General features: G+C 30.2%; 8 protein-coding genes and 1 pseudogene across 20 annotated transcripts; 6 read left to right on the plus strand and 3 right to left on the minus strand.

Annotated features, from left to right (window-relative positions):
* Window positions 1–7,459: 7,459 nt before the first annotated feature.
* LOC111274322 (cysteine-rich receptor-like protein kinase 2) lies at window positions 7,460–12,929 on the plus strand. Its single transcript, XM_022858897.2, has 8 exons — window positions 7,460–7,852; window positions 8,066–8,469; window positions 8,962–9,084; window positions 9,556–9,683; window positions 10,538–10,751; window positions 11,269–11,500; window positions 11,988–12,138; window positions 12,537–12,929. Exons 1-8 carry the CDS (start codon window positions 7,491–7,493, stop codon window positions 12,855–12,857), a joined length of 1,935 nt encoding a protein of 644 aa, XP_022714632.2. The 5' UTR covers window positions 7,460–7,490; the 3' UTR covers window positions 12,858–12,929.
* An 879-nt stretch (window positions 12,930–13,808) lies between these two features.
* LOC149511399 (uncharacterized) lies at window positions 13,809–17,052 on the plus strand. Its single transcript, XM_089755412.1, has 2 exons — window positions 13,809–14,222; window positions 16,772–17,052. Exons 1-2 carry the CDS (start codon window positions 13,918–13,920, stop codon window positions 16,812–16,814), a joined length of 348 nt encoding a protein of 115 aa, XP_089611538.1. The 5' UTR covers window positions 13,809–13,917; the 3' UTR covers window positions 16,815–17,052.
* An 825-nt stretch (window positions 17,053–17,877) lies between these two features.
* Window positions 17,878–26,103, minus strand: LOC111275361 (mediator of RNA polymerase II transcription subunit 8-like; annotated as a pseudogene). The gene is made up of 14 exons (XR_016334027.1): window positions 25,755–26,103; window positions 25,523–25,647; window positions 25,244–25,376; window positions 24,972–25,147; window positions 24,328–24,410; window positions 24,145–24,201; window positions 22,513–22,785; window positions 22,137–22,190; window positions 20,971–21,174; window positions 19,236–19,312; window positions 19,088–19,119; window positions 18,627–18,832; window positions 18,312–18,501; window positions 17,878–18,222 (listed from the first exon to the last, which is right to left on the minus strand). The product of XR_016334027.1 is annotated as a mediator of RNA polymerase II transcription subunit 8-like (transcript).
* A 542-nt stretch (window positions 26,104–26,645) lies between these two features.
* On the plus strand, window positions 26,646–28,260 carry LOC111274094 (uncharacterized). 2 transcript variants are annotated; one of them, XM_022858743.2, is made up of 3 exons: window positions 26,646–27,124; window positions 27,686–27,791; window positions 27,932–28,260. In XM_022858743.2, exons 1-2 carry the CDS (start codon window positions 26,740–26,742, stop codon window positions 27,757–27,759), a joined length of 459 nt encoding a protein of 152 aa, XP_022714478.2. In that variant the 5' UTR covers window positions 26,646–26,739; the 3' UTR covers window positions 27,760–27,791; window positions 27,932–28,260. The 2 variants fall into 2 exon arrangements, with proteins under 2 accessions (XP_022714478.2, XP_022714479.2); XM_022858744.2 differs by having other exon boundaries at window positions 26,658–27,124; window positions 27,958–28,260.
* A 1,554-nt stretch (window positions 28,261–29,814) lies between these two features.
* On the minus strand, window positions 29,815–35,955 carry LOC111275362 (uncharacterized). 8 transcript variants are annotated; one of them, XR_016334220.1, is made up of 8 exons: window positions 35,771–35,955; window positions 34,781–35,103; window positions 34,540–34,625; window positions 33,891–34,037; window positions 32,375–32,477; window positions 30,993–31,105; window positions 30,506–30,811; window positions 29,815–30,131 (listed from the first exon to the last, which is right to left on the minus strand). XR_016334220.1 is itself a non-coding variant. In XM_022860698.2 (8 exons), the coding sequence occupies exons 2-7, from the start codon at window positions 35,013–35,015 to the stop codon at window positions 30,538–30,540; spliced, it is 777 nt and encodes a 258-aa protein (XP_022716433.1). In that variant the 5' UTR covers window positions 35,016–35,103; window positions 35,771–35,945; the 3' UTR covers window positions 29,815–30,131; window positions 30,506–30,537. The 8 variants fall into 8 exon arrangements, 6 of the variants coding, with proteins under 6 accessions (XP_022716433.1, XP_022716432.1, XP_022716435.1 ...); XR_016334219.1 differs by having other exon boundaries at window positions 35,778–35,940; XM_022860698.2 differs by having other exon boundaries at window positions 30,506–30,630; window positions 35,771–35,945.
* Window positions 35,956–37,871: 1,916 nt separating this feature from the next.
* LOC111275363 (dynamin-2A-like) lies at window positions 37,872–54,365 on the minus strand. Of its 3 annotated transcripts, XM_022860707.2 has the most exons (22): window positions 54,070–54,365; window positions 52,974–53,024; window positions 52,764–52,884; window positions 52,509–52,601; window positions 49,180–49,241; window positions 48,907–49,024; window positions 48,437–48,779; window positions 47,490–47,637; window positions 47,184–47,285; window positions 46,966–47,085; window positions 45,501–45,584; window positions 45,275–45,402; window positions 45,066–45,150; window positions 44,821–44,959; window positions 43,915–43,991; window positions 43,732–43,788; window positions 41,643–41,790; window positions 41,412–41,560; window positions 40,765–40,878; window positions 40,619–40,686; window positions 38,756–38,928; window positions 37,872–38,468 (listed from the first exon to the last, which is right to left on the minus strand). In XM_022860707.2, exons 1-22 carry the CDS (start codon window positions 54,214–54,216, stop codon window positions 38,233–38,235), a joined length of 2,763 nt encoding a protein of 920 aa, XP_022716442.2. In that variant the 5' UTR covers window positions 54,217–54,365; the 3' UTR covers window positions 37,872–38,232. The 3 variants fall into 3 exon arrangements, 2 of the variants coding, with proteins under 2 accessions (XP_022716442.2, XP_089611935.1); XR_016334335.1 differs by lacking the exon at window positions 40,619–40,686; XM_089755809.1 differs by lacking the exons at window positions 41,412–41,560; window positions 41,643–41,790.
* Window positions 54,366–59,190: 4,825 nt separating this feature from the next.
* LOC111275365 (U3 snoRNP-associated protein-like EMB2271) lies at window positions 59,191–61,269 on the plus strand. Of its 2 annotated transcripts, XM_089755443.1 has the most exons (3): window positions 59,191–59,752; window positions 60,314–60,538; window positions 60,838–61,269. In XM_089755443.1, the coding sequence occupies exon 1, from the start codon at window positions 59,340–59,342 to the stop codon at window positions 59,679–59,681; it is 342 nt and encodes a 113-aa protein (XP_089611569.1). In that variant the 5' UTR covers window positions 59,191–59,339; the 3' UTR covers window positions 59,682–59,752; window positions 60,314–60,538; window positions 60,838–61,269. The 2 variants fall into 2 exon arrangements, with proteins under 2 accessions (XP_089611569.1, XP_089611570.1); XM_089755444.1 differs by lacking the exon at window positions 60,314–60,538 and having other exon boundaries at window positions 60,838–60,976.
* LOC111274323 (U3 snoRNP-associated protein-like YAO) lies at window positions 59,783–60,496 on the plus strand. Its single transcript, XM_089755172.1, has 2 exons — window positions 59,783–60,193; window positions 60,314–60,496. Exons 1-2 carry the CDS (start codon window positions 59,783–59,785, stop codon window positions 60,494–60,496), a joined length of 594 nt encoding a protein of 197 aa, XP_089611298.1.
* A 3,519-nt stretch (window positions 61,270–64,788) lies between the features above and the next one.
* Window positions 64,789–68,350, plus strand: LOC111275364 (uncharacterized). The gene is made up of 3 exons (XM_022860708.2): window positions 64,789–64,967; window positions 65,915–66,018; window positions 68,039–68,350. Exons 1-3 carry the CDS (start codon window positions 64,929–64,931, stop codon window positions 68,169–68,171), a joined length of 276 nt encoding a protein of 91 aa, XP_022716443.2. The 5' UTR covers window positions 64,789–64,928; the 3' UTR covers window positions 68,172–68,350.
* Window positions 68,351–70,713: the final 2,363 nt, after the last annotated feature.

The following is a 70,713-nucleotide window of genomic DNA, read 5'->3' on the forward strand; positions in this document are numbered from 1 at the left end:
ACTCAAAAACAAATAATAATAGATAAATATAAAATAATATACATTAATAGATAAATAATAAAATATATATATTAATAGATTAAAAAATATAAAAAAATTAATAATAAATAATAAAAATAAAAATAAAATGGACCATCTTACCTCATTTAGATCAGACACAATTGATCTGGCCTGAACTAAATTGAATATCTACAGTATTCAAAGTCCTTCAAAAGTTGCGGTCAATTTTTTATGCCTTTTTAATGTTACGTGTGACTCAAACATAACGTTAAACAATAAAAATAAAAAATATTTAAAATTTTTTATCATATTTTTTTCACTATACTTTTTAAACATATTTTTTTTATTTACAATTTTTAACGGCGATAACACTACTAAAGTATCACTTAGCTTATTGTAACTTCTTCCACGCTTGCGTGATCTCTTTGTTTGTTTAGTAAATTTGTTTGACGGCAAAAATTCAACTATGCTAATTCATTTGCTACTAGAAGTTCCAAAACGATGACAATCTACCTAACTAATCAGCATAAAAAGGCTTCAATATCAGAAGAACCGTCTGCAATTAATATTTACTTACAACTTGTTTTACCATGCTTTGACTTGCACAAATTTCATTTTCATTTTAATATAGTCAAGGGTCATATTACCAAGTATTCTTTAGATGTAATTTTTTTTTCCGGCTAATTTTAAAAGTATATTTTTTACATTCATAAAGATGAATTCGTATATGTATATCTACTTATTTTATGTTAAATATATATAATATAAAAATTATTATATTATAATTCATATTATTTTTATTAAAACTTTAAATCATATTATTTTCATATTTTTTATATTATATTATTATATGTTATATTTAAATTTATCAAATTTAAACAAATGTATTCAGGATTTTACCCTGAATTAGTTCCAAATTTCAGAGTTTGTTGTGCATCGGATAGAAAAAAATTTTGTTCAGTTTACCTTTTGAAATTTATCATTCTATCTACAATCAGCATCACGTGTTAGATTAAATTACTTAGATGTTATTATTTTAATATTATGAAACTCAAGATGGACTACTTCAATCATATCATGTACTATTTCCACCCTTTTATTTATATATATTTTATACATATTAGAATATTATTTTCTGAAAAAATCTACTCTATATATGTGTGTCCAATATGATATCTCCTTAACATCTTTTTTTAGCAACCACAGCATCAAAAGTTGAAAGCTCAAAAGGGGGATGCAGCTGCAAATTTGCATTTGCTTGGCAGTAATATGGTGCCTGTTGGAAGTGGTAGCCTCAAATCCACAAACATTTCTGCTAAACCCGCGGTGTCGACATAACATCTTATGTTTCTTTTCTTTTTTTACCTTTTTTTTCTTTTTTTTTTTCAACCTTTTTGGCTTTTAATTCTTTTGTTTTAATTTAAATAAATTTGTTAAAAAATTATATGAAAGTGTCCACAAAACACCACAATTTTGGGCTTTTTTTTTCTTCTAAGACTCATGAATTATTTTGTCATTTTTATCTATTAGTTTTACCGGTGTTAAGTCGAGTCTATTTTTCATAAAATGCAAAAATGGGTTAAAAATGAATTTAGGATTCTCAATCTCAAGTCACCCCGTGGTGTATATAAAAATATATTTTATTATTTATTTAATTTTATATTTATATAATTATTATATTAATAAAATTATTTTATGTCTTCATTTAACATATTAATATTTTAAATTCAATTTGAATATGACACCTTAATTATATCTTTTTTTTTGTTATTTATTGTTATTTTTTTAATTAAGTTATTATTTGATACCTAAATTTAAAAAATTAACATTTGAAGCGTCCACATATTATCCTAATGAACTCAATTTTTTTATTTTATATTTTCAATTAAATTAATTTTGTGAGAAAAATGAGATCAATGAAGTTGTTCACCTTGTACTCTCTTTGACTTTTTTTTTTTATTTTTTTAGTTAGATAAATTTTGTAACAAAAAGTATTGAGTGATAGAAATGTAAAAACAATCTATATCCACCAGATTTTGATCTTTCTTAATTCAATAAGAAGTAATTTTTAAATCGAGATCGAATTGAGATAGATAAAATTTTTCATAAAAAATAAGAACAAGATAAAAGCATATTTCTCAATTTATTTTCAAAGTATATATAAAAAAATATATTTTATTATTAATTTAATTTTATATTTATATTTATATATTTATTATATTAATAAAGTTATTATTTATAACTTCATTTAAAATAATATTTTAAACTTAATAAAAATATCCATGTGGCATCATTTATAAGAATTTTTTATTTTTCTATTTCTTATTTTTGTGAATTTTTTTATTTTTTATTCTAATTTAAATATTCTCGTATCACTTGCATTTTGTTTTTTACCTTTTTTTTTTTAATTTGATAAATTTTATAATAAAAAATTTAATAAATAAAAATAACAATAAAATAATTTCGACCTGTGATAACGGCCGGACATGACACAAATCCGCTTATACTAACTTCGTTACTTTCCTATTTTTGTCTACTTTAATCTTTAAATTCTTCTCATATAACTATATATATCTTCAGCACAGTAACTACAGCTGGTATTCCGTGAAATACAGGTTGGAATGGTTAGTGCAAAAATGCTGCAATTGCGTTTCCTGATGGTTCATGTGCTATCTATGATCTATCCACGGACACGTAAAGAAATTCCAAAATCAACCCCACCAAGTTCGCCATGCAGATTCTACAGAACTAACCCTATTTTATTTTTTTAATTACATAAATTTTATAACAAAAAGAACTAATGCATAAAGATAAAAAATAATTCATATCTAATTAGTTTCAATCTAACTTAATATGATAAGAGGCAAATTTTTTTTTCTTTTTTTATTTTTTAATTTCTTTCCTTTTTTGTTTTTATGATTTTTTTGTATTCATTTTGTTAAAAAAATGAAGTCAATGAAAATGTCTTCGTTGTATTCCATTTGGCTTTTTTCTCGTTCAAAATTTTTTGTATATTTTAAATAGATATATTTTGTAACAAAAGATACTAATGATAAAGATAACAAAACAATCCGTATTTGACGAGTTTCGATCTATTTCGATCTAGTAAGAATAATATTTTAAAATTAAGATCAAGTTAAGATGGTTCAAATATTTTTATAAGATACGAGATTGAGGTGGAAATCTATTTAGGTTACTTTGTTCTATCTCATATTGGGGTATATAAAAATGTATATATTTTATAATTAATTTAATTTTATATTTATATATGTATTATATTGATAAAATTATTATTTGATACTTTAATTTAAGAAATTAATATTTTAAATTTAATGAAAGTGTCTATGTGAAACCCTCTATGGCCTCTTTTTTATTTTAATTTTTTGCTTTTTTTTTCAATTTTTTTTACTTTTTACACTTTTGTTTTGGATTTTTTTTTATTAGATATATATTGTAAGAATAAAAGGTTAATTTAAGTATTCACATGTCACTTATATTTTTTTTATTTTTTTAATTAAATAAATTTTACAAAAAATATGAATAAAGATAACAACAACAAACTAAGGCCCCATTTGAAAGCCACCGAAAGGCACAATGAAGGCCACTTTTTCGCTTCAATCGCATTGATAATCTCTCTGGCTTTCTTTCAATATGGCACGGTTGGATAAGCACCTTCAATTGGCAACTGGAGAGGGAACCCTCCAATGGCCAACTGGGGGTATTTTTTTCTCTTTTTTATCCCTTACGTTAAGTTGCAGCCGAAAATTATGAAGAGAATTATGAATACGATTATTAAATTTAATATTATTATTCTTCTTTGTTGCAGCCGAAAGTGATGGTGATGAAGATGTGTCAAATTGCAGTAGAAAAGTTCTTTGTTTTTTTTTTCTTTTTAATCCTGTGTGGCATATCTTTGTATCAATTTAATATTATTGTTTTATAATTTAAAATTTTTATTACATACAAATTTTAATCTAATATCTTTAATTGTCATTTCTCTTCTCATTATAACTAAACTTATCACCACTGTTGTATTTATATTTAAATACATATTTTTATTATTGATTTTAATCTCATTATTACAATAATCAATCTCACCTCTATCACTATTTTTAATCTCATCGGAGTCAATTTCATCGTCCATCCAAATGGACCTTAAGCCTTATATCTTATAGTTCTTGAGTTGACTATATGAATAGCCAAAAAAGGGATTATGTTAAGTCATAGTTTTGAATTTTCTTGCAGCATTCACTTTTATAAAAAAAAAGAAAAAACATTTTTCAACATTTCACTTAATCTTCATATTATTTCTTATTACTTGCATCCACACCTTTCGTCGGCTACCTTTAGAAGTTTTGGTTTTTTCCAAATTTAAAAACCTATTTTTCTTAATTAGTACATAAATAGGTCTATATTTCACATGTCCAAACCATTTTAAATGGCCCTCTCTCATCTTTTTCAAAATTCAGACTACCTTTAATTTTTTTTTGAATTTCTTCATTTACAATTTTATCTCTTTTAGTCTTACCACACATCCATATAAGAATTCTCATCTCAGCTATGCTCATTTTCCTCTCTTGTTGTTTCTTAACAACCTAATACTCAATCCCGTATAACAATACAGGCTTTACAGTTATTTTATACAATTTCGTTTTTAACTTTAAAGGCATGTTGTAATCACACTACACCTCCGACGCACTTTGTCACCTCACTATCTTGTTTGAACCCTATAATTTAATCCCTTTATCTCAATATCGCTATAAATAATTGATCCCAAATTTCGAAAATGACTACTATTTAGTACTACCTTACCATACTTAATCACACCAACACCCACTTTCTTATGACATTATGCATACATTATATATACTCAGTTTTATATCTACTCAATTTAAAGTTTTGAGACTCCAACGTATGCCTTTATTATTCTAATTTTGCATTAAAATCATCATTAGTTTCAATAATTAAAACTATATCATTGGCAAATAACATACACAATGGCACATTATCTTGGTTATGTCCAATGGAGCTCGTCCATAACTAATGCAAAAAGAAATTGATTTAATGCTAAGCCTTGATGCAATTCTAAGGCAATGGGAAAGCTATTAGTCAAACCCCAAAATATTTTCATATTCGTTACAACTCTTTCGTACATATCTTTAATTATATTAATATACTTTAAAAGAACTCATTTCTTCATTAAGCCCCACCAAAACACCTCCCTGAAAACTCTATCATATGCTTTTTTCAAATCAATAAATACCATATATAAATTTTTTTGTTCGAAAACTCTCCAACAAAAGCCTCAATAGGTGAATTGCCTCTATTATGGAGCGTGCTAGCATAAGTCCAAATTGATTTTTGAAAATAATGATCTTATGTCACAACCTACATTCAATTACTTTCTCACAAAGTTTCATAATATGACTTATAAGCTTTATTCATCAATAATTTGAATAATTTTGCATATCCCTTTATTCTTGTATAAAGGTACTAGAGTACTCTTCTTTCATCTTTTAAGTATATTAAATTTTGTTAAAAAGATCCATCAATCATCCTATCCCTATTTCATCCAAACATTTCTAAATTTCAATCAAAATTCCATCTTATCCTATAACTTTCTTTACTTTTCTCTTTTTTTAAAGTCTCTTTAACATCATATCTTTTAATATTACGTTTAAACATATGATTTATGTTCTTAAAAGGTATGTTAAGCTCACTTATATCATGCTTAAAATTGACATTAAAGAGATTATCAAAATAATTTCTCCATCACTTCTTAATCTTTTCATCATTCACTAAAACTCTTTCTGATGTGTATTACGCCATTAAGATCTTTATTTTTCTTATTACTCTTTTTAGTAATTTTGAACAAATCTTTTTTTGTATACCTTACCTCTAATTTTTTATATAATTTTTCATGGATCTTAATCCTTGATTTTTGAATCTCGAATAATTTTTTTGACTTTTTTTTTGTTATTTTATATTTCATATAACTTATTTTATCCCTATTATTCTTTAAATTTTTATATCATACTTAAAAAATATGAACAAAAAAAAAATAAAAACAATTTTAACCACGATACTCTGCGAATATGCTGGTAGTAGTAGCTATGTATGAATATTCTATCTATGAATATTCAAAGTCCTTCAAAAGTTGCGGTCAATTTCTTTCTATCTATTAATATTCAAAGTCCTTCAAAAGTTGCCTTTTTAGTATTACTTAAACGAAACGTTAAGCAATTAATGGGGATAAAAACGCTTGTGACTCAAACGAAACGTTAAACAATAAAAAAATGTTTTTTTTTTTTTTACTTTTCAGTTGAAGTTTGGTTTTTTAATTCAAATCAAAAAATTAATGGGGAAATATTTTTGCCGCAAAAACTTGTATTTATAATAAAAAATTATTTTATTATTTTTATATTTTTAATATTTTATGATTATATACATTTAAATATTTTATTTACTCATAATATTTTTTTTAAAAAAATCAAATATTTAAATTTTTTTATCATTTTTTTGTCACCATATATTTTTTTAAACATATCTTTTTAAATTTAAAATTTTTCAACGGCAATAACACTACTAAAGTATCACTTAGCTTATTGTAACTTCTTCACGCTTGCGTGATCTCTTTGTTTGTTTAGTAAATTTGTTTGAAGTCAAAAATTCAACTACGCTAAGTCATTTGCTACTAGAAGTTCCAAAACGATGACAAATAATTAGCGTAAAAGAGCTGCTCGGCTTTCAATATCAGAAGAATTGTCTGCGGTTAATATTTGCTTACAACTGGCTTTCATTATCAGAAGAACTGTCTGCGATTAATGCAGTCAGCGGTCATATTTCCAAGTTTTCTTCGGCTAATTTTAAAAGTATATTTTCTACATTTATAAAAATAAATTTGATAATTTATGTATTTATATTTATTTATTTTATATTAAATATATATAAAATATTAAAATTATTATATTATAATTCGTATTAATATGTGAAATATAAAACATATTTTTTTATTTTTATCAAATACATATATAATTTTTATTAAAATTTTAAATCATCTTATTGTCATTTTTTTATATTATATTAAATATATTGTATTTAAAATTATCAAATTTGAACAAATATATTCAGAATTTTACTCCCGAATTAGTTCAAAATTTCAGAGTGTATTATTTATCGGATAGAAGAAAATTTTGTTCAGTTTACCCTTCGGAATTCGTCATTCGTCATTCCATCTACAATCAGTATCATGTGTTAGGTCAAGTTGCTTGAATGTTATTATTTTAATATTATGTCAGTCAAGATAGACTACTCCAGTCATGTCATGAAATATTTCCACCCTTTTATTTATTAATGTATTTATTTTTTTATACATATTAGAATATTATTCTCTACAAAAATCTACTATATATATGTGAATCCAATATGATATCTCCTTAACATCCTTTTTTAGCAACCACAGCATCAAAAGTTGAAAGGTGAAAACGGAGATGCAGCTGCAAATTTGCATTTGCTTGGCAGTAATATGGTGCCTGTTGGAAGTGGTATCCTCAAATCCACAAACACTTCTGCTAAACCAGGGGTGCAGTCCGTTCAATGTGACCAGTTTTTCAGATTTCAGCAGAAATGTAAATGCAACGTTGACAGAACTTCGGGGGCAGTTAGAGAACAACATTTACTTTGCAGTGGCTCAAGAAGCAACCGGTTCGGACCCTGTCTATGCCATGGTGCAGTGTCGGAATTACGTGTCTAAACAAGACTGCATCTCCTGCTTCACCACTGCTTCATCACAAATCCGGAACTGCTCTGCTGCCAATGGTGCTCGTGTCATCTATGATGGCTGTTTTCTCAGGTACAACTTCACTTGCCCTTAATTACATGTGTAAACCATATTCAAGGGCCGATCCTTTTTTTCTCCGGAGGTATCACTTATAATATATATATATATAAAGTTATCGATGAATTTATTCATTTTTTGATCGAATTAAATCAATTTGATCAATTAATTTGGTTAAAATCGAATTTTGATCATCTCCAACTGATGAAGTAGTTTTGTGTTGATGAGGTACGAGAGCAACGTATTTTACCAACAAAACACACAAATAGGACACCAGGGGGTTTGTGGGAATCGAACAGCAACACAACAAAGTGTTTTTGAAACGACAGTTGGAGGGCTATTGGGGGATCTGATAGTGGCGACGCCTAGGATCAAGTCATTTTTTGCAGCAAGCAGCAGGCAAGTGGTTGGTGTAAATGGCAACGTAACAGTTTATGGAGTGGCACAATGTGTGGAAACCATCGACGAGAGAGGATGCAAAGCATGTTTGGATGTGGCCTATGCCAATATTCAAAGATGTCCCCCTAAATCAGATGGTAGGGCAGTAGACACTGGATGTTTCCTCAGGTACTCAGACTTGCCCTTTTTTGGGGCTAACCACACCATTGATATTAGGCCCTTCCTGAAAAGTGGTAAGACAACGTACCCCCATAATTTCAATTTTGGCAAAAAGTCAAAAATGCCTTTGAATTAAAGTTTAATAATCATCTAAGTTTTTATTGTTCTTTTTATAATTAATTAAACCTTTAAATATTTATTTTCACTCTTATTAAAAGAAAAATAATTAATTGTTTTCCATCAAATCAATGATTTAATTGAGTGAAAATTAATGTATAATAAATATTTAAATATTTGTTTTATAATTAATTAAACCTCTAAATATTTATTTTCGCTCTTATTAAAAGAAAAATAATTAATTGTTTCCGTCGAATCAATGATTTAATTGAGTAAGAATTAATGTATAAAAGTTTAATTTGATGAAAATAAATATTTAAAGTTTCAATTGATTCAAAATAAAAAATTCAAGATTTAATTTATTATAATAAAATATCAAAGACTTAAGTGATTATTATGCCTTCATTTTTCTTCGTCTAATTAAATTAAATTATAAAATTAAATTGCAGGAAATACAAGCAAAAGGAATGCTCTTATTGGAGGGCTGGTTGGAGGGGGAGTCCTCTTGGTGCTTCTAATTTTATTGCTCCTTTGGGTCAAAACATCAAGAAACAAAAAGGCTGTTCCTCAAGGTATTTTATACATAAAAATTATATATATCATCATTCAAACCTCTATTCTTTTATCTCAAACATTCATTTATAATCAATTAAACCCTTATTTTGAGTAATTAATTAATTGTAATAAAAAGATAATAACTTAAATGATTTTTTAATTATAGTTTAGAGGACTTTTATTTTACATTTAAGCTTCTTTTTTTTTTTTATAAACTTAGCTTTTACTTCGGTAATTCAAGTGAATATTTTTGCATAAAACTTCAAGATTTAACATTATTTGTACATATTCTCATTTTAAGATGTGATTTTAATATGTATAACGTAAAATTTCAGCATCTACAACTCCTTATTTTTAAAAAAATATTTAGCAAAATGATTAAGTATAAATTGAGACTTTAAAATTTTTCACTATAACAATAACCGATGAATAAATAAAATTTTAATATTATGTGATTTGGCTATTCATAAGTTATGAAATGCATGCAGGTGATGCAGAGGGGGCACCTGAATTGCAAGGTCCATTGAGTTACACTTATAAAGAGTTGAGTTTTGCGACTTCCAACTTTAGTGAACAAAATAAATTAGGTGAAGGAGGTTTTGGGGAAGTATACAAGGTAAATTATCATAACAAAACCATCAAAGCTTTTTATGTAGCATCCATATCCCTCTAAATTTTGGGGAAAATGTAATTTTCCACTTTCTAATTTTAAATATTGCATTTTCGTCACAAACTTCAAATTTGTGCAAAATATCTCCTTCCATCAATTTAAACCATCCCATTTTTCATTGATTTAAGGCTTAAATATAACTAAAATTAAATAATCTTTTAAATTCCTATTGTTTTATTACAATTAATTGAATCATCAAATATTTATTTTTATCGAATTGAATTTTAAAATATTTATTTTTATTCAATTAAGTGAAAATATATGTTTGAAAGCTCAATTAATTGTAATAAAATGATAAATATTTGAATAATTATTTAATTTAAATTGAGAGGTTTTTTATACATCAACCTTGATTCAGTTTGCCACCAAATATATGTACATGTCAATTACTGAATTGAATTTAACATCAGTTAAATTTTTATTAAGAAAAAAAAAATCATATTTGCTCCATTGAAATTATTGTAAATAATGTGATATATATTTCAAATTAGAAAGATAAATATCATTTTTGTTTCGTGTCAAATACACGTAAAAAATAAAAATTATTGTATGAAATTTTATATTTGGCACATCAAATATAAAATATTTTTTTATGTTTTTGTTAAACCTATGTGATTTTTTATAAAATTTTAAACCGTATCATTTTCATATATTTTATTATATTATTTTTTGTATTGTATTATGTTTAATTATCAATTTTATATGGAAATTAGTAAAGATAAACAGTGCAATTTAGTGAAAAATCTGTTTTTGGCTATTCAAATTTGGATTAAAGAAGTTTTTGGTGATATGAGTTAAAGGGTATATTGAAGAATGGAAGGGTGGTAGCAGTAAAGAAACTAGCGATAAGCAAATCAGAAAGGGTAAAAGCAGAATTCGATAAAGAAGTGAGGCTTATAAGTAATGTTCATCATCGCAATCTGGTTCGCCTTGTTGGATGCTGTAGTAAAGGCCCCGAGCTGCTCCTTGTCTACGAATTCATGGCTAATGGCAGCCTTGACAAGCAGTTATTTGGTAATTATTTTTTTCTTCATTTCTCCAACAATATTCCTATGAATTATATAATTCTTCTTTTTTTATAATTGAAAGTGTCAGTAATTGAACCTGGTCACCAAGGTAAGGAATTGATTAATTCAGTTAATTTGACCTTAAAAAGTCAAAAATTGAATTAATTAATTTTTTAAAAAAATAATTAAAATTAATTGACTTACTTTTAAGAGTCGAAGATAAACACATAAATCAATCGATTTGGTTGAAAAGTCGATTCTTTTCATAATTCTTTTGTTATCAATTTTGAACGATATAATTTTTATCCAATAAAACGTATTTTATAATTTTATCATTAACCAATTTAATCAATCAAATTATTTTATTTAATCAACCATTTTCAAAATCATACAAACTGAATTAATGTAATCAATTAATTTAATCAATCAAATCAATTGGAACCGATTTATACTCACATCCCTTGAACAATATCATTTATGTTTTTATGCAACTAAAGAACAAATAAAATTGTTTTTGTTAACAGGTGAAGGACAAGGTTGTTTGAATTGGAAACAGAGATTTGATATAATACTAGGCACAGCAAAGGGACTTGCTTATTTACACGAGGAGTTTCATGCATGCATCATTCATCGGGACATCAAACCTGGAAACATACTTTTGGACAGAGATTTTCAGCCTAAAATAGCAGATTTTGGATTGGTCAGGCTTTTACCTGCGGATCAAACTCATCTTAGCACCAAATTTGCTGGAACTTTGTAAGTCTCCTCATCATTTTATCTTTTCCACTTTGTTAAAAAAAATATATGTCTAACATGTTTCTGTGTTCCAATGCTTATCATTAAATTTATTCAACAATTAGATATTCAAATCATATTACTTGCAATTTCTTTAGCAAAAAAAAAAAAAATCAAATGTTACATGTATGACTGGTCGATTTTATCTATTATGATCTTTTGTAGGCTTTTTTTTTAATCTTTTTGGGTGAATAAATTTTGATAGATGTGATAATTTATGTATTTATATTTGTTTATTTCTTATTAATTTTATGTAAAACACGAAAATAACCGTCACAATTTATATTATCAAATACAAAACACGTGTAACTTTCATATATTTTTTATATTATTTTTATATGATATTATCATATAGTGTTTAAAATTATCATATCTAAATTTTGGTAATTAATTTAGGAATTCGTAATTTATTTTGGTTATTAATGATGAAAATTACTGGATGGATCAGTGGATATACAGCACCAGAATATGCAATCCATGGGCAATTATCAGTAAAGGTTGATACCTATAGTTTTGGTGTGGTTGTCCTTGAGATCATCAGCGGCCAAAAGAACACTGAAACCTCTCTCGATCCTACTGCTGAGTACCTTCTCAAAAGGGTGATTTCCCTAAAACTCTTTGTTTTTTTTTTTTTCCAAATCTTCTCTATCTAATTAAGAATTTGATCCTTTATTTATTAGTGACAACTGGCATTGAATCCTAACACATTTTTCAACTCATCTACTCTGTTTTCTTTCGCTATATGTGATCTGGAACGGATCAAATAATTTTTATATTCGTATTTGATTATTTTTATGTTTAATATGTGAAAAATATAAAAATTATTATATCATAATTAATATCAATATATTAAATATAAAATATATTTTTTATTTTTTTAAATTTTATATAATTTTTATTGAATTTTTAAATCTTGTCGCTTTTATGTCTTTTCTCGTATAATATTTCTCGAACTCTCCTAAACTTTTTATTATTATTATTATTGTGATATGTACAGGCATGGCGACTATACGAAGATAACATGGCAATGGAGATAGTAGACAGAAGGTTAGACCCAGACGAATATAATGTAGAAGACATGAAAAGAATCATAGAAATTGGTTTCCTATGCACGCAATCATCGGCTGCTTTGAGGCCTACAATGTCAGAAGTGGTTGCTTTGCTTAGAACAGTGAGCTCCTTAGAGCCTACAAGACAGCCCACTAGACCTGCCTTCATTGATTCTGAGACAAGGATTGGTCCTCATGAACAAGATACTTCTACTTCTACTGCCTCTTCTAATGCAACGAATTCTATCTCCGAGCTTTCCGCTCGTTGATTTCCCAAATTTCCAAGATTAAATCACTCAATTTTTCATTTTAAATCTTCAACTCACTTCTCATTGTGATCATCAGCTGTGTGTTTTATTAGTAAAGTACTGAAATTTCAGTTTAATATTTGATATTTATTTTAGATTTGATAATTTAAAACATGATATGAACACAATACAAAAATACAAAAATATAAAAATGATACGAGTTAAAATTTTAATAATAATTTTATATAAATTTAATAAAATTATAAAAAATATTTTATATTTTTTTATAGATATAACTTGTAATATATAATTTTTGAATAAAATATAGTATGAATATATTAATTTTAATATTTTTTATATAATACGAGTTAACGAATTATTAGATCTAATTTATTCTTTGATAATCTTAAATATAAATAATTTTTTTTTGAAAATTTGTATAATTATTTCTTGAATTGTGTACTTGTAATTTGAATGCACCATCCAAATATATTGAAACCAAAAGAAAACTTTTTGATTTAAAGATTATTTTCCTTCAATTTCTCTTAATTATGCTAGTTTCTTCCAGCAGGATCGATTCAATTTGATAGCTAATTAAATAAACTGGATATAAATGGGTATATGAACTTTTTTTTCTATTTTCTTTTTGGCAAATGAAAATTTTAAACTACCTAAAATAAATTGAATTGATAACAGTCCAATACTTTGTCTATAATGCTTAGATTTAATTTTTGCTGTCAATAATTTTTTGATAAATAATATGTAAATCTAATATAAGTCGTCTTTAAAGCATCTGAGCTTAAAATAAGAAAACTTTACCTCACCCGTTTTTTTTCTACCAAAAAAATAGAAATTTTAAGGGTAGATTTGATAATTAGGGAGGATGGGGAAGAGAAGTGTGCAGCTGACTGTTGAGCCGTGACCGTTAGGTTTGCATTTCTCCAAGCACCTACAATTCAAATGAGAAATCCCTGTAATTGGCAAAGGTACTTTGACAAAGAGCTTCCCATCCCCATGACCAGACACAACCACCAAACCACCATTATCTCAAGCAGAGAAAGGGAAGGAGGGGAGAGAGCAGATGTTGTCATTTGTGATGGAAGAATTGAAGAATGGTGATGCATCTCCGACGACATCATCTCCCCCAACACCACCATCACCTCTCCCCATTAGTGTAGGACCTGGCAACCAAAAGTACTTGTTTTCACCTTCCCCAACTCCTTCACCGCCCTTCTCTCCGCCTCCTTCCACCCATGCTTCGGCTGAAAACCTCCCTCTTTTGCATGACAACCCAACGTCCACTCCACCTCAAGTAACATCAGCTTTTTCATTAGACCGGAAAGACCCGGATAAATTGGAAGATAAAAGTTCATGTCTCAAGGACTTGTAAGTTCTCATTTTCTCCTTACAAATAATAATCTACCAAAGGTTACATTCTACAATGATAGGCAATTTAGTAGATATGATAATTAGCATATTTGTTTCATATTTGTTTCATATCAATACGTGTATAATATAAAAATTATTATGTCACAATTCATTCAACAAGTCAAATACAAGACATTTATATTATTTTCATGTCTTTTTCATATCTCATATCTAATATCTGAATTATTTTTGAAATTACCTGATGAAGATGAATGCTCCAGCTTAATAGTATTATCTTCACAAGACCTTATGATCCTGATGCCACTATTGCAACTTTAGGGTTTTGCTCCAACAACCAGTCAATGCACTGCAAATGCAAAGCTGAAGTCTTAACGGCATCTTCAGTTTTAGCCTGTGACTGACTGGTAGTTGTAGGTGTAAAAATGGGTATTCAAATCCTTGCGATAAAATTTGCTCTTACAATAAAATTTGCTGATGTAACCATTGAAGCGCCTCGTGGCATTGCATCAATTTTTATTTTTTTGACTTTTTTTTTAATGTTTAATAATCTTTTAGATTGTATTCTTTTTACCTTGCTTTACCGTTTCTTATTTTATTGAAAATATTTAATAAATATTTTTCTTAGATTTTAAATTTTTTATGTGGCAGTAACTTGATACTAAAGGAAAGCAACGTATTTGTTTCTTTTTTTATTATTATTTTTTATTATTTAATAAATAATTTTTTAGATTTTATTTTTTATTGGATTCACTTGATACTAAAGATATATCATGTATTAAAGCATTTTAAATTTTTTCTCTTTTTCTCTTTTTTATTTTTTTATTTTTTAATATTTAACAAATATTGTAAAATATTTTAAACATTTTTAAGTGGAGCCCAATTAATATTATTAATTAAAAATATATTTTTTCTTTTTTAATTTGATAATTTTAAAAAATTAACATGTACCAACGTTACATAGTGATTTGATTTTTTTTTAGTCTTTTCTTTTTTTGTTTTATAAAATTCATGATATAAATTTTACAAAATAACTCATCATTGTTAATATCACGTAATAACTCAACTTTCTCTTTTTTAATTTTTTTTATTTTTGTCTTTGATTTTTCCTTATTTTCTTCTTTTTCTTTTTTTTTTTCGCTTTTTCAAATTAGATTTTATAAAAAGAGTAAAGAATGTACACGTCACATCTTTTTTTTTTCCTATCCCTTTTGTTAATTTTTAATTAGATAAATTTTGTATCAAAGGGTATTGATAAATAAATTTTTGAAAAAAATATCAATAAAAATATGAATGACAAAACAATTCTTATTATGATAAACTTTGATTTATCCAAACCTAATGGATATGCCTTTTTTTTTAATTTGAAATAGGAACGATTTTTTTAAAAAAATTAAGATTAGATCGATTCAAGTTTATGATGTTTCATTTTGTCTTGATTTATATACATATATATATATATATATGTTTTATTATTCATTTAATTTTATATTTATTTATATATTATATCAATAAAATTATTATTTAATATATTAATTTAATAAATTCATGTATCATCACCATTCACCATTTGGCTTCCTTTTCTTTTTTTTTCTGGCTATTTCCTTTATTTTTTAAAATTTTTTATTATTTTCATTAGATGAATTTTGTAAAAAAAATTAATGGATGTAGAGATTATAAATCAACTCATATCCCATAGGTTTTAATTCAACTGAATTCAATATGTATTTTTAAAAACTAAGAACTAATTGAGATTTTTCTCTTTTAAAATTGAGGCTTTATTTAAGGTATGAACATTTCTTTTTCTTTTTTTTATTTTTTTTCTTTCATTTCTTTTTCATTTGACTTTTTTTCTCTTTTATTTTTTTTGTATATTTTTAATTAGATAAATTTTGTAACAAAAAATATTAATTGATAAAACTATCAAAATAATTTATATCCAATAGAATTTGATCTATTTTGATCCGATAAAAAATAATTTTTTAAATTGAGATCGAATTCGGATAGATAAAGTTTTTTATAAAGTACAAGATCAAGTCAGAAGCATATTTCTTGATTTATTTTCAAAGTATATATAAAACAATATATTTTATTATTAATTTAATTTTATATTTATATATTTATTATATTAATAAAATTATTATTTATAACTTCATTTAAAAATTAATATTTTAAACTAAATAAAAGTATCCATGTGACATCATTTATGAGAATTTTTTTTATTTTTCTATTTCTTATTTTTATGATTTTTTTATTTTTTGTTCTAATTTAAATATTCACGTATCACTTGCATTTCGTTTTTTCCCTTTTTTTCAATTCGATAAATTTTATAATAAAAAAATTGATAAACAAAAATAAAAATAAAATAATTTCAACCTACAACAACGTGCGGACTCCCACCTAATAACAATAACTATCACACGACACAAATCCGCTCGTACTAACTTCATTACTTTCCTGTTTTTGTCTACTTTAACCTTTAAATTCTACTCATATAACTATATATATCTTCAGCACAATAACTATAGCTCGTATTCCATGAAATACAGGTTGGAATGGTTAGTGCAAAAATGCTGCAATTGGAGTTCCTGATGGTTCATGTGCTATCTACATATCCATCCATGGACACATACAGAAATTCCAAAGTAAACTCCAAAAAGTTGGCCACGCAGATTCTACAGAACTAACCCTTGTTTTATTTTTCTCTTTCTCTTGTTTTTCTTTATTCTCAGACTTTCCTGTAACAGGTACTGCTAACCCACTGCCCATTCCCAAAAGGAAAATTCTCATCAACGCATGATCACAACAATTTTTAACTTGAATATTCAAATATTCAGTTTTTCCCCTAATGCAATTCTTCTGCCATTCATTGCTATCTCTGCTAAACCATACAATTTATATATTTATATCATATAAAATATTAAAATTTAAGTATTCAATATCACATTTCACTCAAAAACTGTGACAATTCGTGTCCACATAAAAACATGAAATACATTTTTTGATTTTGTTAAACCCGTATGCAATTATTGTTAAAATTTTAAGTTGTATCACTTTTGTATCTTATTTTTGTATCATGTTTGTCTAGTGTCATCATGTCGTATTTTAAATTATCAAGTCTAATTTTTGCCCCTAAATTCATGTGGGATGTCGAATTGAATGACTGGATGACAACAACTATTATTAGTTGAAATGCATGCTCAAATCAGAATAGAAATGCCATTCTGAATCTTGATAGTAGAAAACAAAATAGCAAACCCACACAAACTCCTTCAGGTACAAGCAAGCACAAACATATGGGCAAAGTCACACTTGATTTGATAAAAAAAAATAGTGTATAAAGCTATAATGCAAGCCAAAATGAACACACATTAATAAGTGAGAAAGAAAGAGTGAATACCAGTATGAAAAGAAAGTACACCTTAGCTCTCCAACTAAATGTAGGTCTCCAGGTGTGTATCCCCCTTACCCCAACTAAAAAGAAATAACAATATTAAATTAAATTTAAAAAAAAAAAAGCAACAGGCATGACATTTATAAGAGCCAGACATCCTGAATGGCTTCAAGGAAAAGTTATTGTACAATAACTCACGACAGCAGACTACAAACAGTTTCCAGACAAGCTGGAATCAACTAGATGCCTTTCCGAGGAAAAAAGATAACAATTTGGATCGTAAATCTAATTTCTAAGCCAAAGAAAAATGGAGGATACACAAGTTTCCTATATAAAAACCATGGGAAAAGCTTAATGAGGCATATTATCCACAAAACTATCATGATATCTACCGGTGATATCAGTGCAGGTTTTGCTGTCTTTGCTGTGCAAAATTGGGGTGACTTTGTGGGTTATTTTGAAGAGCTACCATATTAGATTGTAAATTCTGGGCATTGGGCATATTACCATATGCACCTAGTGAAACATGCTGTTGTTGTTGCTGTTGTTGTTGCTGCTGTGGTTGCATCGGCATAATACCACCAGGACTGGATCCCATATTAAACACTGCAAGTAAAAGTCGAAACAGAATTTTTAAGTGTAACCTCACATAAAACTCAAACCTATACAGAGTTAAATCACACAATATGCTTTCTAGTGTCTCCTGAATTTTGGTTTTGCTGGGTGGAGGCAGAAATATGCAGTGCAAAGAGGGAAGAAGCGACCAAGTACCACTAGTTTTAGAAAAAAAAAAAATGAAAGAATGTCAAGAACATTATTCATATTTTGATCGCTTAAGATTTGTGATGCATGACTCCACTGGGGATTGCGACCATGTAGTCCATACTGCAGAAAGGCTTAAACAAAATGAATGAGCTATGTAATACTCATGATGAAGGAAAAGCAAAAAAGAAATGCAATATATAAATAAGGAAAAGTATGGAAATGCAGTAGATACAAAAACCAATTACATATACAGCTTCTAGAGCACCAAAGAAAAACCAATTACATATACAGCTTCTAGAGCACCAAAGACATATCTGCCTAGGACCTGCCACGTTTGCTATAAAATGTGTTTGGGCAATCCAAGCTACATAATGCTTTGAACAAGATGTGACAATCGCTAGCAGACCATATAAATCCTCAAAACCAACAACCAATTTCAATTGAAACAAACCTACGCACAAAACCAATGACTCAGTTCATGCACAAGTGAAAATGTTCATAGTTTTTTTAATCTACACCAAACTTGCCCTGATAATTAAGGAAATTCTAACCACCTCTACCAGCCCATCTAAATCCCCAAGACCAAGGAATTATGAAATTTCTATAAGAATTAAAAAAAACAAAAAAAACCAAACAAACAAACAAAATTTTGTATACATCACCCACTCAACTCAGACTATACAGAACTTAAAATTTCTAGGCTTACACAAAGTGAGCCCTGAAAATAAAGTTAAATGGCTCCATGATTCATGAAGGATACAAAAGCCTAAAAAGTCAATATTTTATATATAACATTTATTATAGACAAGATAAATTTCACAATACACGATTTATATGAAGAAAGGAAGGCTTACTAAGCAAAGCCAATAGAGCAAAACGGCATCCTTGGTAGAAGTGACTGCGATGGCATAGTTGCGGACATGTTTGGGATCTAAACCAAGACATTAAGAAATAAATTTAAACCATGAAAGAAACAACTTCAATATAGAGAAAAGGAGGCACATCAACATTACAAAACAATACCAAAATAAAAAACATAAAAGTAAACTGCATTATGGTTGAAAGAGCAACATAAATACACCTCACAAGTTAATAAGATTAAAAAGCGGAAAACATTGCAGATAATGAATAATAGTTTCAGTAGCCAGTTTAGAACAGAAACAACATAAAGAACAGTCAATGCATGTTTCATGCACTTGTACGAGAAACAAGTAGTGGCCTTGAAGATTATAGCTTAACAACTATTACTATATATTAAGCATTCAGGAAATGGAACAGAAATCAGTAGTAAAAGAGATGCATAGGACCAACCAAGATGAAAAATGTATACAGTTTTGCAGAGAAAATTTGTCAAAGTTAAACCATTTTTTTCATTAATTATAACGCGTTCAGAAAAAACATTGAAAAAGAATAAGGATAAAAATGTGCAATATGTTATAGCACCCCTACTGAAACAAGCACACACTGAAGGGCTTGTAGATAACAAAATATAAGGATGAGAACTGCTGAAGCTGGCATGCAAAGCTGTGAACATATGGACTACTAGAAATTTAAGCATACATGCAGCTAAAACAAGTAAATTCATCCACAATTTGTGATCTTTTAGAAATGTTTCATTTCATCCTTTTGACCTAAAACTCTCATGTTTATCATTCGCAAGCTTTTCACATTCTTCCCCGTCCATCCTTCCATCAGTCAATATTAGTATCCTACTGAATTTGACACGTCAACACCATTTGTATGTCCAAACATAATTACTAATTTGTATGTCCACATGGCATAATTTATTATAATTTACCTTACTCTTTGGCAACACATGCTTTCTTATTTGATAACTTTCGCGCATCATCACAAAGCACCGGATGGCATACAGGATATCATAAGAAACTCCAATTTTAAGTTGTACCACAGGAAAATCTAAATAGCCGGTATCCTATTTTAGGTTACCTTAATTTAAAGCAGCCAAAAACCTTTTGAAAACCAAATGAACATTAACCAACCCACAGTGCCACACCCACATCCTTTCATCACCATTCTCCTATGAGGAAGAAAAAAAAAAAAAACCCGAAAAAGATGAAGCCGTTTGTTTTGTCCCAGACAATAGTCTCTATTTTGTTTCCTCCCTTGTAATTGAGAGCCTATCTTCAACCAATACTCTAAAAGACTTTTTCAATCCTAGCAACTATAAGTTCAATGACTGAGGAGGAAACCAGGTACTGTTAAAGCACTACCTCAAAAAACTTCAACAACGAATTCAAGGATGAATAAATATATAAATTAACCAGACAAATAAATATTAACGAATGAGACAACCATAATATAATGAACAAATTAACAGAGTAATATTTGAATTTCAGCTGAAACTCCAAAATGTGAAAAGGCAGACAGCTTTCATAAGTTGAGAAGCATGAAGCAAGAGGACCATCAATCTGGTAATTCTTTCATTAAGAATATGAGAGCCTAATTCAGATGAACGACTCCATGCCATGATTAAGTTTTGTTTTATGGAAAAAAAATTATAGACAATGTTTTTGAGGAATAAATACAAGAACACAGATAATAAAACAATTGAAGAGTTATATATCCAACCATCTGAGTACTAGGTGTCCCCTGAGCAGCATTGAATAGTGCAGTATTTGCAGGACTGGAGAATTGGCTTAAATGACGACTCAACTGATTTCCTTGATTGAGTTGATTTTGACCCATGCCATGCTGAACATGTCCAGGAGGAAGCTGCCTACCTTGAAATTGCTGGTGGACCAAGGGCTGAGAAAATTGCATCTGACCATGTAACTGGGGGAAAAAAGATTTGTGTTTCAGTTAAACCAATAGATAGAAGAAAAGGTATATTTTAGAAGGATAGAATACATGTGCTTTATCAGGAATAAAGTGTCCCAAATTAGATCTTAAAAAAGAAGAGATAGAACCACTAACTTTAAACCCTACCCATAAAAGAGGAGGGCTCACTTCCCATAGCAGCATCAGCATACCACCACCACCACATCCACCCTCTCCCCTTCTTACAGATAAAATAAATTGAAAAGTACTACGAGTCTAAAACAAAGTTCAATGATGCATAGAATTTAAATAAACAAAAGGTGGGAAAAACATAAATCTTCAATCCTTTTCAAAAAAATGTCAGTGATGCTTTTACTTTCATATATAGGTATTCATCTCTACAGTGTAGCAGAGATTTACAGAATAACTTCATTGTAATTCACTATTGCAGTAGTTATTTAAGGAGGCAGTTGCAAATATCATAAATATTCCTCCTTGCTGAAAAGTGATTAATGGTTAAGAATCACTTCACAGGTATACAAGTTTGAATGAGAATTCTACAATATAAATAAACATCCACCCATTATCATTTTAATATTGCAGTCATTTGTAAGGGGCACTTTTTAAAATTGTGTTGTCAGCTTTGCCATATAAAACTCAAACCACATCCAAACCCAACACATTCTGACTAAAACTTCAGGTTTGTAAAAGCTATCCAAGAGCAGGCAAGAGGCTCCAAAGACTCAACTTAGCAGAACTAACCCATTTCCTAAACTCTAAATACTTATAATTTACCATGTTATGGACAATAACGACATTCAAAAGCACAGAAAAGAACGTATGAGTATTTTCTCATCTCAAAGACCAAAAGCTGGAATAAAGTTTTTTATGCACTGATATATATGAAACATGCATTTGAAATTCATAAGAAATTTCAGATAAAACAAGAAGGAAAAGAAGAAGTTAAAGAAAGTTACCGATTGAAACTTCTGCTGAGTCTGACCCTGCAGATCATGAAGCGGCATCTGAATCTGTAAGAAGGATAAGATTGTTCAAAAATACAATACAACTGAGTCACTAAGAAGCATGCAGAGAACTTCTATGTTTCAATAATACAAACATAAAAAATTCAATCAAATTTATTTAGAATGACAATGTTCAGCAATTTTAACAGCCATTTACCTCATGAAAGTTTTGAAAATTCCTACCAAGTCAACCAAGTATCATAGTTACCATGTAAAGTCACAGCATGCGCTCACATGCATATGCACATATAGATGTTGATATGTCATGAGTTACTCCTTATGGCCTCACAAAAACATTAAAAGAACCAAAAATCAGTAAAATTTATACCTGTCCCAGTCCTTGCATTGTAGATTGCCTGAACTGTTGTTGGGCAAGGAGTTGTTGTTGATGCTGAGGCAATTGCATCATTTTTTGCCTTTGTTGCTGCTGCTGCTGTTGCTGGGTTTGTTGCTGAGGTGATGGTGTGTTCATCATATTTGTTCCAGACCTAGGTGAGTTAGCATATGGAAGTGGAGAAGTTGTGGTGTTATCAAAGGAGGTAGCACTAGTAGCAGCAGAAGGAGATGCAGCTGATCTACCAATAAGTTGCGCTCCAGTAGCCTGACATAAGAAGAATAAAGCTATTGCAACACTATGAACTTTGAACTTCAGAAAACAAGACATGTAGCTGGGAAAGATACACGATAGTTGTCATAGGATGACTATGAAAAATCAAGTCACAACAACAGGCAATTTTCAAAACTGGTGTAATCGAAGGCAGGCTGCATGCTTGCTTGCCTACAATCCAAGTGAAGTAATAGACAATAAGATGTTTGCTTTTAGGGGGTGCTTGGTTGGATGGAAAAGTGGAAGGACAGATAGGGATGGGTGTGAAGAAATGAATATTAGGTGTGCTTGGTAGGAGAGTAAAGTGAGAAGAAAGAAAATAGGAAGGATGATCATTTTCCACACTTATTCACAAAAACAAATCATTCCAAATTGAAAAAATAGAAGGAGAGAAAATGGGAGACATGTGAGTCAAGTGTGCATGTTTATAAGATTATCCATCATTTTTTAGATTTTATCCTTTTATTTATTCTTTTTTTTTTTGCTAAAAAGACTTTATCCTTTTATCTCAACTTATAATTCGTAAAATGGTAAAATAATATAACTTTCATTGTCTTTCCTCGTATTTTTCAATCCTACAAAGAAAGGGATGAAAAGAAAATTACTTTTCCTTCTGTTTTTCCATCTTTCTTACCAAGCATACTATGGAATGAAAAAATATATATTTCCTATCTTTTCACTTTTCTACCTCCCCACATTCCTATCTTTCCATTTTCTTTCCACTCTACCAGGCAATGCCCCAGTGCCTATCAAGTGAAACTACGGGCAAAACACTGTTAAAGCAAGCATTCAAACAAATTAAGAGTTTCTTATATTAAAATTTGGTTAGATGTCTCCAAAAAGAAAACCATTTACTCAGATATGCATATGGAAATACCAGTCCAATTATAATGATTAAAATAGAATAAGTCTGTCAGTTTGTCCCATGGGATGACATATAAAGGAGAAGAAAAAAAAGCATTTATTAAGTACAAGAATTCCTAAATAAGAACTTGAGGTAGGCATTGCAGACTGCATGTCCTAATTTGGCCCTCTTGCAAAAGGCCAATGCCCTATAACGGTTAAATTTTATACATAAATGAGAACTTTATTTTACCTCATCCTAGCACTACTAGACTTCAGAAGCACCATTTTAAGAGAAAGATGAGGGGAAATTTTGGTGCCCACAATCATCCAAAGTGACAAAGAACAGCCCAGAATTTGTTCAATGAGAGTCCAAAATTGAGCTCATACAGAGTTAGACATGGGTGTTGCTCTTTGAAAACCAGATATTGGAATGTGGTGGCAATAATCACAGGAAGAATTTGTGTAGATTTAGGAAAAGACTGATTAAAGGTAAATCAATGATCTAACCTGTAACAAAGACCCTTGACTGCCAGTGTTGTTCGACGTAATAGGAGTGTTCTTCATGTACATACCCGTAAGAGAGAGTTTGAAAATATGATACTCAACAGCATTTGAAACATTCTAGTATTGAAATAGAAAAAAACTCATGGTTGTAGAAAAATTACCAGATGGGTCAGCAAAAGAATGCATCCCATCAGCTGCAGGCATAATGTCAGCCAGATGCAGTGGAAGCGAAGGTGTAATCTGCTTATGATCTACAGGTAAACGCAGTCCTGCATACATATACCAATGAATAATTGGCTGATAACCATGTTAAGTTCAAAGTACTAGGTCTTGCTTGAAACATAAAATAGTCCAGCCAAATCATAGAAACCAACGCTAAATACATTCATCTAAAATTCTATTGTACTTCAATTAACCATAGAAATCAATGCTGAAAACATTCGTCTAAAATCCCATTAAACTTCAATAACTTCAACTACTGTCTAAATCAGCCAGATCCCTCTTATCTATGACCAAAGGGCGTTCAAATAAAATGCTAAAAGGAAAACTATAATAGATTGTATAAAATTTCAACCTATTTTCAGAGAGAGAAAGAATAAATTGAACCAAAAACCATTGCATAAGAGCCAGCATAGCATATATTAACATTCCTGTGATTATGATCAGCTCAATCAGATTTTTACTCCCAGGAAGCAATAAAGGATATAGATTGGTTCATCAAACAATAAAGAACACCTTTAACAGACTATAGTTGCAACAACTAAAAAGATGTCTTGTTACATTTCATGGGTTTAAACATAGTTACTACATCAAAAGCTAAAGATTATCACCTTCACCAAAATTCACAGCAGCACGGAGTAAGTTCTCTTGTTCTTGAATTTTTGCAACCTGCCCTTGTCGAGAGTTGGAAGAATCGCTGGCCCTTGACGAGCCAAAACAATAAGCTTTACAGGTATCAGCCAATACTTTCTCAGCACTTTCACAGGCAGCTCCAATCATATCAATTCTAGTCTGTAGAACTAGAAAAATCACATGCCTGCAAATAACTGAATTTAATTAGAAAACAAAGATCAACTAGACGGTCTGTATTTCGCTAGATCACCTTTAAGTCTTTAACTTTTCAATTTGTGTAGTTATAGGCAGATTTTGCATTCCTAGAAGCAACTGCCCTTGCGTCAAATTATCCTCCATTTCCATCTCCGGCAATAGCTTCGACGATAACATAACCAGTAAAACTGCAGTCAAAGAACTGGGTTTACTTACTTAGTACTTATTATCAATTAGATAAGATATTATTGCCAATTCAAATTAACTCAATCAATATTTAAAGAAAAAAATGTTACTAGTAAAATTGAAGTGAAAAGGAAATAAATAAGCGTACTGGGAGCATTGTCAGCATTAACATTTTTGGGATGAACAAAGAAAGCCATGGAAACCTTTTTGATTTCATCCACAATGTTGAAAAGCTCAAGATTTACCATTGAATATTGCCCCAAAATGTCCTGCCTGATTTACAAACAAACAAAAAAGAAAAAGGAAAACCATAAATCTATATATGAAGATTTTAAGTTAGAAAAGAATGGGAAAAGAAGAGAGAGAGAGAGAGAGAGGACCATTTAGGGGTGGTGTTGGTGCGAGAATAGGCATCGAAGTCTTCGAGGAGCGAGTGATGGCTTTGAAAAGGGAGATGGCTCTGGTCTTTAGAGATTCCAAATGAGTTGTTGTTGCACCGCCTGGTTCAGCCTCTCCGCCCCTACCACTAGCTGATTCCGTTGTTGTGGCGGCCGCTGTTGCTGCTGATGCTGCAATGGGTCCTGCATCATTCCCTCCATTTTTGTTGCTGCTCTTTTGGCCTTCTCCAAGTTTACAAACACAGATAGAAACACATACTTTTCTTTATGTTTACCAGCACACCACTTGTTAAAATCTACTGAAAATAGCAGACCGCCATGATTCCATGAACAGATCTAGATGGGAGTGCTCATAATTTGGTTTTAACAGAATTAATCCATTGAATTAATTTAATTGGGTTAATATGTCAATGAAAAAAATTAATTTTGATTAATTATTTAAAATAATTTTACAGAAATTTTAATATTTTATTCAGAAAAAAAAAATTTATATATAAAATTTTATTTAAAATTATTAAATTTTTAATTTATATTTTAATATTTTTTTAAATTTATTTTTATATATAATTAACAATCTAATTTAATTTAATTTAATTTAATTTATTATGCAATTAATAAAAAATTAATTAAACGGGTAGAATTAATTTTGATTAATTAATTTTTAAAATAAAATAACTTAATTTAATTAATAAAAATAAATTATTTTATTTTATTTTTGATAATTTAATTCGAAATTAACCCACAACGCTATTAAATCTAAATCACTGAGGGCATGCATTTGGGCTTAAGCCAACCCAAATCAGACTACAGCCCAAGCCCAATATCTCTTTGCCTTTTATTTCTTCCACCACCTTCTCCACCCTTCTCTATAAATAGAGCAAGTAATTCCTCTCTTACTCATTATCCATCAGTGGACTTCGCCATCTGTGTCTATTCTCCACCAAAAATATTCCCTTCGGCCTTAATCATGGCTCGTTCCCTTTCCCATACCGTAATCAAGCTCAGCCCGATCACCAAACCGCGCCCTTCCTCCTCTCGGCTCCTTTCCCTCCGAACCCAATCAAACCAACCCAACCATTCCGACTTCTCCGATCTTTCCCCCGACTCCTCTTCCTCCTCCGATCCTCTCCTGCGAAAACTTGAAGACGCCATCCACCGGATCATTGTACGCCGTTCTGCACCTGATTGGCTCCCTTTCCTCCCCGGATCCTCTTACTGGGTCCCACCTTCCACTGCCCAATCGTACGGCCTTGCTCAGCTCGTTGAGAAATTGGCTAATCCATTGACCCCGGAGGAGTCCATGTCCACCACCACCGTCCGAGGTTGGCCCTCCTCTGACTATTTCATCAAAGGTAATTTCAATTTTAATCCATTTCTCCCTTTCAATTTTGTGGTGGATTCGATTTTTAATTTTGGGCAAAAAAACCCTAACATCAGAATTGAAATTTGAATTACTAAAAAATTATCCTCTTTAGTAATGGGCATTGGGCATATCTTGATTAGATTTCGCCATTGTTTTAGGCTTAGTACGGCATTGTGCTTGCAATTGAGAATTAGTAATTGAAAAGTTGCGATTGAAGAGTAAACCCAACAGTAGGTAAGATAAGAACATGCTTTTGTCACTGGAATGAAGTAACAGCTAACTTTTTTACTTCTGAATGTATCATTGTCAACACTTCAATCCTACATCAAGATATTTTGAAGATCTATTATGGTTTATATGTACAGATTTGAACCCTTACTTGTGAGGTACCTTTTGTGAAACAAAATCAGAAGAAAACAATACCTTGGTTGTGCGTTTCCACATGGGGACAAAGGTTTCGCAATGAGACTATGCCTGGGAACTGCATAAGATCTTTTTTTTTCCCCTAAATATGAGTGGCAGAATATAATGTTTCTTTTCGACATCACAGGTGGATCCCCGCATCCGATGGAAGTAGACATGACTTCAAATACTTCATCGAAATCCGAGGATGAGGAAGGATGAAGCCATGCTAATTGCTAATAATAGCATCTGGGGTGAGCTATAATTTGCATCTGGCATTAAAATTTTGCATATCTACTAGAAGAGATGTGTTCTTACTGCTTTTATGAAGGCGTTTTTACTGCTTTTATGAAGTTGTTCATTGATTATCTATCATGGGCAATGAGATTTGCAGGCTCATCTAGAATTCTGAAGTTGCAGGAGGAACGATAAGAAGTAGATTCATTGACAAGGAGACCCTTCAGTCAGATTGGAGGAGCTGTACGGATGCAACGCAGCAAGTGGAGCAGATATAAATTCTTTTTAAATTTTCACAGCTGAAAATGATTCTGTGTCTTATGTATTTTAAAGAGGTACTAGTTCTACTTATTTAGATTATATTTACACTATCCATCCCACGCCAAGTGTGCTGTAACTTATCTGGTTTAGCGTTATGTTTCAGCTTTTCCCTGTGTAAATACTTGTGAATAGGGATTATAAAATTCTACGCATAATTTCACTTCACCTGCTTCAATTGCTTGCAATTTTATGATTTATCAATTATCAAAGTAAGTCATAGTTGTAATCTAAGTTTATTGGAAAGAATGATGCATCATTCTTCCATCTGCCATCAGGGGGACCACTACATGTGTTTCCCCAAGTCATAAAAGTTGGTTACTAGGCGATGGCGTTTGGAGGGATGATTGCATCGGAAAGAAGATTTCGCGTAGGTAACTCACCCAATTAGGATGACAAAATGGGGTTACATTGAAAAGGAAGTGTGCCCTTTGATTCTGTTAAGACTCCTTTTTTTAAACTTTTTTAATTCTTATCCATCCCATCCAGAGGAAAACACCTTCCAGCTGCAGCCTTTGCCCTCTTATTACAATCATTTATCCCAAACTTCTACAATTTAGAAAACATATTGGGAGGGTTTTTTAGTTTATATTTGATGAATTTTTGATGTATGAACTTTCGTACTATCATTGAATCAAAATGATGTTATCTTAATAATGAATAAATATTAATTTTAAAATAAATATATAAAAATTTAATATTTTTTAAAATTTATTAATTAATAAGATAATATTATGTAATTTATATCATTAATAAAATGGTATCATTCGATTCATTAATAATATACAAAATTTGTATAAAATTTATATATCAATAATATATTAAATATATGGTTTTTTAAGTTCCTAATTTACTTTATCTTATCATTCATTTCACTTAGATATGATAATCTAAAATACGAGATAATAATAAAAATAATACAAAAAAAAAATTCAAAGATGACATAACCTAAATTTATAATAATAATTATATATAAATTTAATAAAATATAAAATATATATAATAATAATTATATATAAATTTAATAAAATATAAAATATATATTTTATGTTTTCAAATTCAATACTTAATTTTCACATAAAATAAATATTATGAATTTTAATATTTTACGACGCAAATATTTATTTCATTAATTACAAAAACTTACCATTGGCTTTGGGGGAGAGGATACTCAAATAATAATTTATTTTTAAAAAAACATAGAATCCAGATATCCAAACCAACCAGTTTGGGATTTATTCAAGTTGAATTCTTCTCCACTCCACTTCGCTTTATATAATGGGAAGGTTAAGTTGGGGTAGACTGGACTCTAATCTGCTCTCTTACTGCAAGAATCCATAATTTACCCAATATATCTTTCATTAAATAAACGCTTATTATCATTAATATAATATGGTACTTGTTTTTGTGGCACCCATTTTACGAATGGAAGAACAAATTTGGAAGATTGCACGTTTCCATGTTAAAATAAATTTTGGTAACTTAGTAAATAATTTAATGATACAATTAATTTAACTAGAAATCCAAATTTATAGAAATAAAAAATTGTACCATCAACCTTGCTTCTAATTTCACTACTATGAAAACTAAAAAAAAAGAAATTAATTCATTTATATCCTAGTAAAACATTAACTTTTTAATAATCTCGTATCTTGGTAATTCGCTCTCCAGCATAAAAAATCATAATTAAAAAAGCAACATCAGAAACATGTAGCAGCCTCATTTCGGTAATATTTTTAATTTAGCCATTTTCTGTCTATCGCAAACCAAAAAAACATATTAATTTTGCATATTTCTCTTATAATCTGTACAAAGAAAAAAAAGAAAATTGTAGAGCATAAAAAAATTATTTCTCAGTGAAACCAACGTCTAATGCACAAACACTGACAACACACTGATTAAGGTATTCAGAGGAGGAACAACTTCCCACGGCCTTCCAGGTTTTGATGGAACGCCTAATGCACACAGGTCAGTCAATGGTAGCGACATATTAAAGTCGTATGTCAAGAACGCCACCAGCCATATCATGAAGCAAAACCCTGAAGCAAATAGATGGCTAATTCATGAGACTTGACTCCATTGACAAGAACTATATTATTATGTAAAATGCATGTGAATGGTTCATTCCATAGGTAGAAAACGAGAAGGGGGACCGAGCACTATCCATCGCAGAAATCGCATGAAGTCTCAGCTGTCCCAAATGATACAAAGGCACGGAGCCTATGTGCAAATAATGCACACATTAATGGGGAGCGAAACCTTTTGTGTGCTGTGCACCGTTGGCCGACCCCCTCAAAACAAACTTTAACCTCCACAAAAGGAGAGCGACACATTAATGATGCATTGTGAGAAAGGCGAGTGAACAAGAATAATAGTAGCGAAAATCAATTAGTACAATGTTAAAATTGCTCACCAGGAAAATAAATGAAATGCATAGCTACCAAATTAGTAAAGACCCAACATTCTTAGCTCTGTCACATGGCTGGGGTCTAGTTCCGGGATATTCTGATTTTCTTCTCGGTCTTCAACTACGTATTCCTGACATCATGATCTTCCATCAGGACAAATGATATGCTAAATATTTTTTGCTTTGACATGAATAAACAAAGCCAGAGGATTCATAAAGAACTGCCCAAGCCCCAATTTTTGTTAAAGGAGGGATGGCTGGACGTTAGATTACAATCTTGAGGAGACCAGATCGAAAAAAGCATGATTAGCTCTGCATACAAGCAATGAAATGAAGCACAAAGAAGTTCATTATAAAATAAGTTGATGAATGCAACATTGAATAAAAGTCTTCCACCATTGTAATTTTGAAGTATATCAAAGGTCTAAACCTGTAAACAAATCAAAACAAAATACCAAAATCAAGGCTTTCTCCTTTAATTCTTATGGCCTACCTTTGTTAATTCTTGTTTCTCAAGAATGTGATAGTGCCGTTCATTGATCCTCTGTCCACATATAATAGCAATGAAGAAACCATAGAGCAAACCCACCAAAACAATTGCTAAAACTGCAGATCAAAACAAAATACTATATAATATTAAACCTTTATTTTGATAGTATCACAAGAAGATGGTAAACTCTGCACGCTGACCAGTTATGCAATCTTCTAGTATGTCATATGGAGCAGAATGGCCACTGATTGAACTAATATAGGATATCGGCATAATGATGCTACACATGCGACTACCCACAAGTAAAAATAGAGATGTATGGATCTAAACAACCCATATTAGTCACTTTGGTTTGGTTATTTGGATTGCATGAACCCAAGTTCAGCTCATGATTTAGAATAGACCACACTGTTTTTCTTTCTTCTTTGCCTTCTAGCTTAATCCATAAAGCATTTCCTCACACCTTAAAGTGGATACTTCTGCCATAATATATCACTTGTCACTTTACCAATACATACTTCAACTTTTCTATAAACCACCAAGTTCTTTCAAGCAACAAAATAACATTTATACCTACGATTTCAGTAAAAAATTATGTCAGAGAGTGCAATCAGTTATCCCAAAGTTTCATAGTTAAAAAGTTACATGCTCCACTATTGCTTTCTCCCAGTTTCAGCTCAAAATGACATATTGTTTTTATCCTTTCCAGTTCTTGGAGGCAACCATAAAATTTAACAATAAGCCTACCTGACGGTAATGTGCTTTCTTAATGCTTAAATTAAAGTTAAGTGCAATATTTTCCAAGTTATAATTCCAATTGTTCTTGCAGTAAAAGTAACCTTAATAGTTGATTAAAGTTATAATGGAAGTGTGAAACCAAAAACTTGCTTTTCCTGTTGAGATTTACAGCAATGTATTTTGTCTGGAAATTCAAATTGTGAAGTATTTCTACTCCAGACACTTATTTACAACTGGTTTAATAAATTTCATATAACTGTAATTCTTAATTAATTTGAAAATGGAGTAAAGTAAGCTTAATTTGTCATTTATTTGAACCCAAAATTGGAGGTAACAGAAATATAGGAGAGAAATGAAGTTTCAAAGCATCATAATCCCTAAAAAGATGTACAACCACCATGCTGCAAAATCACATATGCAATTGCATAACGATACACCACGCCCGCGCGGGGGGGGGGGGGGGGGTGGTGATGGGATGATGCATATATAAACACTGCAGGAAATTCAAAGGTTATGCAAATGTGCATTTTAAGCAGTTTTCATAAGTTCAAAAAGGATTAAAACAGAGGGGAATTAAGCACAAAGCTTGTATGTTCATATGTGTGTGCCTTAGTGTCTTTATCATAACCACAGAGAGAGAGCAGTACCTGCCATAGTATAGAACACATAAGGATGTTCATCATAACCAAACATTTCTCTTAGTTCCTCTCCATAAAACTTGTAGACCAGCACCCCTAAGAATGCCACAATCTGTTCAAAGCAAGGTTTCAGTTTACAGGATATGTCTATTGTAACACAGAAGGATCTTGAACATTGATCCAATTAATGCATATTGATTCAGTAGATGGATGCAAGTAAAACATCTTGGATGTAAAATGTACACGTCAAGAGCAGTGAATGGATTTTCAACAAGTTAAGGATTCTGCCTGAATTTGCATGGCACAAACAGTTATTATGTTTACAAAAAAGATGTTGACTCAATGAACTCTTCATTTTCCAAACCAGTGTCAAATGAATGTTGGATTGGACACTTCAAAAATACACAAGGGTGGGAAGACTTTTAAGAACAATTAACATACTGGAAAAGGACAAATACCCACATCTTACACTTGAACCTAAGACTGAGCAACAAAGAAAAGAACAAAAGACTTGAGAAGATAACTGTAGGATGCACACTGGAAGAATGATAGGAAAACATAGCAGCATGTCTAGAAGCAATGTTGTTTGCAGAGGTTTGACATCAAAGTAAAATGGTTAGGAGGATCAGAATGAATAAATTATGCAAATACTATAGACAATACAATGGATGCTTTCCCAGTCCAAGGTCTTCAGTTCAGATTAGCACTATTGCTCTATGTGTTTGAAGGTTTAAGGGATAATCTGGAGTTTAACAATCTCATGAAGAAAAGGAGAAAGGCTAGACTTGAAGGCTTAAGGTGCTCCAGGAAACAAGACACATGGTAGCAGTATCCAAGGTGCAGGCAAATAAAATAAGAACAAGAGGAGAATAGGAGATAAAAGAGCCCTAGGCAATCACATTCCCTAAGCAAATAAACTTGGAAGATGGAAGAAATCACACCCTAATGATGCCACGTTGTTTAAAAGCTTTTATTATTATTCTTTGCTTTCATCTGGCAGGTTTAAAATAAGCACATATTATGCATAAAAGTTTTGCATAGGAATGAACCTGCATTCAACACACACACACACGCATCTAAATTCCCCTAATTCTTATGGGACTCAACCTGCAGGTTATAACAGTTAAGAATTTATCAACATTACAACCATAAACCAATTAAATTAACATGTAACAACTAAAAACCTAATTCCACTCACTCTAGAATGCAGAGGCTGACCAAACTGCAGAGTTGCAGTAAATCTAGAATCAACCTAACTATCCTTGAATCAAGAAAATTGAGGAAAATCTAAACAAACTAAACAAGTAGCATACTTACTTAATCAAACATGTTTCAGACTCACAGTTCAGAAAATAAGGACCAAACAAGTTTTGGCTGACAATTATCCCAGAATTTGTTCTTTAGCATTTGATTTTCTTAAACTTCTGGAAGTAGCAGATAAGTAGCTCAAAAAACTTCAATTGAATCAACAATTAGAGGAAAGTACCAGACAAATTAAATGGATTAGTATAGTCAATCATCATACCAGCTGAACAATTACAAAGATGAATACATGGTCCCTTACAACAAGGAACTGAAATTTTAATCTCAACCACCAGCGATCAGGTGGGACATTTGCACGTAAGATGAACAATGCCCTGCACTCTGTACAGTGAGCAAATGCAAAGCCCTCCTAGAAAAACAAAACAAATAGAAAACAAATAGTATTAATTATCAAAATCAAATAGAAAATTTACAACATAAAGATAGAAAAATCGTACATTTATTTTAGCTACAAGTGGAAAAGTAGATGAATTCATAGGCATTCAATATTTATATAAGTTCATTATTCTAAGGAGTATATAGACAACCTGTGCAGGTATCAGTTGGAAACTCAAATTCTATTCAACAAGAGCACTTGATATCCAAGTATGGCTTCATACAATATGATATTGTGTCATAAAAAATAATATTTATACTACATATTGTAATTCTAATATGTGATGCATTATGTTATTCCATGAATTTAGCTTGTGAAATTAAACAAGTCAAATGTGAGATTCAAACTGTGAGCATGCCAAGCTTCCCTTAATTGAGCATTTCAAACATGAATATTCCACAAGCGGCTCAAGTAAATTCCAACACTAATTTTCTAGTAAAGTACAAGAGAAGACAGCAAAGAAACAAGCATCAACCTTAGTTGACCTCCAGTTATCAAGACAGGATCTATGAACATACTTCTGAGTGCCCTTGCAGTGGCACGGTGCAATTAAGTCATCCCCTGCAAAATAAATAACCATAAATAGATCAGTTTTATAGTTTGTGCTCTGCAGTTTTCACAAATCATCTTCAGTTTTCTCAGGAAAATGAAAATCCACCATTCCAAAAAGGTTATAGCAACTTATCAAATAGAAAATAAATTTAAGTGGTTGGCACCTTCGATTTCAAGGCATATACGGCATTGTGGGTGATCTGCATTCACCAGATGGCTAGTTTCATCAACATTAATATCTTCCAAATCATCACTAGTAACAACACAATCCCCTCCAATGACTGTAATTTCAAATGAAGATGAACATTCTTCAGATCTTTGTGAAATATCAGACTGGCATAAGATGGGTTCACTCTCAGAAATATCTTCCTTTCGACTATCATTTGATACTAATTGCATCTCGAACAATACTGAATCTCTACTAAAATATTAAGATCATTGCCAGAGCAATGGTTCCTACTTAACATTTCTGTAAAAGGTGAGTAACCTGAAAAATATGTAAAATCAAAGATAACTCCAATCCATAAACACAACTTGCATGAAAAATCAAAGTGTACTAATACACGTGAATGCAGATGACAGCATCAAATATCACGCAATCAGCATTCCATATTGCTATCAAAACTTTTATAATATTCATAAACTAATTTAACTAGGAACTAAAAAAACAATAAGCTATTTCAAAACAAGATATATTTATACACACACACACACACACATATATATATATAAATTAGCCACATATTTTTTATGTGGACACCAATAAGAAGTTCCATATCAGCAAACACCAATCAAATAAAGAAAAGCAAAGATTCTAAATGTTCTCTATCTTCACTAGTGAATCTATTGATTCTTTTAATTCTTCTTCCTACCAATCACTCGAGAAAGAATCTTTACATCAATAAATAAATGAAAACGGGAGAATATATCAAACCAAAAACCTTATAAAGCATAAAAACAAAAACTTACTGAGTTCAATTATGAAAAGGAAACAACTTTCCTAAAAATAACAGAAATCAGGAAAGCCCCAAGTTGTTAATTCATGAGAATATCACAAACTTTGATGCTTTTCCAATATATGAGAAGAAACAAAAAGGAAAATTAATGAATTCTGGGAACTCCATTGTGCGGGGAAAGAAAATTGAAGGGCAGACCTCAGACCTGACATTCAGCAAATGTTTTGAGGATCTTCATCATTGATATTCATATGCATTTGGGTAATTAATTTCAGCCAAAGTCAATCAAATTTTAGAAATGAGAAGAAAATAGAGACAGAAGAAAGGACGGACAAGAACGTTGGAGGAACAGACCAAAATTCATCGATAAGAAAGAGAAGAGTAAAAAAAAAAAAACTTAATATTAAAAAAAAACTATTTTTTATTGTAATTAATTATAGTAAGACTCAACATTGATATAGTTACTGTGTAGTTATGAAAGTAAGAGAACAAACGACTCTTTGTCGTCCACGTTACCCATACAAATCATTTTGTTGCGTGCAGTGGTAGAGCCTTCTTTTTCGCAGTTGGGCTAAAACCTTGAAATACCCTTACATATAAACTCAATTCAACATTTTTCAATTCAATCAATTTAAAAGCTTTAAATTCAAAAAGCCTAACAAGAAGGATGCGGGATCCACATATTTTATATTACTTCCAACCTCCATTTACATAATTTTTAATTTCTTTTTTTCTTATTATTTATTGTTATTTATTTATTTTTCTTTGATCAATGTTTATAAAAAGCTTTTAATGTTTTTATTACTTGTGTAATAAAGTAAATTATTTAAAAAATAATTCATATAAAGTTATCATTTTTATTAGTAATTTTTAATTATGTATTAACTTCAAAAATATTAAATATACAATAAATTTTATTATATAAAATTTTTAATTTAATATATATAAATAATTTTAATCATTTTTAATCACTTATTCACTGCTCAAATATATATTATAAACTTTATTATATATAAATTTTAATCTAATATTAATAATGATCATATTTTATTATATTTCATCTCAATATTAAACGTATGTTTTTTTTATTAATTTTAATTTTACCACTATGCTATCCAATCTCACATTATAATAATTAATTTATTATTATAATAATAAATTTTACTATTATTTTTTTTTTAATCCTACCAAAATCAATCCCCGTTGTTTCGAAGGATTGTTACTTTTGACTATTTCTTTGTGGGCTTTGTGTCACTGTTCTTCGAAAGAGTTCATAATGGCAAAAGGATTACAGGAATTATGAAGAAAGCTTTCTTTATCCGAAGATGAACAAGCGATGGTTACAGTGGAAAAGGACTTAGGTGGAACGGGGAAGAATTGTTCCTTTTCCAGTTTCCGAATCCAATGGCAAAGAATGGAGTTTTGGTCAGCCAACCAAAACTCCTTTCAACAAGGCGATGTTTGTCTTCGAAGAGTTTGATGGTTTATCCTCATTGACAACTATGCGTATCGGTTGGTTTTGGACTCAAATCCATGGTCTTCCATTAGGCTTGATGAATGAGAAAGTTGGTACTGTTTCGGAAAATCTATTGGAGAAATAGAAGAGGTGGACATGTGTGTGGTACAAACTGCATGTGGCCTCTTGCTAAGAGTCAAAGTAAACCTAAATGTTGATAAATCATTGAAGAGGCGATGGCAAAAGCAAGATTGTCATGTTTAAGAATGAAAGGTCGCTTGACTTTTGTTTTGCGTGTGGAAAGTTAGATCATCTGGAGAGTAACTGTGAAAGTTGCAATTAGCTTAAGAAGGAAGGCCAGTTGTTTCTCATCAAATGCATTCTCGTCAGGTAGAGGTAGATAGTGATATTCATTCAATTAATTTCAAAATAAATTATTTAAGATTAAATTAATCAAATTATATTTTTTCATTTTGTTAACCGAATCCAATTTATTAATTTTACAAATTAACCAACTGAATTAAATTTTACATCATATAATATGAATTTTTATTTTTTTACTTTTCATGTAACCGACTACAAAATTATTACTGTTATATATAAAATCTATTCATACAACTAGTATACAATCGATTCAAAACTTAATCTTACAATTTGCTCTTTCAGTCCGAAACAAAAGGATAAATGTTTAGTATCATGAGCCATTTGAAGTTTTGGCATTAAAAAATTTAAACCATGAGCTGCCCATAACCAAAACAAAAACCATCCTAATATCCTCAGATTGATTAAAACCCATGAACCACCCATAAATCTAGTCACGAAGTTTAAAATGTTCACTATTAATAAATACAAAAAATAATTTTTCATTAAAAATAATCTTAAAACTAATTAAATCTAAAAACATAATTCAAGAGTAAAGCTTTGCTCATTTAGATCCAATACAAACAAATGCATTTGTAGCATCTTAAAAAATATGAAAATACCCGCCCCCTCTCCCAAGAAGAAAAAAGAAATTATAATTGATATATCAAAAAATACATCTCAAAAAAATAACATGCTTATAAACGCCACATATATCTACATTCCTATTCTAATTCTACGGATGCTACTCGATATAATCTGAGCTTAAGATACGCTTGATGATCCAATAAGGTCGCCAGCCAAGATGAATGCATGAATGAATAAAGGTGATTCAAGTTCTTATTTAGTATCTGTAAGATGAACCAGATGGTGGTGGTGCCGGTGGCAGCCGAGTTGGTGTCCTGCGGCTGCTAGAGCTTGAACCTGAACTTACATCACCATTCTGTGATGGGTCACTATATCTTCTGCCATGACCATTGGACCCATATCTAGCTGAATCAACAGGTCCATTTGCAGCAGCATCAAATGCAGACCTCCAGTCATCGCCTGATGAGGATCTACTTGCCCGTGGGCTGCTCTCTGTATCTCAAGAAAAAGGGCGAAAAAACCATAGTTGTTCATGTATAACTAGTCAAATAAAATCACTACAATACAAAACAAGCATACTACAGGTAAAATATAAATCAACATGCATGCCGTCCTGGACTATTTGAAGGTTTTGCATTAATTTGACCAAATAAATAAATAAAGGGTTTGCACCAAGCACATAGTGTTAGTATCTCAAAAGACAAAGTAAATGTGCATGCAAACATCTTTGCAAATAAAGCGCAACATTTGCTTACACAAACAGAATTACAAAAAGGTACCTGCTACACTACCATTGGACCAGCTGGAGGCAGCAGCTGCTCGATTGTCATGGATGCTAAGTTGCCTTGTAAGTTTTGAAAGGAGAGAGGATTGTTTCTGGTAACGCTCCCTTCTGCGCTTTACATTTTGGTCCTCCAGGAGCAGTTCCTCAATCCTGGCATTGCTTATGGCACTAACCACCAAAAGCATAAGAGTAAAGTTATTCTCCAAAGAACTTAAATAACAATAAAGCATAAAAATATATCCCCAGAAAGAATTTAAAAAAAAAAAAATGAAAAATGAAAGAATGGCTTTCAAAAATTATGCATGGATGTCAATAGCATGTCTAAAAGCTGCATATCTTTGACCCAACTGCCAAATGGAATTCCTCCCACATTAACATAAAGTGGTAGGTTTATATCAACAATTGCAACCCTCATTACCGATTTATTCATGACAGCATGAGCACTCATCCTACTAAGAAACAAATATCAAAAAATTGGCGGGAATAGCATATGTAGGACAGCTAAAAAAAAGTACACCAAATTACAAAAAAATAGTAGGAATGGTAGGAAGACAAGAAAATTACAGGTATTGAGGTTAATATTTTAGTCTACTTAAGGGCAAAAGGGTAAGATGATATGAGATCAATTAGAATTTTTTATGAGGTTGATTAGATCATTTTTGTCACATAGAGCTTTAATTGGATGAAGTTAAGGATCTGTGGTTCGAAGGCTGTTTTAGCACTGCAAAAAATACAGAGCAGAACATTTGGAGGTTTTAATGTTGAGTTTGATGGTGAATCGATGTGAGTTAGGCATAGGTGTAGGACAGATTCAAGATTGCTTCAGCTTGAAAGGATGCTGGGAAGTGGAAAGTAAACAAAAAAAAAAAAGAGATGCTGGATTCATAAGGCGGTCTTCACCTTGCAAGGGCTTCAACAATTGGGTCAACATTGCTTCACACAATCCCAACTGAAGCAGAAGACCTACTGAAATATTCATTAACTTGTTCTCTATTGATAGAAACAAGTTACATATGAAGTTACAGAGTTCAAATTTTCAATTTACAGAGTTAAATTTAGGGTAAAGAAGACTTGTGATCCAAACTGAAGCTACCAAGAATTTTCCAGAATTCACCATAAATATGAACTCTAAACCTAGATAAGACCCTTTCTAGATCAATTTTTCAATTTCCAGCAACTCCTGGAATCACCATAATACCTACAATTGAAAACTGTGGGAAAACAGAGTAAAATAAAACCACAGCCTTCTGTTCCATGCCATCCAAATATAAAGCATGAGAATAACATCTATAGTAGCTTAAATAAAGGCCTAAACCAGTCCAACTGAATAATCAGATACCCAGATACATACTATTGGCTTGTCTTGACCAGAAAGTCATTCGCATCAATTATGAGTATCAGTTTGGCAACACTTGCAGTGCATTTGGTAGGGAGGAACAGTGGAAGAAAAATTTTTTGTTCTATGGTTAGGCTATTCCACACCATCTCCTTAGATACATCCTAGTCTAGCCATTGAATAAGAGTTGAGACACTTTTCCTTCCACCTTTCTTTCCTTCCCACCAAAGCCACCCTTACTGCAGTTGCTCTGACACACTTCATTATCAAATAGCTCTTTGCAGTTGCACATGAAATTATTACCATGTATATTGGTTCTATCTTCAAAACAAATATCCAGAGGAATGCATTTCAACTATGGTAAAACCTATGCCTCATAGAAAAAGAAGACATAAGAAAGTGATCTTTTACTTATTTGTTGCTCATATGCAGAAATATCAGATAAGCTTAACATGCATAGGTTTTACAGGGAAAGAGTGCATGTTTACTCATTGCAGACTAGGGAACAAAGATGGTACTGACCTAACAGAGCTATATAACTGAATAAGCATGTCTTCTTTTGCTTTCTCTACTTGGCAAAGAACAACAGCCTGCTTAAAAGAATGATGATTAAAAACGATATATAAGCATAAACAACCAAAAATGGTCATTAAAGAGAAAAAACTGACCTTTGGAACATTGGCAGCAAGGCTGTTAAGAACAGCTTCCACATAACCACGTACTTCTTGGGACATCCACCGAAGCTCTTCTTCAGGATCAGCAGGTCTTCTTGCCATTGTATCCTGCACAGAAAATGCGCATAATGTTGAAGATGCATGCTCGATAATCAAAATTTTGACAGATAAATCCCATCCCAGTTTTTTGCTGGTTAAGCCATGCATTGGCCACCACCCCAACAACTCTTTTTATGTTAAGGAGTTCTTTGCTTATAAAAAGGAGGAAAAGAATAATGATAGGAAGAAAATTAATTTTCCACTGTCATAAAAAACATTCCAGGTGATACTTTTTTTGTAATTTTCTTTTAATTTAATCTATAGTTTTTGACTTTGTACAAAAAAAAAAAAATCACCCTTAAAATGAATTTTTTCCCAACAAAAAGAAAAGGCCAATTCTTATGCCTGTCAGCCAAACGTTTATTCACAGCTAAAAGTTGATTAAACCAAATTGAATGACCAATTTAGTCAAAAAAATCTAAATCAAAATACCACTAATAATCAATAAAGACCTACAGAACACACCGGCATCCCAAACCCAAATGTAATAACATCACAAGTATAAGATAAAAGAATCCAATTGGAATTAACCAACAACTCACAAGTGAACCATCAGATAGACTTTGCCTCAAGGGAGGGCCAGATTCACCCTTCACTTGACCTCCTTTAGATTCGATAACATTTCTTAACTTTCCTAACCACTCAGCCTTATCTGCAATGCTCTCAGCCTTTAATATAACAGCACTGTGAGCTGCAAAATAAAATTGAAGCATATAATGGCATGCAGCTTGGTACAAGAACAACAAAATCAATTTAAGGAAAGCTTGTAAAACCTTTCAAAACTGTCTTATATGGAACCCTGCTAGTTATCTTAAAAACAAGACTGGGTCCTTTTCCAGAATCCGGTCCATTAGCCTTCTTATCCTTGGAACTTTTGGATGAGCCACCTTCATCATCAGCAACTTCCTCAATGTTGCATTCCTGATCAACAAATAATTAGAAAAGCCGCCATTGATATAGAGGACAGACCAATTTATTTCAATATGAGCATTGTTATTGAGATCACATCTTTAAATCAGAGCAATAAATCAGCTAACAAATTCTATAGTCCCGATCAGCAATGTTAGGATTTTTAGTACAAGTCAAGACCAAAATTCTCTCTCACATTAGGTTTTTCTTTTTTTCTAAAGAAAACTTATTTCCTTGTCTAATTATTTAAAATTTAGCTACCCCCAAGGGTCTGTCCACTTGGTAAGGTGAGGAGCCCCTTTCCTCGTCAACTAGGGTTTGATCCTTGTGGGGAACATTTGGAGTAAAATCCTGAATGCACCAAGCTGATGCGGGGGAGTGTGCCCTTGACATTGCCCAAGGAGGGGATTAGCCCTAGGCAAAGCCTAGGGAAACCCCAGACCATATTACCAAAAATAAGATAATTTAGTTAAATAATTATGCATTAAGAATATTTAGGGTAGTCTAGCAGAAAAGGAGGTGGAATTATTTGATTCACAATAAGCACAAATAAAAATGACAGATATTAGATTCACCTCTTAGACTCTTAAGAAAAGTTCTAGTGAACAAGTTACCTTGCTTCAGAAAACAGAAAAAAGGAATAAATCAAGATATATGAATCAGATTGGTTCTTAGTGACTTTAAGGCTTTGGTTTTATAACTTAGATCAAAATATAAAATTGAATCAAGGTATTTCGTTCAGCTCAGTTTTATGTGACTATGGCTTTGGTTTTAGAACTTAAATATCTAAAGAACTTGGTTCATTTTCATTTTTTGTTATAAAAAAAGGATAGAAAAAAAAAAACCCTAACCATATTATTACATGTTAAATGCAACATTAATACATTTCATTTGAAGTAATGAAAAAAACTAACCATATTATTACATGCTAAAAGCAACATTAATACATTTCATTTGAAAAGCCAACTAAAAGGAAGCTTCCTACAAGCCCCCCTAAACTGAATATTATACTCCCTCAGCTTCGAATTGAATGCCCTTACTATTTTAGGACGTTTCAAAATAATGTCCACATTCCTAAAGTGGAAAACACTTTTCCAATGTTACCCTTAATAGAAATACTAATTTTAGGTGGGACCCTCTAATTTTTATGTCATTTCAAGGGTAAAATTTCTAAAGTAAGGAACAAACTACTCCATTCCTAAAAGATTTTGCCAATTGAAAGAAGGAAATTCAATTTGAAACAGAGGGAGCAATTATAATATTAATATAAACTAAACATAGCAAAAGGGATTCACAGATGCGCTTTTTGTGCTGTCTTTTTCATGGCCCCATCATCTTTTTCTTTAACTCTCACTCACTTTCTCTTCCGACTTCTGGGTCTCTCTGGCCTTTGGTTCATCAGGAAGCCAAGTGTTAAGGATTCTTTCCATCCTCTTTGTCTCACTTTTTTCCTTTTTTTTATAGTCACTTCATCAATTATTTCACTAATTTTTCTTCTTTTAACTCTACATTAAGATTCAAGAAAGTTACAACTAAAAGGTTTACAGCAATTTTGATTAGATCAGTAGGGCATTGCTAAGCAACAGTTCACAACAAATGAAAAAATTAACCACATCTTATGCCCAAAACTTGAGTCTAGCATCATAACTGATCACAACAAATAAAGCTAGACTTTACGTACATAGATTGCTGATCTTCAAGTAACAATACCCCCATGTAAAGCAAGTTGCAAAGAGAGCAACAGATAGAACAGAGAGTGCATATTGTACATGTTGCATAATTAAAAATTAACACAAAAATTAATCAACTTCTATAATCACCAAGAGATAGACTCTCAGATAAGGAATAATATTTAACAATCATAACACATGTGAATGCATCTATTAAGGTTATTACCCAACTATAGTCTCCCCAAAAGCAAGGTACCACAAGAAATGAACATCCATTTCATACCTCCAATGTGATGACACCACGAAAATGCCTTTCCTCTTGTTTTTTCGTGTAACCAAGCTGCAGCAAAGATTACCATTAAACAACTTACTTGAACAAAGAGAAAAAACAGGCATCATCAACTATACACACTCACATGCACACAGATAGAAACAACCACAATTATTAGAAGCACAATGCACTAACCTTGCCAGTTTTCTCATTTAAAACAAACCATCGCCTACTCCACCCATTTGTTTTTCCACTCTTCTTCAGTAAAAATCCTGCAGTGATAAAATACAATTGATGCTAAGGCTTTTGCCACTTACAGTCAGCTAAATGGATCATATTGTGCCACTGAGCTCTTTTTGGGACCAATCCAAAGAAAGCTCAGTAAGTGACCAGCAAACAGTTCTGTCCAAAATTGCATAGAACTCGGATATGAAAAGGCTTGTGATAAATACTTGCCTTTTACCTTTCCCATCCCTCCTAAATCTCTCCTACCTCTTTTCAGCTTTCCTACCAGCTAAGCCACAGACTTAATACCAGATTCTCACAAAAGAAAACTAAAGGACAAATGCATATTTATTGCACGCTTTAACTTTGATTACTAACAGGGAGATGTGAACTTAGAACATTTCATAACTGGAATTATTAACAAAAAATGAAGAAATTTGCTTGCTGAAGTGTTATACCCATGTTATAAAGTCTTGACCTTTAATATGTTTCTAGAATTTCAAACTGATCCCTGCCTGTTGTTAGCGAGAGCAATTCTAAATCTACATAAAGTTCTATAGATTCAAACTAAAACTAGCTTGTTTTGGGAATTTCAGGTATTGTCCTTGGTTATATATTGTGGCTCTGCTCCTGAGAGAGACATAAAGTCAGTAACATGTTCATTATTTTGCAGACCACTGATTTAAATTTGATATTTCCAGAAACTCAAATAATTTTTCTGATCAGACAACTCAATCAATAGGCATTCCTTGTATCTTTACCATCTAGCAAAGGCATCAGAGGAAAGAGAAGAAGTTCAAGGCTATGATTCTGGATAGAGAACAAAACCATAAATTTCATAATTATGTTTTCCAGATGCTCAGTTTGTTTACCAACCTGCTGTTATCTCACCATCAGTTCCAGCAGTCTTCAGGGCTGATCCCTCTTGTACATCTTTTTCCTGTTTACTTGATTTATCCTTGATTGATTTCAAGCTTCCTTCTGATTGTTGTCCACCTGTTTGAGGACTAGTTGCCTAAAATGAGAAATGAAGAAAATTATCAGTCTGTTAGACGAATGCAGTCACCAACGAGATAAATATTATAAATATATATACTAAAGCCACTTAGTAAAGTCCATACCCGATTTAGAATTGACTGCTCTGCGTCAAGCGCCTTCTTGGAGGACCGATTCTTCAACTCTTCTTCTCGCCGTTGTCTCTCCATTCTATTAAAAAGTAATAGGAAATTCATAAAACAAAAGAAAATATACTTAAATTATGGCAGAGGAACAGTAAAGTCTCAAAAATAAATAAATTATCACATGAAAAAGAAAAATTATCTTAGCATACCGCCTTTGCACCAGACGAATGAAATGTTGAGGTGGAACAAAAACACGCTCCATGTCCACTAGTGCAACTACCATCTTTTTGGCTTCATTTTTAAAACCATCCAGTGCAGCACTTGCAATTGCCACAACCTGGTTAAATTTTTTTAAAAAGAAATAAGTATTTGACATGCATTGATCTAAACTTGGCATCTATAAAGCATATATGAACAGATGCGATGCATTATTACCTCTCTCTTGAAAGGAGCATATCTTCCAAGACCAGGTGTAGCATTTGCAGCAGCAGAAACTATATCCAACAACACACGATGAACCTGTTTTGACAGGCACCAAAAAGAAATAGAAAACAGCAAAAAAAAAAATCACATTGAGATGAATATCACAAGGCTGATTAATTGCAAGCAGCTATAACTTGAAATGTTTCAATATCCTTTGTCACACATGAAAAAGTTCCCAAGATAACATTTTAAATGTTACAGCAAGAATGCTTGATATACGTTGTTATCTATTTTCAATCAATTCAAGCTTTAAGGTTATTTCTAAGCTAACATGGAAAAATTTGGAGCCAAATAACTGTATTAACAAAAGGATAATGTCGTATTCACATATTCATTAACTGATTAGGTGGGTTTGGTGTCTTTTGGAAGATCACCATGGTCATGTAATCACAAAGGTGATCTTGTTACCAAGGTGATCTTATCTCTTGTGATTTGAAATTACTGTGGTTAACAATCATTAAAACTTAGTAATTAAAGATCATTATGTTTGGTATTACTAAAAATCAAACATTATTTTGTTTAAAAGTACGAAAATAACCATGCATATTGTATTAGTTACACAATTTAACGATTTTAATGTTATTTAATGATAATAATTTGTAAAATATTAGTAATATTTTATTTATTTTATAATAAAATATAATTAAATTATTAAATTAATAAATATTTATTGATAGGTAAACTAATTTTTATAATATAAATTACGTAAAAAATATTTGAATTAGAAAATAAAAATAATCTATTAAATTCATAATAAAAGAAAAACAAAAGGATTGTATTATACATAAATTATTAAAAAACATAAATTATTTTTGAACTTATAAAAATGAATATCAGGTTTAAAATATAAAAATTGATAATATAAAATAATTACAATTTCAAGGGAAAGCAAGTTTTTAACTCACATATTAAATAGGTAACATTGACAATTGTTAATTGTACATATAACTTCACCTCTGTGATAAAAGTTTGCCACCCTTTTTTATGAGAATTAGGTCATCCTCCAAGATAGTGATCTAATCACTGTCAGTGATCCAAGACCACCACCACGTAGGATCACCCAAAGCCTATCAAGCACAATAATCTAATCACCATGTGTAGATCACCAAGGTTTTTGGAACAATCACCACATACCAAATACTAAATTAGGATATCGGTACCTTAAATTTTTACTTTGCGAGGTATATGCCCTAAACATCTACAGACCAAAACCTTGTTTTATCTCCTTTCAAATTAACAGCAAAAACTTGTGCAGACATACTGATGAAATATTTAGAAAACAGATACAGAAAACATAAATGGCCTACTATTTCGATTAGTAGAAAATATACTCACAAACACACAACAAAAGGAAAAACAATCATGATAAAGAACCTTTACACGGAAGTATAAGTACAGAGCACCAACATAGATGTACCTCATCAACACATGAACGAGATGGCTCTTTTGCTAGCTCCAAGACACCTTTTATCAAAGATCTTAAACCCTTCTCTGGAGATATTAGATAGGGCTGATAACCATCTGCTTCTAGGACAATCTGGGAGAAAAGTATCAATCTGAAGGTAAAGAAACCAACCAATATGTAGCTATTTAAGAAGGCACCAAAATTGAATGAGATTTGACAATAGAACCTACCCTTTTGACATTGTTTATGTCAAAATGTCTGTCCAAAGGGAGCTGCTTAATCCTGTTAGGAAAACTTCCCTCAAAACTACCAACAATTTTCCAACCATTTCCCTGAAAATTTGGAGGGGAACTTAAGCAATAGAAGAGGATTTATTAAATCAGACAAATAAAATAAACACTTGAAAGATTCATCTCAAATAGATATTTTTTCCATTTTAGGTAGCACATTTATCATAACCATGCAGATGTTGCTTTCGCCCTCTTTCGCAGTTAACAACAGTGATGAGCATTTCACTTCTGAAAGATGCAACTCACTTCACCACCCGTTATGTGTTGCAGAAATTTGTCCTCAAATTCACGGCACAGCTCCAACGCAATAGCTCTTGTGCCTTCAGCAGTAGTAACCATCTGTTCACCAAGCCTTACTAATTCATCCTGGACTATTTGAGACTTCCCTTGAAGCCTAAGATGTGGTAAGGAAAGGAAGAATTAGAAACCTATAAAAGGTATGAGAATATGGACTATTTTAATAATATATTTAAAAAACTAAGTTTAATTTGAACTTTTCTGTTAAAATCAAATATAAATATTAAAACAGAATTGAATGGAATTCCATCAATTACACAACAAACAAATAATATTTAAAAAAAGGACACACATGGACCAAAATTGAAGATGATTCCAACATACACCAAAAGAATTGTCTCAATTGGGGCTGTAAAGACTTCAAATGGGTGGTTTTGTCTGATACTATCAACCTCAGATATTTGATATCTAATAATATAATAGAACCTTATTGTTGATAATTCACTTGCCAACCTGGCCTCTCTACCTTTATGAAGACATCTAACAATAAACTAATAATTTTGCAACAGTCAACTCATCAATTTTCAATTTAGAATCATACTAAGCTGATTAGGGGTGGTTCACATACCTTCTATAATACAAGCATAAGCTTTTAAAGACAATATGTCCTTTAGTGGCAAATATATGTTTACACAGATTCAGAAAGCAAAAACTTTTAACGTGTCTAGTGGTAATTCTCTCATTAAACCTTGGGAGATAAATCAAGAACAATTCTGCAGTAAACCAGGGTCTATGATAAATCAAGAACAATTCTGCAGTAAACCAGGGTCTATTAACACAACATTCCTATCTTCTAGGCAGTATTAGAAAGGAAAATGTACTAACCAAAAAAGGCAGCAAGCAAAATTGCATAAACAAAAACCATGGGGCAAAAGGAATTGGGAAAAAGCAAGTACCCTGAAAGGAGATTTGGAAGCCTGAGTTTTATGCGGTTACGTATTTGGCCAGCAAGGGCGTCTATCAAAGCTACTCTCCCGAGCTTGTTTTGAGGGGCTCCAGTCAAAATAGATTTTAGACTTTCACTCTCTGCTCGCCAAGCCGTTTCTAAAGAATTGTCAGATGAAGCACTTCCAGATTGAGTTGAAGCTATAGACACAGACTGACCAATTAAACCAACCCATGGAATATCAGACGTTTTGGCTGGTCCCTGATTTAACAAGAGAGCCTGAACTGCTGCCAGGGCTTTTGAGTCTGAAGCAGCTTGATCGATTTTACTAATAACGCCAACTGTTCTGGTACCTACAATCAATTAAAAATTGGCAATAAAATTTTAAATATCCAGAAAAGTAACAGTGGAAGGTAAATTTTTATCATTTTAGGCCTGGAAAAAGATTAATTAGAAAATGCAAGCACCATAGAAGTCTACCTTCTGAATCATATTCCTTTGCAATCCTAAGTGCTCTAGATGATGAAATTTCTGGTGCCTGAGCAGCAGGCACAATAACGAGCAATATAGCATCATTATGTTCAACATACTCACTGAGCTGAGGAATAAAGTAAAGGAAATTGTCAGATAACTAATCAAACAAAGCACCTCAAAAACTGGCAATGTAAATGAAGAATCAAGAAGCAAATAACACATCAGAGTGTCCAGCTGTTAAAATCTGAAACCAAAAGAAAATAACATTCAGCCACTCACCAATGAGCTATCCACAATTCTTTGCTCCAGTCCAGGTAAATCAATCAATTTTAAAGGTGGGGCTGAGATATGGAACATTGAGAAGAACTATTAAAATATTTTATAAAATATAAAAGAAGATTTATATTGTACATGCACATATATATAAGAAAGTATCTTACTGCATGTAAATATGAGTGAAAAGGAGGCAAAGGGAAGTGTTGAGACCATTCATGAAATATGGTTGCCCTGTCAGAGATGATATGAACCCCAGATGGATATCCATAATTCATCAAACCTTCTAATAGTTGAGCAATTTCTTTTATAGAATGGGGTAGAATTTTATCCCTGAATCCATAGTTGCCTGTGTAAGGCTCTGCTATGTGTCTTTTTATCTTAACTAAAGACTCCCATAGCTTTTAGAACACATCCAACTATCTGCCTCGTTTCTTTATGTTTAATATTAACCAGACAAATATCTTTAAGAAAATAACAAGGAATAGATCATGCAATATCTAAATATTTCCAAAATAACAACTTTATGCAAGCATTCATATCCTTTGATTTCTTAAATATTTTTTCCCACACAAAAATTTCAGTGATCAAGTTACACTACCAAGCAAGACCAGCCCCATCACTGTGTCCTCCTGAAACTTGTATCATACAATCAATAAGCTCCAATTACATCAGTTGCCTTAAAGGCTTAAAAGAAATTACATAAGAAACATGATTTAATGCAAATAAATAGATCCAGGAGCATCCTAAAACTTAGTTAAAATAATTTTTTGGATATGTTCTTTTACGTTGGCCATTCTACTTTAGTCTAAGATCAGTAATTATGTTTTTATTTTTATTAAGTGGCCATGTGACTAACATATGATGTTTTAACGAGTCTGAACAGCTAGGATTAAATGAGGTTTATGTATATCCAGGGGTTAGGATTAAAAACTCTTGCATTCCTAGTATAAGTAGTTCTAGACACTTTAAGCAGTCATATTATACTTGGAAACTATTTGTTAGATATCTACCTTTAGATTGTTTATCAAGAAAACTGCTTTAAGATATCTTTACATGGTGGTGATAAATCTCCTGTATAGCCAGGACACAGATTGATTCATTGTGGTTTGTAAAGGGTTGGGACAAAGGTCTATGACCTTGATGTAAATGATTCGCTATTTCATTCCAGCTCATTCACATTCCATCAATCAAACTGATCAATTAGATCATGAGAACAATCACTCATAGATATGCTAATAAAGGACAAAGTCACACTAAGGTTCCAACAATTATATATTCTTAACAATGGCAAGAATCTGGTAAAGACAGGTATGATTGAACCCTTAAGACCAAAGGATAAGGCAATGTTATAGGGCCAACATACAAGGGCAAGTGATTCCCTAAGCCCACAAAGCATCATTTCATTACTACGATCAAATTCCAAGAACAATCAGTCAAAACTATCATAATTGGAGACTAAATTGCACTGAGGTTTAGCAAACGCAAGAACGTGCATGGGCATAACCTCCATCCACCTAACCTAGGACAGCATATCTATAGTTCTGTAACTACCTTTGGTCAGCCTCCAAAGGGTCAAATGGCTCCTTCTGTTGCTATGATACAGAAAGAAAAAGAAGCCCTCCTTTGGAATTGTAATAATCAAGGACTTTAAACATCAGACAAATTACAAATAACATCCAGGTAAGAATCACCCTAGCAGCGCCATCTATTGTAAATTTTACAATTATAAATTTGAGGTTTTGGCAGTTCTGAGTCATTCACTACAAGAAATCACTCTTAACAGTTGGAAGAGGTTAAGGTTGGTTTTATTTACAGCTTCATTGCTTGGATTGTTCTTTGACAACATCTTGTAGCAAAATTTTCATGGCTAGGATTTTCTAATCTTTTTAACCCTGTTACTTTATGCCTTTCATATTTTGTTTACTTTGGGTTATTTTCACATTGTACTAACATTCTTCTTGTTTAATAAATATTTCTTGATTTGCTACCAAAAACAAATGCCTCACTGCCTAAAACAGTGCATATAATTGACTAACAATGCTTGATAAGGCTTGGGACAGTCGATTCCTGGAAGTCATTTCCCCAATTTTCCAGTGTTTTGTAGGCCAAAGAAAAACTAGAAAATTGGTCAACCATTTTTCATAAACAGAACACGCAGCTAAGATTAAGGAAAACAACTTTCCAAGTTAATATTTCGAAAGTTTTTTTCCAAAGAAAAATCGACCATCTCTCTCTCCTCAAACCAACTTTACGCACACAGCTATCTGTCTCTGTCTCTCTCGCTTTTCTTTTTCCTCTTTCTTTAACACCAAAGCCATAAATCATACCTGGAGAAGATCTCCTTATTCCTGCTAGTAATGCCACCAATTGCTTTGCCTACAAATTAAGATTGTCTTGTCTTATTACTTTTGGAGGTGAATACCAGTAGTGTTCATGGCGATGTTATGTTTCGAGGCTTTTCATTTCCCTTTCTCAAAAACATAAATTAAACCCATTTCTAGAGGGTCGGGATTTTTGTGCACAGGATTTGTGAGGCTGAAGGTATGTTTGCCACTCTCCATGTGACTGATTAAGAATCAATTTAAACTGTTTCTCACTTGGAAGGTTTCGATTTGAGTGTTTTTGATGAACTATTTTCCAGCTTGACCCATTATGTTTCTAAGTTTCTATGATGGTTTCTGTCATTGAAATGGCCATGGTCAATTAGCCTTCAATGGCCATGTTTCTTATAAAGACTGTATAAATATTTGCCTTTGAATGATGTTAACACTCCATTTGGTATCATTCTGGAATATATTTGAATATATTAATGAAATTTGATTAGATTAACTGATAGAGCATTTGCCTACGTCACAATAATGCAAATTTTCTGTTGGTTGCCAAGCAAAGGAAAACATTTACCATTGTTTTTCCAAACAATAGAAATACTTTCTTTTCAAGGATTGATTTCCATGGACAATATAATTCCACAAACCAAACAAAGCCTTAGATTTGGTATGCTACTTCTATTTATAAGAAGAGGAAGAAACATTGATGTCATCATATAAATAATTAAAGTTAGCCACGTTTCTGGTTAAAGTTAATAGATAATTCATAATTGCGAAAAATTCAACCACTGACATCAATAAACTTAGTTCTGAAAAGCACCCTAGCATGTAACAGGCACAACATTCATCTGATAGATCATTTGAAAAGAAAAACAATCTTAAAATAATCTTATAAAAAGCAAAATTTCTTGGAGGCATCAACCTCTGATAGAAATGATTTTATTTATACATTCATTAAAACCACTTAAAAATCAATAATACAATTCAACAAACATGTAGGCTGACCTGTACTCGTCCGAAGCTTCAGATATATTTCATCACGACTCCTGCCTGACGAACCTTTGCTTAACCTATCCTGTAGAGAATGCCGCAGTGCACCTACAGTGCACCAATTTGAAAGGTGAAAGGCAGTCAGAGAGATCAAAAGACCAATGTGCAGCATGTATAATGAACAATGGTACATTTCCCAGGTGCAACAAAGAACCACTAAGCCACACATATCAAATAGAAGCAATAAAAAGAACAGGAATGAGGCCTTACTTGCAGAAACCTGTTGAGATTTATTGTCAATTTGCAAGATGATTGATTTAGTGCTTAAAGAACTATCTCTAGCCAAATCAATGCTGATGGGAGCTCTAGTGGCACCATTTTCACCTGTTGGCTGTCAATAAATGCTATTATAAGCAAAGTCCTCTAGTGAACATAAATATCTTCAACAAAATGCAAAAGCTTAAAAGAAATACAACATACCAGAACAGGATGTCCAATTAGACTGTTCAAGATGGCAGACTTACCAGCCCCCTATTCGGTACATACAGAAAAACAGAAATTAAAATTTAAAAAAAAAATCAAAAGCTCATGTTGGGACAGAAACAGGTTGATTACAACATAGATTAGCTGCTTCTTCCCTTTTTAGGAATTTTTTATTCAAAAAGCTACCTGCTGTGATTAAATAACCACAAATTGCACATGGATAAATAAAAGTATAATGGGTAAGTTTCCCTGCTCTTAGAAGGAGACAAGAAATAGGAACCGAAATCACTAAAAAAAATATATATGAAAACAAGGGTGCTGACTAGGGCACAAACATAAAGAGATGCTAGCCAATATTAATGAATCACAGTAAAAACAGTTTTGGGAATAGTAACACAAATAAGGCACAGAATGCCTGGAAAACATAGGCCTTCAATAGCAATGTAAAAATTTCAAGCCCAGCATTCTGAAGACAACAAAGAATGTTTATCTCTCTTTTTTTTCTCTTTTCTTTTTTCTCAATAGAAAAACTATTAATAACAACTAAAAAAATAGAATTGCAGCAGGTAAATTGAAGTAATCCTAAAAGTGCAGAGGAAAATATGTATTTCATGCTCCAATAAACACACCTAAAGGATCCAATAACTGTTTTAAGGTTGAATAACCTACAGCACATTAAAATAGGATTCAAATTAATCAAGAAGATATTGGCAATTAAGAAACTCCCTCAGCTTTGACGAGCAAAGAATCAAAAGACATAATGTCAGCCATCTAGTCGCTCTCACATTTTCCCAATAAATCTAGCTTTTCTTATCAATAACATGAGCAATGCAATGAAAAATAAAGAAAATATATATACATATATATTTGAATTACTAGTATAGCATCTTACAACAGATCAATCAAATCCAACTGAATATGACAGATTTTGATAAAGAAATTGAAATTTAGTTTGATTTCATTTCTTTCGATTGGTATCCAAAACAGCCCAAAGATTTCCAATCTTTAGGTCCAAAAACTAGAAATCAAGCAGATCCAACAGAGAACATCACAAAGCTGTCTAAAACAAAATTGACCGGATAGAGGAACATACGACATTGCCCAAAGCGACGACGTTTAGGAACGTGGAGGATCGTTTGGAGGACGACGATGAGGTCTCATCTACGTCTTCATCGGCAAGAACAGCAGCAGCTTGCCTCATCGATTCCGAAAGCTCCGACAATTCTTCGATCGCCTCCATCAATCCTGGATTCCCAAAACAAAAATAAAACGAGATCGAAGCTTTGAGAGAGAGAAAACGAGGGGAAGAGAAACCCTAGATTTGGATCTGATTTTTTTTTTTTTAGGAAGGGGGTTCAAATATTTGAATGCTATTTTTTTTCTTTCGTCAGTTCAAATTTCGATTTCTCTCAGCTAAATAGTTGAGAAAGGAGAAATGAAGAAAATGATGGTTTGATTTCCGGTCATGGTTATATAACGCAATAGCGACCAATAAGCAATAGGGACAGTTTAAATTAAATTTTTAATTATTTTAAATCCAACTTTCTTCACGGATTGGATCGGACGCGTTTGGATTTCAGGTTAAGTTATAGGAAAAATCAAAAATTGACCTGAATTCAAGTTTTTTATTTTAATTGAATTATTTATAATTGAATTTTATTGATTCAACTAGCTTTTTTAACCCATATAATGCACAAAAATTTTTAGTAAATTTTTTATAATTTTTAATTAATTTCAATTTTTGATATTATTTTAATAAAAAAATTATACTTTTTGTTGATCTATTATAATTATACATTCATAAATGTGAAATTATAATTAAATGATAATCAGTATATAATATATTATAAATAATATTTTTTATCTAAAATAAGTCTAAACTTTTGTAAATTTTTTAGAATTATAAAAATTCTTTCTTTTTCATTAAAATATTTTCTTTCATTCATTTGGTAAACACTAAAAATTTTGCTATCACTTTTTTCTTGTTTGATAAAAGATCAAGATTAAATCTTTAAATAGTTAAGAATTAAGATTAATAATTACTTTTATGATAATATTGATAAGGATATATATATATATATATATGTCATTTCATTAAATTGTGAGAGACATTTTATATTTGAAAAATATTTCAAAACTATTTAATCATAATATTTTTATAAATTCTAATATATATTTTATTAAACAACAAATCACAATTATTAATTTGACCATTACCATTTACTTTTTATTAGTTTTTATTTTTTACATATTTGAAATAATTATTACACAAATATATTGGCCTAATAATTATTTATATGTCAATAAAATAAAGTTATTTTTTTAGATAAAAAAATAAAAATTTTGAATGTTATGCTTAAAAACGTTTTTTTTTTAATTATTATTTATTTATAATCGTTTTTACATAATTGATAAAGCATTTTTTTTGTGGATCAAATATGGTTGATCATTCTTCTCCTACTCTCCATTGTACCAAAAAAATCAATAATAAACAAATACTACAAAATGAATTGAAGTATATAAGTTTACATATTAATTTATAAAAATTAAAAATATATAATAATAAAAAAAAAATATGTTAATGAATTAACAAATCATAAAAACATTGAAGAAATGAACAAAACCAAAAAAAAAAAGAAAAGAAAAGTTAATTATAATTAATCTAAACAAAATTTAAAAAGGTAATAGAGTAAAGAAAAACAAATTAATTAATTAAATATATAATATAAAAATATTTGAATTATAATATAAATAAAACATTATATTTGTTCAAAAAATAAAAACATACTTTTATTTAACTTTCTTATTAATGTTCAAATATCTCATTTTTTATATAAAGATATAAGTTTTTATTATTTTAATAATATATGTTTTATAGACAACAATTCATAAATTTATAGTCAACTATCGTATAAGTTCAAATAAGTCTTAGTTTCTGACCAATTTAAATTTCAGTTTATTTTCTTTTACTTGATTATTAATTTTAATATAAACCAAATATTAAAGAGTAATAAAGATAAAAAAATGGGCTTACTTGTTCACGAGTGTAACGTGACTTTCAATTCTTTATAATTTTTGTCAATTTCTATCATAACCAATAAATCATAATCATCAAATAAAAAAATTTATAATCTTTAATTTTTAATTCTAATAATAACAAATAAAATGATATTGGTTTAAATGGGATGGTCTCCTTTATACTTTTTATTTTCATTCTCAAATTTTAAATAGATAATAATTTATTAAGTACAAACAAACGCTCATATATAAATATATATATATATATATATTTAGAATTATGATTAAATTGAAAATATAATAAATTAACATTTAATATATTTAAATTTTAAATTTATGTTATATTTTTAATATTTGATAGATTTTGATTCGAATTTAAATAATTATTCAAAAATATTAAATTTAAATAATTTATTAAATAAAATTATTTGATAAAAAATAAAATTTTATTAAATATATGTATTTGAAATTATCATTAAATTTAAAAAGACAAGATAAATTATGATTTAATAGATTTGAATTTAAAATTTATGCAAAATTTTCGGTTTCAAATAGATTTTGATTTAAATTTAAATAATTATCCAAAATATTAAATTTAAATAATTTATTAAAGAAATTTATTTCATAAATAAAATAATATAAACATTATTCTATATATCATTAAAGGAGACTATTCACTTAAGCATTTATAGAAGCAATTTTTATTATATAATTTTGTATATTGTAATATAATATAGATATTATATTTAATTAATTAAATTTTTAGATTAATTTTTTATTTTATAAAAATTTAAAAATTATATCAAGCTTAATAAAAATATAATTTTATTATATTTAAATTTTTTATTTTTATTTTATAATTCAAATATTTAATATTCAATGAATTAAATGAAATAAAAGCGAATTGAATAAAATACTATAATTTTAAAACGATATTTAATTTTACCTAATTTTTTCCACGGGGAAGCGGTGCGGTGAACATTAACTCAGTTGGCTTGTCAGACATTTTTTTTTTAATGTTTTTCACGATATCATAGCAAATAAAATTTTCTTATGTATCTCTAATGAAGTGGAGATTCCTGTATTCAATATTTCAGTTTTGTATCTTCTCTTTCCTCAGACGCTTGGAATCAATTAGTTGCCCAATGTTTTAATTTCCATTTTGCTATGATGGTTGCATCAAATTTTCAATATTATCTTTTGACACCTTGAATTTGAGTGTTTTGGCGGTGCCGATGTGATCGATTCAAAGTTGAAAATACTTTTCAATTTCCATAATGAATGGACGGAAATGGAAATTCAAAGTCTGGGAAATATCCAGGCTGCTGATGATATAATATTCCATTACGAATGACATGGTCAACTGCAGGAGATACCAGCAACTTCTAAGATCCACTCCTTTGCATTTTCTAGTTTTTTTGCTTTAATGCAAGGCCGATGACAATAAGGTCACGATTGAGAGAATATCTCGATGGTAATAGATTTTGTAACTAAGTATTCGTAATGAGATTAATTTTAATGAAATTAAAAATAATAATTAAAATAAAATTTATTATTATATTAATAAGATTAAAATTAATAATAAATATATGTTTGAATGTAAAATTAATGATAGTGATAAAATAAATTATAATTAAAAAAATTATTATTAAAAATATTTGATTAAAAATTATATATAATAAAAAATTAAATTATTTAATATTTATAAAATCCATAAATAATTAAAAAATTATTAAATTATTTTATGATAAATAATAAAAAATTAATAATAATATATCAAATAATAGATTTCCTCCTCTTTTCTCCTTGTAAAGGCTATGTCCTTCTCTGAACCAAAAAATATTTTTATTATATTAAATTAAAAAATTATTTCAAAATTATAAATAAAAAATAATTAAATGATAGGATATTTTTGTATTTATAACTAGTTTTTTACCTATGTAAATGCACGAGATTTTTAGATTTACAAAAATATTTAATTTAAATCATTAAAAATCTACATAAAATTTTTGTATATTCAAAATTTTATTTTTATTACTAAATATTTGTATCTTATCTCTTTTTTTTTATTTTTAGTTTAATTTATATATTTAATGTTAAAATCTTTGATTTGATTTTTAACTTCATAAATTGAAATTTCAAATTTTCAAAATAAAAAATATAATTTATCAACAAAAATTTCAAATAATTTTTTGACCTCCATCTTAATTTAGAAAAGTATATTAGTAAATATTTAAAACAATGAAATTTTTAATTAAATTCATTTCATAAATTTGATTACTTAATTAGTAAAAAGAAATTTTGTTGCTATATTTATTAAAAAAAGTTTACATAAAATCTAAATGTAATAAGTATTTATAAATCCTAAGAAATTATAAGAAAAACTGATAATTAAAATAAATGTAATTGAAATTTAATAATGAAATCAATCAAAAGAATAGAAAATTTAAAATTGAAAACAAAAATGTGATTTATAAAATCGAACAAAAAAAGTTTGTTAGATTCTAAACCATTTTTCAATCCCCTAAATGTTTATCTTTTCTAAACATACATGCACCCATAATCAAAAAGTTCCATTCATTATTAAAAAAAAAGAATGATTAAAAAACTTCAATTTAAAATTTTTATTACCACAATAGAATAAAAATAAGAGTAGCAGCAGTAGAACTAATACATATTAACAAAAAAATTATATGAAAATCAAGAAATGAAAATTTTTTAAAATAAATCACATACTCAAGGAAACAAAAAAGAAATGCTTATTTTATTGAAAAGATCCATTATTTATTCTTATTGATCATATAAATTATTATAAAAAGAAAATAAGAATATGAAAATTTAAGGGAGGAAATAGAGTTTTAAAAAAGAAATGTGAATGAAAAAAAATATTTTTAGACGAAGAATTTGAAGAAATCTGAAATGAAAGAAATAAAGAAAAGAGTTTATAGTTGGAAGTTTTAAACCCTCAAAGAATGGGCCGCAAAACGTTACCTTAAAATTATAGCTCATCCACACAGTTATTCAATACTAATTACTTATATTTGCAAGTTTTGATTGAACGACACACACACACAAAGTATCACAAAGAGTTTCCTCAAAAATGAATGGAGATAAGTTGCAGAAGTGATACAATCACAGAAGGCAGCTGCCACAAGTTAGTAATAATTAAAAGAAAAATATGATTTTTTTTAAAAATTATAACATTTAGGTTTTGTTTGGAAGTGTTGTAAAAGTCCTTCCACAGTACTAAGTCTGCAACGACCCATATTTTAGATGACACGATCCGTCTTCCTCACCTGACAAAAAAGGAAAATCCTTTGTTTCTTCCTCTCTGATTGTTGAACCATGAAGAGCAGGAATGAAAAGAAGAGAGGGTCATCAGTCCCAAAAGGAGGCCACATGGGCAAGAAATTTTCGATCAACAATGACCCGTTTTTCGAAACGGAGACCAAGAAGCGGCGAAAAATGGAGTACAAGGACGATGACATTGAGTCAGGGGACTCTGAAGAGATGGCTGAGATTCTGGGTGGTTCTGACCCAAGCGGGGGAGAGGAGAAGCATGAAGATGAGGATGAGGAGACCCCTGGTGAGATTCGAAAATGGGTGGCGACAGAGCTTTTGGATAAGATGCGGGCAATAGCAAGGAAGGAGAAAGAAGATGAGGAAGAGGAGGAGCCGAGGGATTAGCTTGTGGTCAAGATTTTGTAGCAGGAGCAGCTTGAGGAGAGTGGCAGGGTCATGAGAGTCATTGCATCCAGGTAAAAGAATCATTGTTTTTACTCATAAGAATGTTTTTGTACCATTCCGGTGTTGGAAACATTCCCTTTGATATTGAGAGATTCCGGCGCCAAGTCAGGCTTAAAAAACCAGAAACTGCTGATAGATTTAAAGCATTAGTGAAGCATCGGCTATCTGTTACTGCTTTAGCTCTCTCTGATGATGACTTGAAAGGCTTTTCAGCATCCAAAGATGGTACTGTTTTACAGTGGGATGTAGAAAGTGGGAAAACTGAAAAATTCCAATGGCCTAGTGAAAATATTCTTAAAAATCAAGGGTGGAAGGACCTGCGAGGTCGACTTAAAAAGCATAGTAAAAGTGTTTTAGCATTGGCTGTTTGTTCTGATGGCCGGTATTTGGCAAGTGGTGGCTTAGACCGCCATGTTCATTTGTGGGACATTCGTACAAGGGGGCATTTACAAGCATTTCTTTGGTCTCCTCGTAGTCTATTTGACAACTTAACCTATTCCAAATTTTCAATTTCATGAATAATAAAGTATATACAGTTTTTCTCAATTTGGCATTTAATTTGTGCTCAACAGGCATTTCCGGGTCATCAAACATATTTGTCATGTTTAAGTTTTAGGCAAGGGACCACAGATCTTTTTTCTGGATCATTTGATTGGACAGTCAAGTATTGGAACATGGAGGACAGAGCTTACATTGACACAATATGTGGTCATAAAAGTGAAGTATTGACACTTGATTGCCTAAGAAAAGAATGAGTTTGGATTGTTGGATGTGATCGGTGTATGATGTCGTTCAAGGTAAACATGATGTAGAAGTTTTAGTTCATCATCTAAATAGACAATACTGGATAAAAAGTAAAACATGTGATGCGGAGTCATTTTTAAAGAGTAAATCATGCTTGCATTTCCATTACAATCAAAATTGGTGGATATCTTTTAATTTGCACATCCTGCTGCCCCTCCATCCCCTATGTTCTAAGCAATGTGTTATACTACTAGTAGCATTTTTGGCATTTAAATGTAAGCTAGATGGTTACCAGGATATTGCTTTTCTTCTCCGTAACTGATAGTCATCCGCTCTGCACCATGCTAAATAGGTTCTCGACCAGTCACGATTGGTATTTTGTTCTCCACCATCATCTTTGGAATGCTGCTGCTTTATTAACAATGATAAATTCTTATCTGGCTCCGGCGATGGAAGCATTCAACTTTGGAGCGTATTAAGAAAGAAACCTGCATACATTGTGAATAATGCTCATGCTCTGCTACCTGCCAGCCAGAACGTTGAACAAAAAGGCAACGAAAAAATCCCTGATTTCCATTTAGGTAAATCACTAATATTTCAATTAACCATGCTTTTCCCTCTTCTGATATTAGAAGCAGGAGGATTGGCCACTGGGAATTTCAGTGGCATTCTTTTAAATCCTTGCTTATTTGTGCATAAAATATATTTGTGTTAGCTTTTAATCTGACAATAGTTAATGTTGAATTGATTATTTATAGTAATACGATTGATTAAATTTTTCTAACCCTGATTTTTTTTTTTGTATTAATTGTCATTGATACTGTCAATTGATTTCTTAAAGTGGCTTTACTTAACGCACACAAGTTATATATTATTTCTTGCAATCCGATGCCCAATAAAACCAAGAGGTGTCCATGAGTTGGCTGCTGGGAATATCGGTGATAATCTTTATCGTTCACGCTTTCTTTTAATCTGACCAGGGATGTTGTGGACATACTCATATTATGATAATATGATTGATTAAAATTTTTCAATTCTAATTTTTTTGTGTGTGATTGGCAGTGATTCTGTCCATTGGTTTTGTATGACACTCTTGCTGATTTTTTTTTTGCAATCTGATCTGTGGTAATATTGAGATAGTGTGCATTGGCTGGCCAGGCCTAAATTTTCAAAGCTAAGCCCAAAACCAGCCTGCCCATACACTTACTTCATTACTTTTAAATGATTTTTAATTTTTTTTTGTATATATTAGAATTAGATTTAAATAAAATATATGATTTTTTTTTTTTTATAAACTCCTTAAGTGGGCTGGATAGCACAGCCCTTGGACACCTCTTCTGTTAAGTTTTTGTTCCTTCAAGGTGCCTTCAGTTACGATCAGTTACGAGCCGTTGCAAATTCAATAATTTTTAGAATTCTATTCTTTATTTTTCAAAATAAATAAATAAATATTTTAGATTTTTTTAAAAATTCTATTCTTTATTTTTCAAAAAATTTTAGGTTTTTACATTTTCGATTTTTTAAGTTTTTGTGAATTTTTTTGAATTTTAATAAATTTTTATTTTTATTAAAAATTCCATTTTATTGAATTTTCAAAAATTTTATTTTTTATTAAAATTTTGAGATTTTTTAAAATTTTTAAGTTTTCATTTTTTAATTTTTAAGTTTTCATTTTTTATAATTTATAACATTTTTTAAAAAATTTTAAAATTTTTTAGAAAATTTTTTTATTTTCTTTTAATACTAACATGAAAATTGATGATGTGGCGTGATTGAATTTTTTTATATTTTTCAGTATCTTGTTAGATATTCATATCATATCAATAAATTAATTAATATTGTTAGTTCAAGTACTAACGTAAATAAATGAATGAAAGTTTCAGTATTAAATTGATAATTTTATTTTTTTTATATACCAAAACTGACAACAAATTATAATATAGGAGTTATTTTTACGTGTAACCCTTCCACTAAATATGACAAAGTTTTCAATTTATTTTTATTCCAAAAGAGCATTATTATAATCTTGGCTAAAGGACAAAGATGTTCTTAAATTATAATTCAATTATCATTTAATCTTTAATATTTTATAGCAATTAATCAAGTTTTGAATATTTTATTTTAACTCAATTTAACCCGTAATTCAATAGTTATATAAATTTTTAATATTTTATTATAATTAATTAAGTTTTTAATCTTTTATGTTGACTCAATTAAACTTTTAAAAAGACATAATATTATCATGCGATAAATTTTAATCGATTAACCTTCGAATTATATTTAATTAAACTTGTAAATAGATCTTAGAGAAAATAAGAATAAAAATAGATTTTTTTTTTTAAATTTTCACGTATTAATATCGCTGTCATGTAGTAAACTTTAATTGATTTAATTAATGTCATATTGAATTTTATTTTAGTTTAAAAGAAACAATGTTAATTTTTTTAATTAAATAAGAGTTTAATTGAAAGTAAATAAATATTAGAGGGATTGATTGATTGAAATAAAAAAAATGTCTTGGATATTTTTTAATTATAATATATATATATATATATATTACTTTTAAGCATGCATATTGAGTATGTAAAAATTTGAAAAAAAAAAATAGAATAAAAGGATTTGTTCATACCAACATATTGAACAAATGCAATTAACCAATTTGACGCCTTAATTGCAATCATTCTATATATATTTTTTTAATATGAAATGCCAAAAGGCTCCAATAATTCTTTTCCCATTTATTTGTCATTTTCCATGAATTTCTATCTTTGTTTTTCGTAATTTGTTTGATCAATAGCTTTTTTTTTTTAATCAATCCTTCTTCTTTTTACTTCTATTACTGCAATTAAAAGAAAAATAAAGGTATTCATGTTGAATTTTGTCAAATCCATTATGAAAATAAATGAACACAGTGAGTAGTTCAAATATTGAATACAATTTTCTAAAAGGATTTAGATTTTAATTTTTTGAATTTGATTACTATTTTTTTTTATAATAAATATTGTTATTTTATTTTAACCTTTTTTTACTTAAATAATTTATAAAAATGATAATAAATGTAATATTATTTAACACATAAACCTAAAAATCAATTAAATGTAAAAGGATCTTACCATTATTAATTATTTTAATATTAAATGTAATAAAAATTAATAAAAATGCATTTGACTTAATTTTATGGGCTATTGGCCTTTAATTTTGTTATGAAATTGATTAAAGGTTCAAATCCTGTTATTTATAAACCAATTTTGAATAATAAATAATAAACAATAAACTAAATATAAATTTGTTTAATTATCTATTTTAATTTGATTTTGATTTAATTAACAGTTTAATCCGATTTTTAACCGATTTAATAAAAATCTGGTTTAATATATGTTATCGGATCCAACATCCTATCAGTTTTTGATTGAATGGATTTCATCGACTGATGGAGTGCAATTTTTTTTTATTCTTCACTAAAAATATTAGTATAAATAATTAAATAAAATCTTTTTATTCAAAATGTGCAAATATGGATCCTAATTTAGATGATAAGAATTTGAATTGAATTGAATTGAATTGAATTTTTTAAATATTATACAAAATTATGAATAATTAAAATTTGATTTGAATTTAAATCTAATTTTTTTATAATTCAAATTAAGTCGAACAAAAATTTGTTATTTAGGATGGATTGATTCGTTTCAACAATTTTTTAAATTTAAAATTTAAAATTTTTTATATATTACTTTAATATAATTTTTAATGTATTTAAAAAAATTCGATATAACATAATTATTTTTATGTTATAAAAATTTTTAAAATATATTAAAATTAATAAAAATATATAATTTGATTTGTTTTAATTTTTTTATGAGTTTTCACTTTTTGATTTAAGATTTAATTTAAAATTAATATATATTTAATATTTTAATTTAAATTAAATCGAATAAGAAAATTTAATTCAAATTAAATCAAATAATATGATTTTAAAATAAATTTTAATTTTTTTTTCATCTCCATGCGGAACAATATTCATAATATTTTTTTATATTTCAGATTTTAAAGTGGAAAAGAAAAAGAAATAAAAAACAAAAAAAAAAAAAACAATTTAAGTGAGGAATAAATAATACATATATTTATTTTATTTTATTTTTAGTTTCTCCAAACAATCCCGCGATTACGGGTTGCTTGTTGGTATCCTTCTCTCCACCATACGCAAATCCATCTGCTCGATCCAGTCCCACAAAAATCCACCCTTTTTTTTTTTCTTGAGTTTTCCTTTCGAATCCGTACGGTTCAGATTGCTAGGGTTTCCGCTGCGGCGGATATTTTTGTTTTCTTTGTTTAAATTCGCCGACTCCTAGGGTTTTTTTCTTTCTTTTTTTTTTTTTTTTTTTATCTGGATCAGATCTGGGTTCTTTTTTTTGGAAGCGATTTCGTTGTTAAAATTTCGCAAAGATGTTTTGGCGTATGGCCGGATTGTCCACTGCGTCTCCTGTGAGTTTCGCCTACTCATTTTGTTGTTTTTGATCTATACCATGCATATGTGTATGCCATTTCTTGTGAATTTGATTGAATTCTGGGGTTTCATGCTTGTGAAATTTCTGTTTTGCTGCTCATAAAATGCAACAAACATAAATAAGGGCATGAAATATTGTGTTTCAATGTCTGGAAATGGTTGAAAGCCTTTGGTATTGGATATTCCTCTTTTTTTGAACAATGGTACAATATAGAGTATGGGTCGTTTTCTCTGGAGTTTTTCAACTTGGTCGAGAGTTCCATTGAAATCAAGTATATAAATCCGGTGGCATTTGCTACGGGATAAAATGAGTACCTTTGTTTTCTTTTGAATCAATGGGCGGTTTTTCAAATGTGAATTTCAGTGTTTGTACTGTGGCATCAATGTTTAAAGCATTGCAACTGCCTTTATTGAGGAAGACGTTGTAGGAGAGGATTTGAGGGAAATATTTTGTTTTTGTTTGTTATACATTAGTACATTTTAGATGGGCAAGGAGGCAGAAATAATTGGATCCTATATTTTTTTTCCTCTCAAGTAGGTGAGATTCTGGAGGAAAATCTTCTTAAGCTTGCATTATCTTGTTACTTAAAGCAAAAAAGAATTAGTTGAAATTTTTAGGACTTTGGCCCATCTGCTATGCTTTCTCTAGAAGCTTAAGATGACATTCCTGTAATAACCGTTTATCTTTTAAGTTAAACCCTTATTCTATTCCTTAATAATTTTGTCTTACCCTTATTCTATTCCCCAATAAGCCCCATTGTGGAAGGAAGTGATAATCAAGGCTCAAGGACCAAGTCCATGCTTGTTAGTTTACAGTCAACATGTATCTGTACTATTTTCTGTCTGTGTATTCTTTGGAAAGTATGGCTTTTGTTCTTCATTTTTGTTTTCTTTTGACAATTTTCGTTTTTATGATTAAATGCTGGTTGAGCCAATTTTAGATAAGGAAAATTTTACACCGGAGGAGCTTCTTGATGAGGATGAAATTATTCAGGAATGCAAAGCCCTTAATGGGCGGCTTATAAACTTGTACAGTTTCTAGTCTCTACAAATGCTTGCATTCTTTGTTCTTTCATTTCATAGCACATTAAATTGTTCTATACCATCATGTTTCTATTAGACAAAATATGGGCTCTAATGTGATTATATAGTGTTTTTTTACTCTAATCACCATGCAGGATTTTGTTATTAGTGAGACTATGTGTTAATGTTTGATCATAGGTCATGGCTTTAAATGTCAAAGCCTTAGGCAAAGGCTTCTAAAACCCTCATAAAATTTTCATTTTACAGTGTAGTTGAACAATCTAAAGAGGGGCAATAGATGATTATGAAACGATTAATAGTCATATGTATGGCATGGTATATATAAATTCATTCACCTTTTATGTATTTTGGGATCATTATTGATGCTTGTCATTAAAAATGAATGTGAATTCATTAAATCTATGGATACCTATGCCTACGTGGTTAATGAGAGCCAATAGATTATAGCTTCTAATTAACATAAAAGGAGTTCAAAATAGGAGGCAAAGAACAAATTTAGAAGCATGGCGAAGTATAATGTAAAATGCTGTTAATTATGTAGAAAGCCAAGAAAGCTACATTGGAAAAAAATCAGTTCAAGATTGATGAAGATCTTTTGCTAAATTATACAAAACTTTCAGTGTTGATACTCAGTTTAGTCCTTTGTTTATATGAAGTTGTTCTGGTTCACTTTGGAAAAAACATTTTCTTAATCAATACTTATATTATGTAAGAATTACTTTAGATTTCTTAACTAATGCTTTGCCTATTAATAACTGGAGCACAAAATGTAATGTAACTAATATATGTACCATAGCCTCTGGCAGTATTGCTACCCAAGTAACCATCTATCTGGAATAAATGCTTTGAATAGATTGTGTAGTTTGGAGGGTTGTGTTTTGTTGTTTGCTTGCTAGTGTACCAAAGGTGTTGATAGATAGATCTGGCTTTTTGCCTTCGGTTTTTTTAGAAGATGAACTAAACAAATTAACTGCAGTCACTTCACTCCAACACTCATCGCATGAGGCATGGATTTAAAACAATTTACTCTGTCAATTAAACATGTTCCACCTAGTAGGCTATATTGTATACTAAGGTGCAAAAGCTCAATAAGCAAAACATAATGGCTGAGAGAGGACACTTTTGGGCCTTTCTACTGTAATGGGAGGTTCATTAATGCCATGAAGGTTGATAACACTAGTTAATGCCGTGAAGTCTCATGTGATTTCATATTTTTCACTTTTCTTTTCGAATACCAGTGGGATTGCATACTTCATATGGTTGCATCCTTATTTTACCTAACCCCTCTCTCCTCATTCCGGTTGCTTACCAAAATCCTTTCCATGATACGGGTGGGATTTGTTAATTCCCTGGCTTTTGCAGAATCTGGACAGTTTCTAGTTGCTGAGTTGGGCAGGTGAAATATTTGTCCTTAACATGATCTTGACTAATCTATTAATGTTTTGTTTTTCTGTATTTGGCATGAGGGGTGTTAGTATTAACTTGAATTTCATCTATGAAGTGCATTAAAAACAAAACATGATTCTATAATTGCATCCTGATATGCTAAAGGTGGATCCTAATATAGAAATTATCTTTTCTATTTATCTGTTCAATTTCCAAGTGTTTGGCTTCATTTTATATTGACTAGTTAATTTTCTGTCAAATAAACATAAAAAAAAAAATACAAAGTCATTGTTTAAAAGTCAATTTATGCGAAACAAACAAAGCCTAAGAGTCATCGTGAGCTCTTCTCAAAAAAAAAAAAAAAATGTAGTGAGCTAGGGATCAGTTGAGTACAGTTCTTTGGAACAATTTTGTTTTGGCTTAAAAGGTGTGCTACTTCTGTGAGAGTATTTAAGCAGGGTTTGTGAGCTCTGATATTTATACTTGGATTTTGACCTTCATGTGTATGTTTCTAAGATCATATAGGAGTGTGTAATGGATTCATTTATTATGGTTGAAAACTGCAACAGTGTTGTGGGAATATTTAATAGCACATTTCCTTCTTTCGTCGTTTTGGTAGCGTGATTGTCAATCTTCTTGATGATTTAAATACCTTTGCTGCGGGAACCCCGACTCGGAACATGTGGATGCCTTCTTCTGACTGCCAAGAATGGAGTTGCAGCAATTCAGGCCTTGAAGTTCTTGTAAGATAGGACAAGGTTTTGCACCACGTCGGTTTTGACTACACCATCAACTGAGAAATTCAGGGTAAACATATAAGTGTACCTTTACAAGTGAGTTCTTGTTTTCTCTCTTGTTGCTCAAATTTGATAGTATATTATTTTATCAGTTATAGGTTATCTTGCAATTTATAAAAGGGTTCTTGTTAGAATTGCAAGAGAATCTCAATTATTAGCTAAATAGGCCACTGGTTAACAACATTACAGCTTGCATTTGCTGGAATGCCTCTTTTATTTTTCCATTCTTTCAGAGGCAGTGGTCTTTTAATGTTTACTTGCTTAGCATTTTCTTAATATTTATTCAACTTTAGATTTAAATTTTATTTATAAAAAAAATTATATTCGATTATTAGACCCTCTACACTCTAGTTTTACGTTGGAGCCTTGCACAATTTTATTTCAAAATAAATGGACCATTATAAGTGTAATAAAATGCCAAAATAATGTTGAATACTTGGGAATACAAATCATCAATCATAGCAGTAATTAAATATCAAAATATCATGATATATTATACAAATTATCAATTATTATATATAATATTTTCTTCTTTTCTTGTAGTGAATTCAATGCATATTGCAGAAAAATAAAATGTGTATGAATTTAGCAATATATGACCCAATTTGGGGTTGAAAAAGATTAATTTGAGAGTAAAACATAATGTTGCAGTTGAAAAAAATTTTCATACAAGAAAATTATATTTGAAAAGTATTATGAGTATTTGATGTGAAAAATTATAATCCAAGTTTTTTTTTTAGTGTAATGACCTGATTTTTTACATTTATAATGATTCGATTTAAAGTGATTAAACTCAAATTTGAGTTGATCAAACCAATTGCTACTTTTATTCATAACAGACTTAAGTGGCAATTCAACTTGATAGAGAAATTTTAGCATAATGATCAGTTACGAGCCGTTGCAAATTCAATAAATTTTAGAAGACAAGTTTAATTCATGAAGAACAAGACAATTAAATTGCACGGACAAGGAATTTGCTACCCATTATTCACAATTATGAACCCAGAAAAAAAAATGGTTGCACACTTGGAGGTTTACCCTAACAAACGAACTTTAACTGAATACATTAATTAGGTAAAAGTTATTTAAGATTTTCAATATTTTTTATTAAGTGACTTTTAAAAAATGAATTACTAAACTATCGGCAGACATTAAAATGATTTAAGAAATGGATTAGTAAATTCGATTTTTTTTATATCTATATTTTTAAGATCGGAGAGCATTAAAAGAATTGAGATTAATACCTTAAGCTTATAAAAAATCAACCACTTGTTTTATAAATGAAATGCCAAAGGGTCCCACGATTCTTTTCCCCTTTTGATATTTTGCATGAATTTTATCTTTTTTTTTTTCGTAATTTGTTTGATTAATAGTTTTTTTTAATCAATCCTTCCTCTTCTTACTTCTATTACTGCAATTAAAATAAATAGAGGTGATTCACGTTGAATTTTCTCAAAACTTAATGAATACAGTGAGTATATCAAATATTGAATACAAATTTTTAAAAGGTTTTAGATTTTAAGTTTTTGAATTTGATTACTATTTTTTATAATAAATATTGTTATTTGATTTTAACTCTTTTTTCTGTCTAAATTTCACTATTTATGTCTAAATTATAGCCAGATTGCAACAAGAAGTGTCTACTGACATAGATAGTCTTCAGCCTGCAGAAGCTTCTACTAACATAGATAGTCTTCATCTTTTTTTCTCACTGATTATAGTTGTTATTCTATTAGTAGATGTGTAAAAAAGCTTCAACGAATCGTAGGATGGTTGGCTGGTTAGATATTAATTTAGACATAAATAATCAAATTTACTGGCATAATCTATATTACAAACAACAAGCAGGTGAAAGTAACAAGTGTGAAAGGGGCCAGCCTGGCAGTGACTATCTATGTTATAAGATGAAGACTATCTATCTTTACACCCCATACCTTCACTCTCTGATTATAGTTGTTATTCTATTTACACATCAAATACAATCTAAAGTCCCAAATATATGCATTTTTTAAAGCAAAAACATATAAGAAATTGGGGAAAGAAGTCTGAAAAATGAAGCTACTTATTATTTAATAATTTCCAATTGCAATGGACGTTGCAGAGTATTCGTGTTGAAAGAATATTCAATTAACAAAATCAATCAGATGAGTGCTCTTTTTTTTTTTTTTTAATTATGAATTTTGCCAGAAACTTTTTTACTGATATGGAATGTTTATTTTATCTTTTTTCCTTTTATTAATATAGAAAATTATATAAAAATGACGTGGCTTAGGCTTCCTCTTTTAAGGAAATAAGTTTCACAAGACATTCCTGTGTAGAAAACGAGAAAACATACTCAATTATTCTCCTTTTATGATTTATCCTTTTTTAATGTTTTTTTTTTTTCTCATGTAAAAAAGAAAATTTTTTATGGAATTAGCTAATTAAGATTTCAAAAAATGAAACTCAAATTATGATAATATTAATTCTGTAATTTATTTTGTAATAGGGTTTTAAT

This window comes from Durio zibethinus, chromosome 26 (assembly GCF_047325235.1).
Source record: "Durio zibethinus cultivar Kanyao isolate XHJ-2024 chromosome 26, ASM4732523v1, whole genome shotgun sequence".
NCBI classification, from domain to species: Eukaryota; Viridiplantae; Streptophyta; class Magnoliopsida; order Malvales; family Malvaceae; genus Durio; species Durio zibethinus.

Coding starts and splice junctions, on each gene's coding strand:
- LOC111274322 (XM_022858897.2), top strand. CDS start 7,491: ATGCAGCTGCAAATTTGCATTTGCTTGGCAGTAATATGGTGCCTGTTG. Junction 7,853..8,065: donor TATGATGGCTGTTTTCTCAG/GTACAACTTCAC, acceptor TGTGTTGATGAG/GTACGAGAGCAACGTATTTT. Junction 11,501..11,987: donor ACCAAATTTGCTGGAACTTT/GTAAGTCTCCTC, acceptor TGGATGGATCAG/TGGATATACAGCACCAGAAT.
- LOC149511399 (XM_089755412.1), top strand. CDS start 13,918: ATGTTGTCATTTGTGATGGAAGAATTGAAGAATGGTGATGCATCTCCG. Junction 14,223..16,771: donor AGTTCATGTCTCAAGGACTT/GTAAGTTCTCAT, acceptor CATGAAATACAG/GTTGGAATGGTTAGTGCAAA.
- LOC111274094 (XM_022858743.2), top strand. CDS start 26,740: ATGGCTCGTTCCCTTTCCCATACCGTAATCAAGCTCAGCCCGATCACC. Junction 27,125..27,685: donor CTCTGACTATTTCATCAAAG/GTAATTTCAATT, acceptor TCGACATCACAG/GTGGATCCCCGCATCCGATG.
- LOC111275362 (XM_022860698.2), bottom strand. CDS start 35,015: ATGCAATTAGTATCAAATGATAGTCGAAAGGAAGATATTTCTGAGAGT. Junction 34,626..34,780: donor TATATGCCTTGAAATCGAAG/GTGCCAACCACT, acceptor TTTATTTTGCAG/GGGATGACTTAATTGCACCG. Junction 31,106..32,374: donor TGTGTTCTATACTATGGCAG/GTACTGCTCTCT, acceptor TTTGATCTGCAG/TTTTAGCAATTGTTTTGGTG.
- LOC111275363 (XM_022860707.2), bottom strand. CDS start 54,216: ATGGAGGCGATCGAAGAATTGTCGGAGCTTTCGGAATCGATGAGGCAA. Junction 47,638..48,436: donor CTTCCAAATCTCCTTTCAGG/GTACTTGCTTTT, acceptor ACCACATCTTAG/GCTTCAAGGGAAGTCTCAAA. Junction 43,992..44,820: donor TGATGGTGAGATAACAGCAG/GTTGGTAAACAA, acceptor TTATCACTGCAG/GATTTTTACTGAAGAAGAGT.
- LOC111275365 (XM_089755443.1), top strand. CDS start 59,340: ATGAAGAGCAGGAATGAAAAGAAGAGAGGGTCATCAGTCCCAAAAGGA.
- LOC111274323 (XM_089755172.1), top strand. CDS start 59,783: ATGTTTTTGTACCATTCCGGTGTTGGAAACATTCCCTTTGATATTGAG. Junction 60,194..60,313: donor GTACAAGGGGGCATTTACAA/GCATTTCTTTGG, acceptor TGTGCTCAACAG/GCATTTCCGGGTCATCAAAC.
- LOC111275364 (XM_022860708.2), top strand. CDS start 64,929: ATGTTTTGGCGTATGGCCGGATTGTCCACTGCGTCTCCT. Junction 64,968..65,914: donor GATTGTCCACTGCGTCTCCT/GTGAGTTTCGCC, acceptor GATTAAATGCTG/GTTGAGCCAATTTTAGATAA. Junction 66,019..68,038: donor AATGGGCGGCTTATAAACTT/GTACAGTTTCTA, acceptor TCGTTTTGGTAG/CGTGATTGTCAATCTTCTTG.